We start from the raw sequence: 72089 nt of genomic DNA, 5'->3' as shown, positions 1-72089 counted from the left end.
ATGTTTATTTCTGGCGTCTGAACTATATTGAAGATTGGCTTAATTTTTAATTGCTTTTTATTTATCAATATATTTTATGTTTAATTTATTTTAAAATGTTATAAGTATATTTTTAACAAATCCTTATTTTTTTACATACAGATGTGCCTTGTTGCAACTCATAAAATAAATGAACCTAGTTCCTATTATATAATAATTTCCTCTCTTCCTTTTAAAAATGTTATGCATGGAAAAGATCATGTGTAACAACATTCAGGTAACATTAGCGAAAATAGCTAATTATAAAGGTCAATATTTTCATTTGAAAATTAACTCAATTACTTGTACTCTGAGTACTTTTTACTTTTTTTACACCAGTAATTTTAATTTCTACTTGAGTAAAATTTCATAAAAATAACAATACTTCTACTTGAGTAGGCTATTTCAGTACTCTTTCTATGCCTGCCTAATGAGCAGATCTTTTTTGGCTGAGCGTTTGTGTTATCCTGCTCTAGCCAATAGGATTGCTAGTTGGTACTCGGTAAAGGTCTGCTTATCTTTAGACTCAGGACTGTACATGTTAGTGTGGGCATCTAGACTTACTCAACCCTGGTCCCAGGCCCACCAAGGCTACATCAGATCTTCCCAAGTCGTTAGGATCTGAGGTCATAGTTCACATCAACACAGAAGCCTGTCCTAACTAATAGATTTAAGTATTGTAATTTACAAACAAATTGAGTTTAATTGATGGATCTTGAGTGACTTGAATAAAAAAGTGGAAAACAAATCAAGGATAATAATTGTGTAGGAGAGTGCTATGCATTCGTTTATATAGATTCCTAGAAAGTAATCCATAGTGGCAGATTCCTTGCTGGCATGCTCTAAAAATCCTCATTCATGTTTTGTAGCAATGGACTACCATCACAAGATACTGTATACAATGACTATACAAAACATTAGGAACACCTGCTCTTTCCATGACAGACTGACCAGGTGAATCCAGATAACCGGGTGGTAGTGGGCAAGTGATGACTATTTAACAGTCTGATGGCCTTGAGATAGAAGCTATTTTTCAGTCTCTCTGCCCCAGCTTTGATGCACCTGTACTGACCTCGCCTTCTGGATGACAGGGGGGTGAACAGGCCGTGGTTCCGGTGGTTGATGTCCTTGATTATCTTTTTGACCTTCCTGTGACATCGGGTGCTGTTGGTGTCCTGGGGGGTAGGCAGTGTGTGCCCCCGGTGATGCATTGGGCAGACCACACCACACTCTAGGGAGCCCTGGGGTTGCGGGCGGTGCAGTTGCCGTACCAGGTGGTGATACAGCCTGACAAGATGCTCTCAATTGTACATCTGTAAAAGTTGGTGAGGGTCTTAGGGGCCAAGGCAAATTTTGGGTGGACCATTTCAGATTGTCAGTGATGTGTATGCAGAGGAACTTTAAGCTTCCACCTTCTCAACTGCGGTCCCATTGAAGTGAATAAAGGCTTGCTCTCTCTGTTGATTCCTCAAGTCCCTGATTAGCTCCATTTTGTTGACGTTGAAGGAGATGTTATTTTCCTGGCACCACTCCACCAAGTCCCTCACCTCCTCCCTGTAGGCTGTCTCGTCATTGTTGGTAATTTGGCCTACTACTGTTGTGTCATCTGCAAACTTGATGATTGAGTAGAGGTGTGCGTGGCCACGCAGTCATGGGTGAACAAGTAGTACAGGAGGAGGCTGAGCACGCACCCTTGTGGGGCCCCTGTGTTGAGGATCAGCATAGTGGAGTTGTTTTCTACCTTTCCCATCCAGGGTCAGCCCGTCAGGAAGTCCACAGGATCCAGTTGCACAGGGCGGGTTTCAGTCCCAGGGCCATGTGTGTGCCATTCAGAGGGTAAATGGCCAAGATAAAAGATTTAAGTGCCTTTGAACAGAGTATGGTAGTAGGTGCCAGTCACATCGGATTGTGTCAAGAACTGCAATGCTGCTGGGTTCAACAGTTTCCCATGTGTATCAAGAATGGTCCGCCACCCAAAGGACATCCAGTCAACTTGACACAACTGTGGGAAGCATTGGAGTCAGCATTGGCCAGCATCCACTTTCAACACCTTGTGGAGTCCATGCCCCAACGAATATTAGGAAGGTGTGCCTAATGTTTTGTATACTCCGTATACATGTAACTATTGATAATCTATACTGAACAAAAATATAAATGCAACATGCAACAATTAACTATTTTACTGAGTTACAGTTCATATAAGGAAATCAATCAATTTAAATAAATCATTAGGCCCTGGTCTATGGATTTTACATGATTGGGCAGGGGCACAGCCATGGGTACCCCACAAAACAGCTTTATTACAGACAAAAACCCTCCTGTTTCATCAGCTGTACTGGTCGCTGGTTTCAGACAATCCCGCAGGTGAAGAAGCCAGATGTGGAGATCCTGGGCTGGAGTGGTTACACGTGGTCTCTGGTCATGAGGCCGTTTGAACACACTGCCAAATTCTCTAAAACGACGTGTAGGCAGCTTATGGTAGAGAAATGAACATTCAATTCAGCTCTGGTGGACATTGCTGCAGTCAGCATGTCATTTGCACGTTGGCATCGTGTTATGTGACAAAACTACCCATTTGAGAGTGGCCTTTATTGTTCTTATTCAATCAGCATCTTGATATGCCACACCTGACAGGTGGATGTATTATCTTGGCAAAGGAGAAATGCTCACTGACAGGGATATAAACAAATTTGTGCAAAAAATGATTTTTTTTTCTGTATATGTTAATGTTCAGTATAGAATTATTTTCTCCTCACAGTGTTTGATCATATTTTGATTTCCTTTCTAAACCCAGATCAAATACAAATTATAAACAATGGTGGTGACCTTTTGAATCCATAGATGTTTCTCTCTATATCCATATACAGTGGGGCAAAAAAGTATTTAGTCAGCCACCAATTGTGCATGTTCTCCCACTTAAAAAGATGAGAGAGGCCTGTAATTTTCATCATAGGTACACTTCAACTATGACAGACAAAATAAGAAAAAAAAAATCCAGAAAATCACATTGTAGGATTTTTTATGAATTTATTTGCAAATTATGGTGGAAAATAAGTATTTGGTCACCTACAAACAAGCAAGATTTCTGGCTCTCACAGACTTGTAACTTCTTCAAGAGTATCTTCTGTCCTCCACTCTTTACCCGTATTAATGGCACCTGTTTGAACTTATCAGTATAAAAGACACCTGTCCACAACCTCAAACAGTCACACTCCAAACTCCACTATGGCCAAGACCAAAGAGCTGTCAAAGGACACCAGAAACAAAATTGTAGACCTGCACCAGGCTGGGAAGACTGAATCTGCAATAGGTAAGCAGCTTGGTTTGAAGAAATCAACTGTGGGAGCAATTATTATGAAATGGAAGACATACAAGACCACTGATAATCTCCCTCGATCTGGGGCTCAACGCAAGATCTCACCCCGTTGGGTCAAAATGATCACAAGAACGGTGAGCAAAAATCCCAGAACCACACGGGGGGACCTAGTGAATGACCTGCAGAGAGCTGGGACCAAAGTAACAAAGCCTACCATCAGTAACACACTACGCCGCCAGGGACTCAAATCCTGCAGTGCCAGACGTGTCCCCCTGCTTAAGCCAGTACATGTCCAGGCCTGTCTGAAGTTTGCATGAGAGCATTTGGGTGATCCAGAAGAAGATTGGGAGAATGTCATATGGTCAGATGAAACCAAAATATAACTTTTTGGTAAAAACTCAACTCGTCGTGTTTAGAGGACAAAGAATGCTGAGTTGCATCCAAAGAACACCATACCTACTGTGAAGCATGGGGGTGGAAACATCATGCTTTGGGGATATTTTTATGCAAAGGGACCAGGACGGCTGATCCGTGTAAAGGAAAGAATGGATGGGACCATGTATCGTGAGATTGAGTGAAAACCTCCTTCCATCAGCAAGGGCATTGAAGATGAAACGTGGCTGGGTCTTTCAGCATGACAATGATCCCAAACACACCACCCGGGCAACGAAGGAGTGGCTTCGTAAGAAGCATTTCATGGTCCTGGAGTAGAAAGTCTGTGTTGCCCAGCAACAGCCCCAAAACATCACTGCTCTAGAGGAGATCTGCATGGAGGAATGGGCCAAAATACCAGCAACAGTATGTGAAAATCTTGCGAAGACATCAGAAAATGTTTGACCTCTGTCATTGCCAACAAAGGATTGAGATAAACGTTTGTTATTGAAAAAAACACCTTTTTCCACCATAATTTGCAAATAAATTCATTAAAAATGCTACAATGTGATTTTCTGGATTTTTTTCCCTCATTTTGTCTGTCATAGTTGAAGTGTACCTATGATGACAATTACAGGCCTCTCAACTTTTTAAGTGGGAGAACTTGCACAATTGGTGGCTGACTAAATACTTTTTTGCCTGCCCCACTGTAATTAGGTAACCAGGAAATGTATTTTTATTGAAAGAAGAAAGAAAGACAAGCCTGGTTCTCTAGCCTAGAATAGAAAACACATAGGGCCTACCTGTCAAGGATATGTTAAGGATTTTAACAACTCATGTACTATACAAGATGTGAAAACGACAGGTTATTCCTTATACCAACAATGAATAGAGAATAAAAATAAAGTCATGGACATCATGCATTACTTGTAAAATACATTTAATCCCTTAATACTTGGGCAACAAGACCAAAATCTAAAACAGGAGAAAGGGCACAGATTTGAGTGGCAGTGGGCTATGGAGTCTCAGTCACTACATTGTGTAGTGTTTTTACAGTAGGGCAGTGACATAGATACTAAAGAGAGACACTCTTTTGCTGGCATTGTTCTTCACCTTTGTGTTGTACAGCATGTACAGCCATGTTGCTAATCTTCCCAACTTTTAGTAACTCAACTGATTTCTCAGTCCAGCACACTGCCACTGAAGCCGACACCCATTTATCTTTTGACAACGTACCAGACAAAATATCACAATGAAAGGCATAGCTACATTGTCTTTACATGGTCATTAGTACAATAATATATAGCTGTACATGATACAAGACACTTAACCATATATCAGCATAGGCATTATGTGTTAACAAGACAAGGTTTTGGTTGGCTTAGAAAGCCGTACAGTCTATTATGTAGGACTACACAAATGATGGGAGTGAGTATGTGTGAGTGTTTAAGTGCTTATGTGTGTATATAGGTGAATGTTAAGGGCCTGGTTCCATTTCAGTCCCTAGCCCATACCCCTTCCGTGTTAACAGATCTGAAAGGACTGGATGGGTGTAGATAATAGGGTGATAGCTCCACCTCGCCCTCTAATGGATCAGATTCAAATCTGTGAACTCTGAAGATCGAAATGGGGAAGCTGAAGATCGAAATGGAACCAGTAAGAAGTGCTTTGCAGTTGAGCAGGCAACCAAAGTCAAAGTGGAGCAAGAATGTATGACAAGAGCTCCCCCTGGCTTTGGAACCATAGCAATGGAATACCATGAAGCATCACAACAGGTCTGCCCCCTAGTGGTGGGTTGGTCGTGGACTTGACTTTTTGACATGGCCAGTATTTGACTTCCTGACACACAAACACAACCTCTCACAACTGCATGGTCAGTGGTATTATACAGTATCATCATACAGCACAGATACAACATTGTCCGGCATGTCCCAGCATAATAAGATGTTTGACTGTCAGTATAACCAGCAGGCATAAAAATGATTCTTTGAAAATAAACTAGATTTGTATGAATGGCTGAAGGTGACTTTGTTTTGTTTTTCTTTAATATGTTTTTGCGTTTATGGCACCTGGTATTCCCAGGCGGTTTCTGACCAAGTACTAACCAGGTCCAGCATATTTTTTTTTACCCCGTATTAGGTCCCTTGGCTCATCTCTGCAACGGGCTCGGGAGATGTGAAGGTTGAGTCATGCGCCCTCCGAAACATGACCAGCCTACTTCTTATTACACTGCTCTCTTAACCCAGATGTCAGCTGCACCAATATGTCAGAGGAAATACTGTTCAACTGATGATTGGAGTCATCTTACAGGCGTCCAGACCTGTCACAAGGAGTCGCTATAGCAAGATGAGCCAAGGAAAGCCCCACCATCCAAATCTTCCCCTACCCCAGACGGCATTGGGCCAATTGCGCGCCATCCTATTGGGCTCCCGGTCACGGCCGGTTGTGTCTGGGATCGAACCCCATGCTGTAGTGGCACCTCAGCACTGCGTTTGTCCGCTGCGCCAGCCTAGGAGGTGAGGCTTCTTTAGGTATGCATAGTACACAGCAATAGGTTAAGGACAGGACATTCAATGTAGTTTTACAGGAACAAGGTGTTGTTGGGGAGGATGGGACATTCCACTCATAAGGCTCGGAGGCATGGGGTCTCTTTATGGCTTGGTAGGTGTTAGAAAAGCACAGGGGAAACTATCACCTCTATTATCTTTGTTTTAGATGGAACAGACAAATCAATAGTATCCATTCACTGTTTCTTAGTGGTTGTTGTCTATGGAGAAACCTCAGGCAGACAAGCAGTGAGTGCAGAAACTTGTGGGGAGAAGGGATTCAATACATTACCCATGCTTGCCAGTCATAAAGCACTGCAAATATATACAGTTTATACATATACATTTGAAAAAAGATTGTTGGTTTATCAGAGTACAATGTTTTGGACTCCTCCAGCAAAGTAGCAATACTTTACAATTAAAACAAGATAATTCCAGGATCTGTACGTGTGTGTGTGTGTGTGTGTTTAAATGCCATGCCAATGTAAACCTCAACATTTTGTACAGACTAACATTAGTCAAAATACTGAACAGCGATCGGTGACAGACAAGAATAGTTGGTACTGCATTATCAAAAACTGTGTGAGAAGATGCATTTTTGATCTTCTACAACTGGCAAAATTGGCAAGCAACTATTTGAGGAAGTGACAGGCTATAAAAACAAAAAAAGGAAGATAAATATTTTCCTTCAGTCATTGGCTAGTATCTCCAGAGGTCACTAGCCCTTGCTTCTTCCCCCTGGACTTTAGTACACCGGGCTGTTGCGGATCCCACAGCACAGGACCATACTAAAGGTCATCTCAAAGATCTGACAGGAGAGAACAAAGAAATGAGAGGGGCATTATGGGTCTCTTCATAGAGATGCCAAGGATCCCTTATCTTGTATGAGCTACACTTCCACACAAGCTACATCCTCTCTTTCATAATACTCACCATAATAATAGCAACTATCAGGGCAGCGATGCCAATCAGGTAAACCTTCTCGTTAAAGAGCTCCCTGATTTTTCCATGACAGTCCTGTCAAACAAAATAACACATTTGAGTCTAAATTGTATTTTGTGGCGTATGCACTAAAAACCAACATTCTGTCCTCATAGTTGGCCATAAGAGTACTTACTGTAGTGGAAGCGGAGACTGACTTGGGGCAGATGTCCGTTAAACCTTGGGTGATTAACGTAGCGAACGGGTTGATGATGCCCCTACCACAGCATTCCAACTAAAATAAAAAGGCACGTGTTAGTGGAGCTTTATTAGTGAGATGTGTGTCTGTGTTTGGATGTTGCTATGAGATTCACTTTGTGTGTTTAAAAATCAGCTTACAAGAGAGTTTTGGACAGTTATGCTTTTAGTTTAAGTATGAGCTTGACTTACCGTCTCATGGAAGGCCTTCAGCACAGCAGCTGCAGCCTGTTTCTTGTCCTGGTCTGTTAAAGTGGTTGCTACAGAGTTGTCGTACACATTGTCATAGAAGGTAATCAGCTCTTTGGAAATCTACAACCAAAAAGGACAGGATGTGTCTGGTCAGGTTATGACAGATATGGGATGCTGAAGGAATAACTGAATGTAGTTATTCCGCCCTCAGTTACTTTGTCATGATCACATTAGAGCCACACTATGACATCATCAATGGCTTTTAACTCTATCCTGTAGTACTGTATGCTACGCTGTGTTTCAATATACATTTTGTTTTTGTGTGTGTGCAATGTGTTTCTGTGTGTAAGATCAGAATTAGTATGTGTCCTCACCGAATCTTTGTGCATGAATCCAAAGATTCCAGCTGCCACCTCACAAGCGAACAGGATCACCAAGCAGGCAAAGAACTGGAGGAAAACAAAGCCATTCATTCAGTGGACAATTTAGGCGATAGCCAGGAATGGGCTGGCTAGACCACATACAAGTGACTCTTTGCTGCATGGTGTTCTGTCTGTATGACTCACTGTTCCAAGAAGACACTGAGACTCCTGAATGGCACCATAGCAGCCGAGGAAGCCGACAACCATCATCACTGCGCCAACAGCGATCAGGATGTGAACACCTAAAATAGATAGGGAGAGAGAATAAACAAAGACAACTTGGTCAATAGTCAATATTGTACAGAACATTGCTAGTGTGTTTACTCCTTTTTGACAAGTGCAGTCATCTTAACCATCACCAGGTGGCATGAGTTGGTGTTATTTATTTAGCATGTTTTAATTCGGCCTAAATATGGAAACTTTGCAGTTATTTACACAAGGTGCTTGGCTCTCAATCCAATGCAATAAGCATTCATGTCATGTCAAGACGCATCCAAACATTGTAGATAAATGTTATTCTTATGAAGAACATATGGCATAAGAATTTAAGAGAATGCAGGAGTGGGGAAGTATATTTTGTTTTCAGTTGAAAGGTTTATAATATATCAAAGTCGTCTCTCGCCAGGCTGTGCGTGTTTTGTTTTTACAGCTCCTTGGTGTGGTCAGATTTCATTAGCCCATCCCATCATGCCTTGTGTTCATCCATCAGATGCTCAGACAGGGCTAGCATGGTAACCATGGAAACCCGGGGTAGCTCTACTGACCTTGGTGTGCTGGACTGATTTTACCCATAAATTCAATCATAAAACCTACGCTTAGAAATAGTCCCACTATGCATTTAATGCCTAGGGCCTCACACTGAAAGTCAATCAGGGGGTTTAGGTGATATTATACACTTCCTGTGACCTCATCATTAAACTTTAGTATGTGGTCCAGAGCAACAGTTGCCTGAGCCACCACTTCCCGAGGCACGTACCATTATTGTTCAGTTCTTTTTTCGTGACGACAGCCCTGAAGTTTTGCGGGGATAGTAGGCCCGAGAAGATATGGCTGGTGTGAGGTGAGCTGTGTGGCACCCATATATCGTCTGAACAGTGAATGCAGACAGGGTTGAAATGACTGACTAACCACAGACAATATGTTCATTTTTAGCTCAAGAAAGTCATTTCGTTGTGCTTTAGTTTACAGGCCTCTTCTCTTTCTTGTCCCCTTTCTTTCTCAGATAAATTCAGTTCATGGGGGCTTTATGCAAAGTATTACAGTACCAATTTTGATAAACCAACTTGGGGAAAAACACATCCTTGCTTGAGACTCTATACTGGGCTTTTAATAGGGGTACTGTATGCAACTGTCTCATATGATCTCTCCCTCTCCCCATCCATCATCCTTAAGACCTCTCCCCACGCCCCACAGAATACACTGCTATCCCATCCCTCTACTCTGTTCTTGATAGATACAGGGAGGGGCCCGGTCACGATTTGGGTTCATGTTTTTTTTTGTCCTGTATAATGTAATCGCAAAGCTTATTGGATTCTCGTCCTCTCCCATCCCCTCATCCCCTCATATTCCAGTGAAGGGACACAGACGGCCAGGACAGCGCCTCTCTCCTGCCTGCTCGCCTGGCTCATTTAAAAATCGATGGCATGGAGGCTGACCAAGTGCTCCTTCAATTTCCTTGATTGTGGCTGTGCGGCGGGGGGAATTGAATCACGGATGGGGAGCTTTTTACGAGTGCTGCTCAGCCATCCCTTACCATGACATCATCAGAATAAAACAGGGGCGTGACCGGCATGTTTAGCAGTGGGTTGATGCAGTATCACACCCTTCTCTCTCTTTCCCTTTTCTTTACCACTTGTTTGAGCTATATCCATCCGTTCATGCATTTGACCAATCTATGCATTATCAACAATGTATTTCCTTTCATCTATATACAAGTTCTAAAAATGTTGCTCTGAGTGTAAACTGGTTGGCTAAAACCAGCCAACTAGTCTGGAGGCCTCAGAGGAAACTCAACATTTTTGTCTTTGTGACCAAGGTGCTTCCTGTGTTGAGCCGCAAAAACATGTTTTTTTTTCTTGTGGGAAGCGGTGGCACTGATGACACATGGTACCTCTTCAGATTTCATATGACCAGAGTTTGAGTCATCCGTCCTACCCACTTGTCTACAAGTGAGAACATGGTTGCTACCATAAAACATAATTGGATACCACTAAATTAGAGGGAAGAGTGAACAGAGCCTACACAGTCTTTCCATTGAGAAGAAAAGGGCATTTCAACCAAACTAGATGTTTTTATTATTACCAAAAAATGTAAAATGTTAAAACACAAATAATGTGTAATTACACAAATATGGTGAAATAGTGTAGGCTTTGGTCTGAGGTAAATAGTCTTTCTTCTGGTTGATTAATCAAGAGGTTCCAAACAGCAGAGCCCCTGATGTTACCTACTCTGACCTCACTAACAGTGGATGAATGGTGACCAACACTCTCAGACAAAAAGGTGCTAAACCCAAAAGGGTTTTACCTGGAGCCAAATCAGGTTCTCCTGTAGGGATGGCCGAAGAACCCTTTTTTCTAAGAGTGTAGTGCCCTGAAGAGACCAGGGGCCCATTCTAAGGATACTATTCACCATTTGCCTTTTGTTCATATCAGTTGACTAGTTCGATTATTATAGGTACGGAAGAATATTCTGAAAACTGCACTACATCAAGTACTGTATGTGTTAAATCCTTCAGGTAGAGATAAATAATACACAATGCTTCAAATGGATCTTATGTTTATTTGAAACATATATTGTTCTTGGGTGCATGACCAAGGATATACAGTACAATGGATTTCCACTGAGTTTTCACTGGTCATTGCTTGTATGGAAATTATATGACAAACACAGGGAGAAGTGCTGACCACACCCAGGTCATCAAGAAAAAGGTTGACTCCTGACCTCATTGTGTTTCAGTTCTTGTTTTATTCAAACTATTAAATCGGTCTCTCCGGAGGATACACTTTCTTTGCGTGTAATAAACACTAAACTTGGAGTTAGATTCCAATGTACACTATATAGGCTAGTTACCGATAATTGTGTTAAGTTTAAATACAATATGCCACAGACTACATTCTAAACTTATAAAGGTACAGGTGTGACGTGAGCTCCGCTACCTCGTACAAAACGAAAAGCCACTACTTATGTCACTATTTGAATACGTCTTTGGCTGCGGAATAACATGTAGAGGCTGTACCAGCCTGTGCACATGAAAACTGATACAGCACCGTGGTACTGGATAGTATAGTACTCTCCAGAAATGTTGTGTGTCCATGTGCATGCGTGTGTGCACGCCTGTGAAAGCTAATGCAGCTGTTAGTCTCATTAAATCTCTGGGCAAGCAGCTGGCTCCAAGCCAGGGGAAAGACCCTTGAGTGAGCGGAAACAAGAGGTCCAACACCAGCTCTGGAACCAGTGCAGTCTATGACATCAGGTTCTCCACACCACAGTGCTAGAGTGCCCAGATGTGCTGCGTGGGGCCTATCACAGGAAGAGAAGGTATAGGCATGAGCGAAAAGAGAAAGATGGACTAGAGGTCGACCGATTATGATTTTTCAATGCCGATACCGATTATTGGAGGACCAAAAAGCCGATACCGATTAATCAGCCGATTTTTTTTATATTTTATTTGTAATAATGACAATTACAACAATACTGAATGAACACTTATTTTAACTTAATATAATACATCAATAAAATCAATTTAGCCTCAAATAAATAATGAAACTTTCAATTTGGTTGAAATAATGCAAAAACAAAGTGTTGGAGAAGAAAGTAAAAGTGCAATATGTGCCTCCAGTATTTATGCTGCAGTATTTATGCTGCAGTAGTGTGAGTGAGTGAGTGAGTGCCTCTCACCCCTCTCTCTCAGCCCTAGGACTACCTGACATGATGACTCCTTGCTGTCCACCTGGCCGTGCTGCTGCTGCTCCAGTTTCAACTGTTCTGCCTTATTATTATTCGACCGTGCTGGTCATTTATGAACATCTTGGCCATGTTCTGTTATAATCTCCACCCGGCACAGCCAGAAGAGGACTGGCCACCCCACATAGCCTGGTTCCTCTCTAGGTTTCTTCCTAGGTTTTGGCCTTTCTAGGGAGTTTTTCCTTGCCACCATGCTTCTACACCTGCATTGCTTGCTGTTTGGGGTTTTAGGCTGGGTTTCTGTACAGCACTTTGAGATATCAGCTGATGTACGAAGGGCTATATAAATAAATTTGATTTGATGTAAGAAAGCTAATGTTTCAGTTCCTTGCTCAGAATATATGAGAACATATGAAAGCTGGTGGTTCCTTTTAACATGAGTCTTCAATATTCCCAGGTAAGAAGTTTTAGGTTGTAGTTATTATAGGAATTATAGGACTACTTCCCTCTATACCATTTGTATTTCATTAACCTTTGACTATTGCATGTTCTTATAGGCACTTTAGTATTGCCAGTGTAACAGTATAGCTTCCGTCCCTCTCCTCGCTCCTCCCTGGGCTCGAACCAGAAACACAACGACAATTAGCGCGCGCTAACTAGCTAGCCATTTCACTTCGGTTACACGAGCCTTATCTCGGGAGTTGATAGGCTTGAAGTCAAACAGCAGAGCTGTGGGGAAAATGCACGGAAGTACTGTTTGAATGAATGTTTACGCGCCTGCTTCTGCCTACCGCCGCTCAGTCAAATACCTAGATACTTGTATGCTCAGTCAGATTATATGCAACGCAGGACACGCTAGATAATATCTAGTAATATCATCAACCATGTGTAGTTAACTAGTGATTATGATTGATTGTTTTTTTATAAGAAGTTTAATGCTAGCCATCAACTTACCTTGGCTTACTGCATTCGCCTAACAGGCAGTCTCCTTGTGGAGTGCAACAAGAGAAGCATGTCGTTATTGCGTTGGACATGTTAACTGTAAGGTTGCAAGATTGGATCCCCCGAGCTGACAAGGTGAAAATCTGTCGTTCTGCCCCTGAACAAGGTAGTTAACCCACCGTTCCTAGGCCGTCATTGAAAATAAGAATGTGTTCTTAACTGACTTGCCTAGTTAAAAGAGAATTTGGCAAATTGGCGCCCAAACGTATCGATTTACGATTGTTATTTTCTTATTTTACCAGGTAGGCAAGTTGAGAACAAGTTCTCATTTACAATTGCGACCTGGCCAAGATAAAGCAAAGCAGTTCAACACATACAACAACACAGAGTTACACATGGAGTAAAACAAACATACAGTCAATAATACAGTATAAACAAGTCTATATACGATGTGAGCAAATGAGGTGAGATAAGGGAGGTAAAGGCAAAAAAGGCCATGGTGGCAAAGTAAATACAATATAGCAAGTAAAACACTGGAATGGTAGATTTGCAATGGAAGAATGTGCAAAGTAGAAATAAAAATAATGGGGTGCAAAGGAGCAAAATAAATTAATTAAATACAGTAGGGAAGGAGTTAGTTGTTTGGGCTAAATTATAGATGGGCTATGTACAGGTGCAGTAATCTGCTCTGACAGTTGGTGCTTAAAGCTAGTGAGGGAGATAAGTGTTTCCAATTTCAGAGATTTTTGCAGTTCGTTCCAGTCATTGGCAGCAGAGAACTGGAAGGAGAGGCGGCCAAAGAAAGAATTGGTTTTGGGGGTGACTAGAGAGATATACCTGCTGGAGCGTGTGCTACAGGTGGGAGATGCTATGGTGACCAGCGAGCTGAGATAAGGGGGGACTTTACCTAGCAGGGTCTTGTAGATGACATGGAGCCAGTGGGTTTGGCGACGAGTATGAAGCGAGGGCCAGCCAACGAGAGCTTACAGGTCGCAATGGTGGGTAGTATATGGGGCTTTGGTGACAAAACCGATTGCACTGTGATAGACTGCATCCAATTTGTTGAGTAGGGTATTGGAGGCTATTTTGTAAATGACATCGCCAAAGTCGAGGATTGGTAGGATGGTCAGTTTTACAAGGGTATGCTTGGCAGCATGAGTAAAGGATTCTTTGTTGCAAAATAGGAAGCCAATTCTAGATTTAACTGTGGATTGGATGTGTTTGATATGGGTCTGGAAGGAGAGTTTACAGTCTAACCAGACACCTAAGTATTTGTAGTTGTCCACGTATTCTAAGTCAGAGCCGTCCAGAGTAGTGATGTTGGACAGGCGGGCAGGTGCAGGTAGCGATCGGTTGAAGAGCATGTATTTAGTTTTAATTGTATTTAAGAGCAATTGGAGGCCACGGAAGGAGAGTTGTATGGCATTGAAGCTTGCCTGGAGGGTTGTTAACACAGTGTCCAAAGAAGGGCCAGAAGTATACAGAATGGTGTCGTCTGCGTAAAGGTGGATCAGAGACTCACCAGCAGCAAGAGCGACCTCATTGATGTATACAGAGAAGAGAGTCGATCCAAGAATTGAACCCTGTGGCACCCCCATAGAGACTGCCAGAGGTCCGGACAGCAGACCCTCAGATTTGACACACTGAACTTTATGAAATCTTGAAATAGGCCCTAATTAAATCGGTCATTCCGATTAAATCGGTCAACCTCTAAGATGGACAGAGCAAGATAAAAACAAGAGGATTGAGATGATACAGAGTGGTAGGGAGGTGGAGAGACAAAACAAAGAAAAGAAAAGGAGGACAGAGGGAGGTAGACAGAGCTGAAGAGGAGGAAGGAGAGAGTGCAACACAGATGTTAAACACAAACAGATGGGGACAAAGCTGAACTTCAGTGGAAAGTAATGGGCTAGAGGGGAAACTTTCTCAAGAAGAGGGTGGGGCAGAATGAGGGAGGAGACTGGTGAGGAATTTTTTCCATTCATTTAAAAAGAAAAGCAACAAGGACCATGCTCTGAAAGGAGAAAAATACTTTATGTAATGGGCAGGCTGTGATTATTACTCCTTTTTGTGCTGTGTGTACGTTAATGTCCCTCTCCTGTTCATTTGTTTTTGCATGTTTCAAACAAGCGAGTAAATTGTTGAAGGACATACAAACCCAGTTGCTGAAAAACAACCACAGTCTCTTGGTTTCTCTTAATCATCTTTGAAGTGGCTGTAGAGAATACATGTAAAAATAATGCCCTGAAAACATCCACAACATCATTGGAAATCCCCTGAGGATGGATTGTGCTCCAGTTGGCTACTGTTTATTAGATCTGCATGGACATTGTGCATTGTGAATCAAGTCTAAATGGCTGTAGTTTCTTCTATTGCAAGTTCACTTCCCCCTCCATTTGACCTCCTTCCTTATTGCGATATGTTTACCCTTCTGAGCTGAATTCACAAATGATACAAATGAATGACATATCATCTTCCTTGTTTCATGAAGCCAATTCTGAATGCAGATTTTGAACGTTGCAGCTAGTGAAAGTTGAGGTCAGAGAGAGGACGTTTATGAAGGAAGTTCACCGCACAAGGAAGGAATTTCATGTGGAGTATACAAAAGGGCGGACAAGTTTGACCCCCTGAGTAGCAGGACAAATCCCTTGCTGATGTTAGTAACCTCAATGTAGTCATACAACCACAGCCAACTACACAGTATCTGATGGTGAAGTGTGAGTGATGCCACACTAGAGCTGAACATGACAGAGGAGTGCATCTGGGGGGGACTCTGGAAGCAGTTCAGTGTTACATAAACCATCCAGGCTCCATTACTGTTAAATAATATCTCTACTTAAAGGACATTATCTAGAGGAAGTGGTAGCGAGAGGTATGAGCAAGAGTGCAAATTTAGACTCCTGGGGCAGGGGTGGCGTTAATATGCATCTTCTCCCCTCACGGGTGGGCTTTTACTGAATCTATCAACAGAACAGTAGACATAGTACCGTGGGTTCTCTCCCACTGACTGTTTAATGGACCAGTAGAATTACCCTCTTACCGCTCTCCTCTGTCCAACCTCACAATGCTTGAGAGGAACCTGAGTACCACCCAAGTCCTGACAAAGTTACATTACATTTCACTGTGTATTTGTTGTTGTTGTAGTTAATGTAACATTTAATCACACTTATTTTAATTTGAGATCTGCTCTCGTTCTCTTTCCCTCAATATGGGTTGATTGCGTAATGTAAGGTAATGTGGGTTGTGTTGAAAATGTGGTTATAGGTCAAAGGCCTATATGTTTGTCTTTTCCTGTGAGGCTGGGTGTCTAACTTCCTGTGCACACCACAAAGGTTCTTGCTCTCTGCAATACAGTACTGTGTTGTGGTGAGGCGCCCAGTTCCATCTGAACATAACCAGACTTCGTCTCAAAACATTTACACTTTGGACCAGAATTGTTCAAACATCAAACACTGGATCTGTACTCACTGACAGACCACTGGAGCAATAGGCAAGTACACTTACCCTTAACTTTCACAATCTCTAGCTGGGAAAGTTGCTTTTAGAAAACAGAGCTACTATTTCAAAAGTTCCAATGAATCAACATCGATACAATATCACCAATTATCAAGCTATGACAAGAATGATGAAATTGTGTCCTTACTTGCTTATCTTCCAAAGTATAACATTTCTACAGTATATATCCAATACCAAGATTTGATTTACTTCACCTTTATTTAAATAGGCCATGGTGACAAAGTAATTACAATATAGCAATTAAACACTGGATTGGTAGAATGTGCAGAAGATGAATGTGCAAGTAGAGATACTGGGGTGCATAGGAGCAAGATAAATAAATACAGTATGGGGATGAGGTAGATTGGATGGGCTATTTACAGATGGGCTATGTACAGGTGTCGTGATCTGTGAGCTGCTCTGACAGCTGGTGCTTAAAGCTAGTGAGGGAGATATGAGTCTCCAGCGTCAGTGATTTTTGCAGTTCGTTCCAGTCATTGGCAGCAGAGAACTGGAAGGAGAGATGGCCGAAGGAAGAATTGGCTTTGGGGGTGACCGGTGAGATATACCTGCTGGAGCGTGTGCTACGGGTGGTTGCTGCTATGGTGACCAGTGAGCTGAGATGCAGTTGTACAGTAGCAAGGCTGCAGTACTTCCTACTGCTACTCTCACAGAGCAGATCAATAGCCTTATGATATCCCCTTGCACAGAGGTGGACAAACTACAGCCCATTCAAATCAGGCCAATGTTGGATGTCTAAAACTAGATAGAAAGTATGTGTAGAAATTATAATAGGCCTATACATTTTAAAATAACTGTTGGCTTTCTGGCCCCCAAATTAATTTTGACAAACAACTTGGGGGGGGGGGGGAAATCGATTATGTACAGCCCTCTTGAATTTCAAAGTCCCGATGTGGCCCTCAAGACTAAAAGTTTGCCCACCCTTGCCATAGCAGGTATCGCTATCCTGGCTGTGCAGCCCCTTCAGTTGTCCCCAGTCATCGATGGCAAGCCACTGAGCTGGGACAAAGGGGGCTGTGTCCATGGAGCCCCATGAGGTCATGGGTCAAGGCCTGCCCAGGCCATTACAGTGGAATTTCCCATCACCATCCCTTCTATTCCAACTTCACAGACTATGTCCCAAATGGCATCCTATTCCTTTCATATTGCATTACTTATGGGCCCTGACCAAAAGTAGTGCACTATGTAGGGAGTATGGTGCCATTTGGGACACATCCAGTCTCCGACCTAACGAAACACACAAAATGGAAGCTGATAATACATATGAGCGACCTACTAGTGTCCCTTCCACTAGAAATTTTGTACTACAAGAAGAATACAATAAACACTTTCAAATTCATGCACAAAGTGAGTGGGGTAATGCGTTCCTCTAATAGACTATTTCAGGATATCTTAATGAGTCTTCACTTTGCCGGAATTGCTTAATTGTTGAGACAGTCGCATTCAAAGATTTGAAGTTTGTCTTACATTTGAAGCTATGCCTTGTAATGACTGGGAATTTACAATATTGTAGGTGATTATAATTTCATGCATTATACAGTTAGATATCACTGGAGTAAGATGGATGTTAGTAGGCTGATATCTATGTTAATAACGTCTGGTTAATCATGACAGGCGAATGACCACAGTAATAAAATGGAGAGCTTTTGTCTCTTATAAAACAACAATTAACCTTGTGTAAAATGCACAAACTCGACACAAGGCTGTGTTTATCATTGTCTTACTCACAAAAATGACTTAGAAAAGCACTTTGAATGATTTTAATGTTGTAACCTTAAGAAAGAGAAGATGTGATGACAACAATCAATTACTCCCTTTCCTGTTGCTATTTAACAAATGCCTCTTACAGAACTTGGTTTCTAAGAGCCACGAGATTTCCATTAGGTCTGAAATATAATTATGGTCAGCATTATGCCAAGATCCCTTTAAGAACAGGGAGGGAAGAGGACCCAGAGAGAGAGGCCTAGTGAGAGACGAGGAGTAGTGGGGGGTGAGACTGGAGAATATCAAAGTGGACATAATAGTGAAACTGAAAACCTCATCCACTTGGTGTGTGGAATCATTGTCATGGTCAGAAAAACAGACAGTTGATCCTCTCTGGAGAATTTTCCAAGCCTCTAAAACATGTCAAGACCTTACTGTAGGCTAGGAAAATGACAACATAAAAATTATGTTTATAGTTTTCAGAATAAGAAATGTGTGTGTGCACACAGCAACAGTTTCTCAACAGAGATAATGCATAAACACTGCTTTGGCTTCTTCTATTTGAATTCCATCCATACTGTTACATGGTTAATGACTTAACGCAGGATGTGGTGATGACAGAGAATGTTTTATATAGCTGGTCTGTTGTGACACTTTCGCAACACATTCGGGGTTAGAGTGCTGCGACCCTTGCTTAGGGTGCTGTTGGTCTTCTTTCAGACAGAAATAAAGACCTCAGCTATAGAACATAGCCCATAACACCCAGCTGCTAACTAAGAATAATATGATTACCAGACGGGATCTCCCTTTTTAGTGCAATGGGAAAATCCCTGGCAACCTCAGTCCAGAATACACACATAGTGGACTGCCACAAGAACGATATTATTCAGTGAATCGTGAGGTATAAACCCAATACTACTGTCGCAGTACTTGTACTAAACAAAACTCCCAAAATACCTTAGGGTACTACACCTGTAAATGTTTGGTAGATACACAAGTCTTATTCTGTATGTGTGGCTAGTAGTTGGGTAGTACTCTCAGTATGTGTGGGTAGTAGTTGTCTAAACAAAAATATTGGATAAACATTACACTGCTCTCTGGAAAAACATGTTTCTTGCTCAACATCTAAGCAACATAGGCTACATACTTCCTGATAACACTGGAGACCTATCATTCTGTAAACCCCTTCATAAAAATGTTAACAATTCCTCACTGATGACATTCATTTTTCCAAATGAATCCACAACCCGGATTGACAGAAATCAAATGAATCCCCATTTTGAATCATTTAAATAAATGACTTAAGTAACCCTAAAGGAACTCCCATTACGTTTGATCATTTTGGCCATACTGGTAGAGAAGTGGAACCTGCCATTTAGAAAACACTGAGGGGTCAGTGGAGCATTGGGATACTGTTTGTTCTGCTTGACCTTGTCCCTGAGCACTCCAGGGGAGTACAACGACACAATGGACCAGGTGTCAAATAGAGAGAACCCAGCTCACAACACCATGTTTCTAACACACATATTCACCATGTTAAATGCATGGTACAGTATAGTCTGACGACAAGGAGAGAGAGTTAAAGTACTTACTGTTTAAGAAGGTGGTTGGTGCTTGTTGGCCGTCAAACTTCAACTCTAGCAGGCTGCTGGTGTGGCCGTCATGTCGAAGCCACAGAGCCACGCCCAGGACCACACCTCCTGCGAGCTGGACAGAAGAGGGGGAATGAGAAAATTGGAAGACACACATGCACTCACATAGAAGAACCAACATTAATTGACCTTGCATAATTCACTTTGAAGGCTTATTTTGTTAAGTGTAGCAAAATTAACTTCAGTGTTGTTCATGTTCTTTGCAGACTGAACATCGTCACTTTCACCACCCTCTTCTCCAAAGCAACAGTGTCTCTGCCTAATCTCCCTGCCAATGTAGGAGTCAATGGTGATATTGATGCGGTAGCACAAAAAGGGGCTCTGAGGACGACACCTTCACTGGACCAGCACACACCATCACCACCGGTTCCGCATCTTGAGTGGGGGCCGGAGAGCTGGCCCGAGGAGAGGCCTTGCATTCGAGGATGCATCTATCATTAGTAATGTTTCACAGTAGCATGTCAAACTGACCCTTTACAGAAATAGCTCGCCACAAGGCTAGAATATGACTCAGCGCTAAAGCCGAGCTGGTCCTGAAAAGAGTATAATAAGGAGAGTGCCTTCTTTAAAAGGGCATGATAGTGCTACTTGACTTATCACCGACGGACAGCTCGTGATATTTCAACCATCATCAACCTAAAAGGTAATATCTGACTTTCATACTCTAGAACAATTGTATCTCTTGACTTCTGATTTCTGAACGAGTCATAGAGACAACTACCCTCCACACTCCTCGTGCTGAATAAATCCACCTCCGAACCGAGGTGGGTGATTAGCAACAGTGGTGTTATAAGGGGTTTTGTCTCGAACCGTTCTCTTCCCTATCAGTAAATCATAGTACAAACTTCTAGTAGGAGAAACAGATACTAAGTGATTGGATAAGCCTCAAGAAATTGTGAGTGGAAGAACATACTCTTAGGGGACCAACCAGGTCAACGTGCGCTAAGGTTGACGGTTAGGAGGTGGATTTATTCAGTACGAGGACTGCTTGTTGTAATAGATATAGAAGGCATTAATAGTAGTAAGTGTTTATGATTGTTGATGTTATGGATTAAGGACAAAGACGAAACTGTAATAACGTGTACAACTGTGTGACTTGCAAACAGTGATTAAAAAGTAGAAACTAGACCCAAAACCATAGGGGAGAGAACGCCTGACACTCCCGTTCTAGGGGAACAAGTCTAGTTTCTACACTAAAGACAATATATGATGGTTTGGACAGAATAATCATCTTATTGCAACAGGTATCCTCTGTATTAATATTCAAGCAGTATTAACCGACGGGTGTAGGCATTAAATCGTAAATCGTTTGTCTAGATACTAGAGTGATTGGGAACCCTATAAGAGCAACGGCGGGTGAAGAGTCTACTCTTTGGGAACCCTATAAGAGCAACGGCGGGTGAAGAGTCTACTCTTTGGGAACCCTATAAGAGCTCTTTGGGAACCCTATAAGAGCAACGGCGGGTGAAGAGTCTACTCTTTGGGAACCCTATAAGAGCAACGGCGGGTGAAGAGTCTACTCTTTGGGAACCCTATAAGAGCAACGGCGGGTGAAGAGTCTACTCTTTGGGAACCCTATAAGAGCAACGGCGGGTGAAGAGTCTACTCTTTGGGAACCCTATAAGAGCAACGGCGGGTGAAGAGTCTACTCTTTGGGAACCCTATAAGAGCAACGGCGGGTGAAGAGTCTACTCTTTGGGAACCCTATAAGAGCAACGGCGGGTGAAGAGTCTACTCTTTGGGAACCCTATAAGAGCAACGGCGGGTGAAGAGTCTACTCTTTGGGAACCCTATAAGAGCAACGGCGGGTGAAGAGTCTACTCTTTGGGAACCCTATAAGAGCAACGGCGCGTGAAGAGTCTACTCTTTGGGAACCCTATAAGAGCAACGGCGCGTGAAGAGTCTACTCTTTGGGAACCCTATAAGAGCAACGGCGCGTGAAGAGTCTACTCTTTGGGAACCCTACAAGAGCAACGGCGGGTGAAGAGTCTACTCTTTGGGAACCCTACAAGAGCAACGGCGGGTGAAGAGTCTACTCTTTGGGAACCCTATAAGAGCAACGGCGGGTGAAGAGTCTACTCTTTGGGAACCCTATAAGAGCAACGGCGGGTGAAGAGTCTACTCTTTGGGAACCCTATAAGAGCAACGGCGGGTGAAGAGTCTACTCTTTGGGAACCCTATAAGAGCAACGGCGGGTGAAGAGTCTACTCTTTGGGAACCCTATAAGAGCAATGGTGGGTGAAGAATCTACTCTATAAAAAGGTAAATAGGCATTAAATTGTAAATCGTTTGGCCACCGATTTTATGGTTTATGTCTAGATACCACTCTTTGGAAATCCTACAGAGCAATGGCAAGTTGAAGAGTCTACTCTTTGGGAACTAAAGATGCCTGGTAAAGGTACTCTAAGTCTGATTGATATTATCTAAGATCCTGATACACGCCTAACGGCACCACAAAGGCTAATCTCAGAATAAAAGGGCAGGCTACATAACCAGGCCAGTCCGGCGGGCCTGTGAGTCACCTGTTAGCCGGGTGACATAAGAACTTGAGTGAGACGAATTGGTGTACCTCAATGGTCTTCTAGCAAAATCCCCCACCGCGACAATATCCCTGTTACTCCATGCTTTACCTAAACTGACAACTTTTATACAGCCCAGGTTTCTATTTCAGCAGTGTCTGGTTTTTCCCTGAATTTGGATGAACAGTGAAAAGTATTTTCTACTATAGCCTCCATTTTGGCTCTGAGAATGGGGGACTACTTGGCCCCCTGTGTAGTGCCTCTCCAGAAACTGCAAAGAGCTGAAAATAGGAGGACAGAAGAAGTGGGGAAAATGAGGTGTTATTCAAAGATTCATTTCTGCATAAATGTTTTATTCTATTCAGCCATATAGCAGCTGGGGACACCAAGAGTGGATTGGTGTTGACAGGTCTTTACGGTTGCCATTAGGATGGGGAGCATTGGTGCTTAGGTAATTAATCTACACAGCACCGATTCTGCCGCAGCCCCAACAAACACAGGCAGCACAACTCTGACTAAGGAATGTCCAGACAAGTGGACGACAAAGGAGGCCCTGCTCACCCACCCACTCCCCCAGAGTCCTGTTAGCCCCCTGCCCTACCTTATGATAAGAACGCACAGCCACATCTGTTAACAGCTGCATAACAACACAGAACACTGGAAGAGATCACCACCCCACCTTCTCTGAAAGTGGGGTGGTGGCTGAAATGCTTCAGATGAAGAGAGCTTTCACTAAGGCTTCCTTGTACCTGGAGTCAGGGTCTCTACAAACTACTACTGTACCTCTGCCCTGCAGTTGGTAAAATCCATCTGACTGGACTTAACTCCAAAAGGTTTATTAAGTTAGTGAAATGTAATATATCTAACCCATATCTTCCCGGCAGGAATGTGTTAAGACTTAACCTAAGTTAGCTGTATATTAATCATGGTCCCTCTGGTTGAATTCATTCCTGAAAATAGCCTCCCCTACCCAGCCTCTCTTCTCTTCTCTCCTCCACATCTCCCTCAGAAAGCTTCATTCCACCGCTGAGGCTCGCTGCTGCCTGGCAACCAGATCAACACTGCAGCCTGCCAAAGGGTGAGGCCCCTGAGCGGTTGCATTCTGGAGCAGCCAAGAGAGACGTCTGCACAGTCATTTCTTTGGGGATTTCTGTAATTTGGACATGAATATACTGTATCTAGTACTTGAGACAGACACAGACCCCGAGACACAGTAAAGTGAACATAAATTACATTAATATGATACTGTATCATACAATGTTTAATATAAACTTGTTATTAACTTTGTTTTCTCACAAATGGAAAGAGTCCATACTTATTTCCAAATTCTATATTGAGGCCTAATGGTCCCATAATATATAAAGTAAAAACATTCCTTAGGTGTTGCTATGGAAAAACTATGAATAAGAGCAGTGGATGAAGTCCAGTGTCTGGGAAGGCATGCCAGTTCTCTGCAGCTCTATTGTCACCCTCCTCTTTTGGGAGTCTTCCCTCGCTGTTGCTGTTCCCAGTAAGGGCAAGGGTCGCTCTGATATCCACTGTAGACACACTATGAGCCCCCCCCCCCGCAATAAGTCAGGTCTCATCTCTTTTCCCTCGCCCTTCAAACAGACTGGCCTGCGAGCAACCTGCAGAGACAGGTGGCTGCAAAGGGAAAATAACAGAGGAAGCATGTGTCAGTGCACAGTCAGTTTGCTTCCACGCCAGGGGGTCTCAATGAAGAAGGGAACTTTGGACTCCCTTTCCTATCAGGACACCAAAGCCTTATGAGGGCAACAGAGATATTCCACTGTGTTTTATTCTCTGTGTGGTTTCTGTGGCAAGATTCCACTGTAGGATGTTAAACAGTTTGGAAAGTATTTCATGGTTCTATCCCAAGTACAGTGCTTCTTTCCATTGCCTCCTCCCATCCATGTACTGATCAAGCCCCAATCTACTTAGAGTTGGTTTTATAGGCTACAAAAAAGATGTCACCACAGACAAGTCACTATTCCACTAACATAATTATTAGGTAACAAAATGTTTATACAATATTGTTACTATAGAAATTACAAAGATACGACACAGTTGTGAGCATTCAAATCCAATCCATTATTATTAATATTATCAATGTGGTCCGAGGCCAACCAAGTGACTTGCAAGTGAGTCTTCGGAAAATCTCAGGGAGACCATACAACCATTTCATAATATTAACCCTATAAGATTAACTTAATCATGTCATTTCCATGTTAGCTAAAAAGTTAAATTCACAGAAAAACAATACACCAAAACAGCGACTATCTTCAAGTACACATCATGAACTGCTTATCTGACTTCCCTCAACTCTTTCCTGAGAAAGAGCATTTTCAGCATGTTCACAGAGTTCGAGAGATAAATGTGTCACTTATCTGTGTGAGGAAGTCCAGTACATGTTCTTCCTGTACTATGACCAGCAAACACAACATAGTATACCTCAGTGCCAGAACCCCACTGTGTTTCCCCTTTGCTGTATTAGAACTGTATCCTGATTAGAGGTCGACCGATTATGATTTTTCAACGCCGATTCCAATACCGATTATTGGAGGACCAAAAAAGACAATACTTAGCCAAATAATAAAAAAGCCAATTTTTTAAAATGTATTTGTAATAATGACAATTACAACATTACGGAATGAACACTTATTTTAACTTAATATAATACATCAATAAAATCAATTTAGACTCAAGTAAATAATGAAACATGTTCAATTTGGTTTAAATAATGCAGAAACAATGTGTTGGAGAAGTAAAAGTGCAATATGTGCCATGTAAGAAAGCTAATGTTTAAGTTCCTTGCTCAGAACTTGAAACCTGGTGGTTCCTTTTAACATGAGTCTTCAATATTCCCAGGTAAGAAGTTTTAGGTTGTAGTTATTATAGGAATTATGGGACTATTTCCCGCTATACCATTTGTATTTCATTAACCTTTGGCAATTGGATGTTCTTATAGGTACTTTAGTATTGCCAGTGTAACAGTATAGCTTCCGTCCCTCTCCTCGCTCCTCCCTGTGCTCGAACCAGCAACACAACGACAACAGCCACCATCGAAGCAGCGTTACCCATGCAGAGCAAGGGAACAACTACTAGAAGGCTCAGAGCGAGTGACATTTGAAACGCTATTAGCGCGCGCTAAGTAGCTAGCCATTTCACTTCGGTTATACCAGCTTCATCTCGGGAGTTGATAGGCTTGAAGTCATAAACAGCGCAATGCTTGACGCACAACGAAGAGCTGCTGGCAAAAATGCAGGAAAGTGCTTTTTGAATTAATGTTTACGCGCCTGCTTCTGCCTACCATCGCTCAGTCAGGTACTTAGATACTTGTATGCTCAGTCAGATTATATGCAACGCAGGACACGCTAGATAATATCTAGTAATATCGTCAACCATGTGTAGTTAACTAGTGATTATGATTGATTGTTTTTTTATAAGAAGTTTAATGCTCGCCATCAACTTACCTTGGCTTACTGCATTCGCGTAACAGGCAGTCTCCTTGTGGAGTGCAACGAGAGAGAGGCAGGTCGTTATTGCGTTGGACTATTTAACTCTAAGGTTGAAAGATTGAATCCCCCGAGCTGACAAGGTGAAAATCTGTCGTTCTGCCCCTGAACGAGGCAGTTAACCCACCGTTCCTAGGCCGTCATTGAAAATAAGAATGTGTTCTTAACTGACTTGCCTAGTTAAATAAAGGTATATATTTAAAAAACAACAAAAAAACAAGCAATTTTTTGTTGTTGTCAAATCGGCACCCAAAAATACAGATTTCTGATTGTTATGAAAACTTGAAAATCAGCCCTAATTAGTTGGCCATTCCGATGAATCGGTCAACCTCTAATCCTGATACTACAGAACTAAATGCCTTGCTGCTGCCATCTGTCTGGGACCAGATAACATACCACCTTACTGCCCTAGCACCTCAGCTCTTTTTACTGCAGTTTAGTGAGGGCTATTTCTGCCACATGCCTTGTGTGCCGGTCGGTTGTAAAACGCTTGGCATGCTGCTGCTGGTGGTGGGAATGGCTCAAATGCAGATCCTGTAAACCACGGGTCAGCCACCAGCCCCTTTCCAATCTACTCGGATTTATATTCTGAGAGACCCATAAGTCTTGTCCTTGGAATGCGGGTGTACAAGAGGACATTCCCTGGCATTGTTGAAATCGGAATTGTATTTGATATATCTCAATGACTTGTTGTCCTGGCTCAAAAGGCAATCCACAGGAATGAACAAAGTGATTCAAAGGTTTTCATGTGAACGGATGTGTGCAAACTAAAGGTAATTAGATTAAATAGAGTTGTATTTTTTTGCCAGCTTGTTCTTGAAGCCACCTGTTCAACATATGCAAAATGGCAAGGGTAGCAACCCCTAATCAACATTTTTTGGGGAAATGCCTTACATTTAATTTACAATGACAATGCCTTTGGATTAATTACCCTTGAGAGATCAGAGAGTTGATGATATACATGTCCAGTCTAATGGATTTGGTCATTGAGCAAGCAAAAGACCTGACACATCAATCAATGCAACCACTTAAGCAATCATGAATCTTAAAATGAGTATCTCTCAGTCTCCACAGATGACTGCTATGCCACACCCCAGCCCCTACTATAATTCATCCTTTCCAACCTTCTTCATGACTGAGCCAAGACTCACAATGAATTTCACTCCCACATTACAACCCACATGCACAAGTGCGGGTCTTGGCTAGAGGTCAACCGATTATGATTTTTCAACGCCGATACCGATTATTGGAGGACCCAAAAAAGCCGATACCGATTAATCTGCCGATTTTATTTATTTATTTGTAATAATGACAATTACAACAATACTAAATGAACACTTATTTTAACTTAATATAATACATCAATAAAATCATTTTAGCCTAAAATAAATAATGAAACATGTTAAATTTGGTTTAAATAATGCAAAAACAATGTTGGAGAAGAAAGTAAAAGTGCAATATGTGCCATGTAAGAAAGCTAACGTTTAAGTTCCTTGCTCAGAACATGAGAACATATGTAAGCTGGTGGTTCCTTTTAACATGAGTCTTCAATATTCCCAGGTAAGAAGTTTTAGGTTGTAGTTATGATAGGAATTTTAGGACTATTTCTCTCTATACCATTTGTATTTCATTAACCTTTGACTATTGGATGTTTTTATAGGTACTTTAGTATTGCCAGTGTAACAGTATAGCTTCCGTCCCTCTCCTCGCTCCTCCCTGGGCTCGAACCAAGAACACAACGACAACAGCCACCCTCGAAGCAGCATTACCCATGCAGAGCAAAGGGACCAACCACTCCAAGTCTCAGAGCGAGTGACGTTTGAAACGCTATTAACACGCACTCCGCTAACTAGCTAGCCATTTCACATCGGTTACACGAGCCTAATCTCTGGAGTTGATAGGCTTGAAGTAATAAACAGCGCAATGCTTGACGCACAACGAAGAGCTGCTGGCAAAACGCACGAAAGTGCTGTTTGAATGAATGCTTGCGAGCCTACTGCTGCCTACCACTACTCAGTCAGACTGCTCTATCAAATCATAGACTTAGTTATAACATAATAACACACAGAAATACGAGCCTTAGGTCATTAATATGGTAGAATCCGGAAACTATCATCTCGAAAACAAGACATTTATTCTTTCAGTGAAATAAGGAACCGGTCTGTATTTTATCTAAGGGGTGGCATCCATTCCATTCCTCTAAATATTCCTGTTACATTGCACAACCTTCAATGTTATGTCATAATTACATAACATTCTGGCAAATTAGGCATCCCAAACTGTTGCATATACATTGACTCTGCAATGAACGCAAGAGAAGTGACACAATTTCACCTGGTTAATATTGCCTGCTAACCAGGATTTCTTTTAGCTAAATATGCAGGGTTAAAAATATATTACAGTGCCTTGCGAAAGTATTCGGCCCCCTTGAACTTTGCGACCTTTTGCCACATTTCAGGCTTCAAACATAAAGATATAAAACTGTATTTTTTTGTGAAGAATCAACAACAAGTGGGACACAATCATGAAGTGGAACAACATTTATTGGATATTTCAAACTTTTTTTAACAAATCAAAAACTGAAAAATTGGGCGTGCAAAATTATTCAGACCCCTTAAGTTAATACTTTGTAGCGCCACCTTTTGCTGCGATTACAGCTGTAAGTCGCTTGGGGTATGTCTCTATCAGTTTTGCACAACGAGAGACTGAAATTTTTTCCCATTCCTCCTTGCAAAACAGCTCGAGCTCAGTGAGGTTGCATGGTTAGCATTTTTGAACAGCGGTTTTCAGTTCTTTCCACAGATTCTCGATTGGATTCAGGTCTGGACTTTGACTTGGCCATTCTAACACCTGGATATGTTTATTTTTGAACCATTCCATTGTAGATTTTGCTTTATGTTTTGGATCATTGTCTTGTTGGAAGACAAATCTCTCAGGTCTTTTGCAGACTCCATCAGGTTTTCTTCCAGAATGGTCCTGTATTTGGCTCCATCCATCTTCCCATCAATTTTAACCATCTTCCCTGTCCCTGCTGAAGAAAAGCAGGCCCAAACCATGATGCTGCCACCACCATGTTTGACAGTGGGGATGGTGTGTTCAGGGTTATGAGCTGTGTTGCTTTTACGCCAAACATAACGTTTTGCATTGTTGCCAGAAAGTTCAATTTTGGTTTCATCTGACCAGAGCACCTTCTTCCACATGTTTGGTGTGTCTCCCAGGTGGCTTGTGGCAAACTTTAAAACGACACTTTTTATGGATATCTTTAAGAAATGGCTTTCTTCTTGCCACGTCCATAAAGGCCAGATTTGTGCAATATACGACTGATTGTTGTCCTATGGACAGAGTCTCCCACCTCAGCTGTAGATCTCTGCAGTTCATCCAGAGTGATCATGGGCCTCTTGGCTGCATCTCTGATCAGTCTTCTCCTTGTATGAGCTGAAAGTTTAGAGGGACGGCCAGGTCTTGGTAGATTTGCAGTGGTCTGATACTCCTTCCATTTTCAATATTATCGCTTGCACAGTGCTCCTTGGGATGTTCAAAGCTTGGGAAATCTTTTAGTATCCAAATCCGGCTTTAAACTTCTTCACAACAGTATCTCGGACCTGCCTGGTGTGTTCCTTGTTCTTCATGATGCTCTCTGCGCTTTTAACAGACCTCTGAGACTATCACAGTGCAGGTGCATTTATACAGAGACTTGATTACACACAGGTGGATTGTATTTATCATCATTAGTCATTTAGGTCAACATTGGATCATTCAGAGATCCTCACTGAACTTCTGGAGAGAGTTTGCTGCACTGAAAGTAAAGGGGCTGAATAATTTTGCACGCCCAATTTTTCAGTTTTTGATTTGTTAAAAAAAGTTTGAAATAACCAATAAATGTCGTTCCACTTCATGATTGTGTCCCACTTGTTGTTGATTCTTCATAAAAAAATACAGTTTTATATCTTTATGTTTGAAGCCTGAAATGTGGCAAAAGGTTGCAAAGTTCAAGGGGGCCGAATACTTTCGCAAGGCACTGTATATATATAAAAACGTCGGCCAACTGTGTCCAAAAATATCAATTTCCGATTGTTATGAAAACTTGAAATCGGCCCTAATTAATCAGCCATTCCGATTAATCGGTCGACCTCTAGTCTTGGCACAGTCAATGATTTCTCACATGCAGTGTCCTCACCTAATCTGGGGTCACCCAAAGTAGCCTTGGGGATATGTTTCCAACAATAGTCCGGAGGTCTACCAATACATGTCTTTCTGATTGTTGTGGTTCTATACACGCTCTTAAGAATTCTTCTGCCTAATCATCAATCAATAACATATACCTATAATAAAATATACATCTCAAGACAGAAGAATATGGAACGAGCTGCAACAAACACTCAAACTGGACAGTTTTAACTGGATCCCTTCATTCAAAGACTCAATCATGGACACTCTTACTGACAGTTGTGGTTGCTTTGTGTGATGTATTGTTGTCTCTACCTTCTTGCCCTTTTTTGCTGTTGTCTGTGCCCAATAATGTTTGTACCCTGTTTTGTGCTGCTGCCATGTTGTGTTGCTACCATGTTGTGTTGCTGCCATGCTGTGTTGTTGTCTTAGGTCTCTATTTATATAGTGTTGTCTCTCTGGTTGTGATGTGCGTTTCGTCATATATTTTTAATCCCTGCCCCCGTCCCCGTCCCCGCAGGAGGCCTTTTGCCAGGACGTCATTGTAACTGGCTTGCCTAGTTAAAAAATGTCTTCTGACTAAAATGTTATACCAGACCAATTTACACAAGTGAATGGTTCACACAGGGACATAAAACGACTAAGGAACATTTCACTTCCACTAATGAAAGGATGGAATGAAAATCTGTTGGGTTTGCATAAACGTTTGTGGTCTATTTGTCAAAGTTTCCCTCCATCCAAATGAGTCATCCACAATTAAAGTTCCCCAATGAATCACAGCTGCAAAGGCATTTCAGGGGACTTACACAACGATTAACGGGCCTCTTATAGTCAAACAAAAAATTGCAGAAATTAATCAAATTCTTTGGAGGCAAAAACACTACTGAAAATTAGGGGTGTAAGTATGACATTACGGAGGGACAACATCGAGGTATTCCAATCTAAACAACGCCTGAAATGTGATCTGTAACCGAAAACGGACCACAACCTATGTTCTTAGTTCCTGCACAGTCATATTCCGGGCAATCATACCCTGCACTCGGTTATTATTTCTATCGTTATTTTAGTTAGCAACATAATTTCGAATCTTCACATATCGTGACTGTCTGTTCGCGATGCGGTCCCTAAAATATGGCTGCTCTTCTACCCATATTCGCGATAAATAAGAACGCACCTCATATCGCCATATTATGGCAGCATAGGCTACGAGTCTAGGTCTATTCAAAAACAAAACCGCTATTTTTATTTTAGTTGAATAAAAATATAAAAAATAAATAAGACTACAACATCGGCAGGCCTATTTGGGTGAGGTTTTCCCCAGATCGTATACCTATTTGGCAACAACATTAACAAGAAAGACAAAATAAATCACGAACTATTTTTAGCAGGAAGAGGGGGAGGTTACTGCCCATATAGACAAACAACCAAATGCTTGGCCAGTTAAAAGTCTATATTACAAGAAAAAAGTCTCACCCAGAAGATGAAGTTGAAGAAGAAAAGCATGTATTTGATACATTTAGTGCAGCCTTCGACTCCCATAGTTGAAGTATTCAGATCCCTTTCGGTGGTGAGGCGACGGGCAAGAGACACAAGCCTAGGCTGTTTTTGAATTAAAATAATCCGATTTTTTTTGCCACTGGACTCTTTGTCGAGGTCGACGGCAACACCCAAGTACTACCCGCCCCTTAAAAACTAGGTGGAAAAGACTCAGACTGTTCGCCAACAAGATACGTAGGATACGCAATCCTTTCACGTGACCCACCGCAGTTTTTTTTAATAAGCCTCTCTCCTTGCACAAAATGAACAATATTGTTGTACAACGGTGCCGCCTACAGATAAAAAGGGGCATGGCAGTTTAGGGGGCTATGTCTATTGGGCCAGTGGGTGAGTTTAGGGCCACTATTATACAATTATTGTTAGGCCTACTACAAGACCCTGAGTGTGCATATAGTCGACTTTTTTCTTCCATAGGTTTATCTGTGACTGGGGCTCCAGGTAGCATGGCATCAAACTGTTGGGGTCTGTGTTGTACTCAGTTTTGCATGTTAGTAGGCTAACTAGTTTAGGGTGGAGCCATTCACTTTGGCCTATAGAGAAGCTACATACAGGCTGCTGTATCATATGGAGTGATATTGTTATTGACATCCTGACAGGACAGGTTAGCTCAATTACTGAGAATTTGTAGTGCATGCATTTTACATGTCTCATTCAAAGACCCAAATCGAGTCTTTACATTTGAAAAGCCAAGTTGGAATACTTCCAGAATATGGCAATTCATTAAGTGTGATTCTTTGGGAAGCTATACCTCACAGTCACACCACATCTCTAGAAATCACCACCACATTTATATAGGATGTAAAGCGCAGATCTGCTAACCATGTGTATGTGACAAATACATTTGATTTGATTTGATTTGATCTTGCATAGCAGTATTCCAGCATACAATAGGCCTAGGCTACTTTAAAATACTGTATGTTACAAAGACACAATGACAACAAAGATCATAAGTAATGTAGTAATACAAGCTTAGATTTGGGGATAGAGTTAGGCAGTAACACTAGCTCATGGTCATTTATAAATGACTATTTGGTTATATTGAAATAACAGTTGAACAGCAGTGAATCTTCCAGATGGTGCTTTATGCTGTCCGTGTATTGCTGTTTTGTGTCCACTGGGTGTCAGCGCGGTATTATATCTTCATTTTAATGGATGAATATTTTCTGAATTTTTTTACTGTACTTTTCATGAATCATGTATGAAGAGGATAGCTGGGCATGCTATATGCAACACTCTTCAAGCTGTGTGTTTGTGGGTCATAGTTGCGTCCTTAATGGTCCTGGGGATATGATAATGACTGCTCCATCAATCAGTAGTCATTTCAAAGGCTGACCAGGGATCATCAACTAGATTAAACTGCATGACGATTTTTTTGTTGTTGAGTGGTTGAGTGGTTGGTTGGGGGGCCTGAACATAATTTGCAGACTGCACATTTCCCACAAGAAGCTCAAACAGATATAATATTTGACTAAAACATAATCATTTCAAACCTCGGTTACATTTGTCTGTATATAATCACTCAAACTGGACAGTTTTGACTGGATCCCTTCATTCAAAGACTCAATCATGGACACTCTTACTGACAGTTGTGGCTGCATTGTGTGATGTATTGTTGTCTCTTCCTTCTTGCCCTTTGTGCTGTTGTCTGTGCCCAATAATGTTTGTACCCTGTTTTGTGCTAGTGCCATGTTGTGTTGCTACCATGTTGTGTTGCTACCCCACTGTGTTGTCATGTGTTGCTGCCATGCTGTGTTTTTGTCTTAGGTCTCTATTTATATAGTGTTGTGTTGTCTCTCTTGTTGTGATGTGTGTTTTGTCATCTATTTTTATTGAATGTATTTTTAATCCCAACCCGCGTCCCCGCAGGAGGCCTTTTGCCAGGCCGTCATTGTAACTGACTTGACTAGTTAAATAAAAAAATTATATCTGTCCTCTGACTAAATGTTATACCAGACCAATTTACACAAGTGAATGTTTCACACAGGGACATAAAAAAGACTACGGAACATTTCACTTCCACTAATGAAAGGATGGAGTGAAAATCTGTTGGGTTTTGAAAGATTAGCATAAACGTCTGTGGTCTATTTGTCAAAGATTCCCTCAATCCAAATGAGTCATCCACAATTAAACTTCCCCAATGAATCACAGAGGCAAAGGCATTTCAGGGGATTTACACAACTTCACAATGATTAACGGGCCTCTTTTAGTAAAACAAAAAATGGCAGAATTTAATCAAGTTCTTTGGAGCCAAAAAAACGACTGAAAAATAGGGGTGTATGTATGAGATTATGGAGGAACGACATCAAGGTATTCCAATCTAAACAACGCCTGAAATGTGATCTGTAGCCAAAAACGAAGAGGATAGCTGGGCATACTATATGCAACACTCTTCAAGTTGTGTGTTTGTTGGTCATAGTTGCGTCCTTAATGGTCCTGGGGATATGATAATGACTGCTCCATCAATCAGTAGTCATTTCAAAGGCTGACCAGGGATCATCAACTAGATTAAACTGCATGACGATTTTTGTTGTTGTTGAGTGGTTGGTTGGGGGGCCTGAATATAATTTGCAGACTACAAATTTCCCGCAAGGAGCTCAAACATATATAATATTTGACTAAAACGTAATATTTTCAAAATATTTTCGGCTACATTTGTTTGTATACAATCAAGTGTCTCTCTGTTATGCGTGGGAATACTTGGGAACAGAATTCCACAAATTGAAATCACTTGGAGATGATTTTCTGGAGTTTTTACAGTCTTTTATGTCCAAAAATAAAATTGTTGTTGTTGTAGCTCAGACAATTTGGTGGGCCAAATAAAACCATCAGTGGGCCAAATTCGGCTTGCGGGCATTCAGTTGGGGAACACTTTCCTAGACAATAGATGAGACCAGTCTAAGATCTGATCACTGATCTGGAGTATCCTAATGTGGGTAAGGTTATGGATGCTGTCTGTAAGTTAATAAACTCATATGGTCTTGAAAGCTGTTTTAACACGTGATTGAATGCGCACAATTAAAATGACCCGTAATAGCTTTTATTTCAACTCACAAGAGGCCACAAGAGGGCAGTGTCTGTACTGCACAATAAACATACTTCTCTCCACATAAGTACTTTTTCCACATAAGTATACTATGTATACGTACCAACAGTACAGGCTGGTGGTTGTGTGGTGTAATGGTGTGGGGAATATTTTCCTGCACACGTTAGGTCCCTTGATACCAATTGAGCAATGTTTCCAGGCCCCAAATAATTCAGGCTGTTCTGAAGGCAAACGGGGGTCCGACCTGGTACTAGATGGGTGTACCTAAAAAAACTGGCCACTCATAGTATATGAGTATACTATTTATATGTATACTATGTATAAGTAGCTTATATATAAAGTACCAGTCAAAGGTTTGGACACACCTACTCATTCAAGGGTTTTTCTTTATTTTTACTATTTTCTTCATTGTAGAATAATAGTGCAGACATCAAGGCATGAGGGATGTGTAATGCTTTTCCAACAGTCTTGAAGGAGTTCCCACATATGCTGAGCACTTGTTGGCTGCTTTTCTTTCACTCTGTGGTCCAACTCAACCCAAACCATCTCAATTGGGTCGAGGTCAGGTGTGGGGGCCAGGTCATCTGATGCAGCACTCCAAAACTCTCCTTGGTCAAATAGCCCTTACACAGCCTGGAATTGTGTTGGGAAATTCCTGTTGTCCTGTTGAAAAACAAATGATAGTCCCACTAAACACAAACCAGATGGGATGGTGAATCGCTGCAGAATGCTGTGGTAGCCATGCTAGTCAAGTGTGCCTTGAATTATAAATAAATCACTGACAGTGTCACCAGAAAAGCACCCCCACAACATCACACCTCCCCTCCATGCTTCATGGTGGGAACCACACATGCAAAGATCATCTGTTCACTTACTCTGCATCTCACACAGCGATTGAAAAGAAATAAAGATTTCCACCGGTCTAATGTCCATTGCTCGTGTTTCTTGGCCCAAGCAAGTCTCTTCTTATTATTGGTGTCATTTACTATTGGTTTCTTTGCAGCAATTCAACCATGAAGGCCTGATTCATGCAGTCTCCTTTGAACAGCTGATGTTGAGATGTGTCTGTTACTTGAACTCTGTGAAGCAATTACATTTGAAGTCGGAAGTTTATTTACACCTTAGTCAAATACATTTCAACTCAGTTTTTCACAATTCCTGACATTTAATCCTTGTAACAATTACCTGTATTAGGTCAGTTAGGATCACCACTTTATTTTACAAATGTGAAATGTCAGAATAATAAGTAGAGAGAATTTCTTTCATCACATTCCCAGTGGGTCAGAAGTTTACATATACTCAATTAGTATTTGCCTTTAAAATGTTTAACTTGGTTCAAACATTTCGGGTAGCCTTCCACAAGCTTCCCACAATAAGTGGGCCCATTCCTCCTGACAGAGCTGGTGTAACTGAGTCAGGTTTGTAGGCCTCTTTGCTCGCACACACTTTTTCAGTTCAGCCCACAAATGTTCAATGGGATTGAGGTCAGTGCTTTGTGATGGCCACTCCAATACCTTGACTTTGTTGTCCTTAAGCCATTTTGCCACAACTTTGGAAATATGCTTGGGGTCATTGTCCATTTGGAAGACCCACTTGTGACCAAGCTTTAACTTCCTGACTGATGTCTTGAGATATTGCTTCAATATATCCACAGAATTTTTCTGCCTCATGATGCCATCTATTTTGTGAAGTGCACCTGTCCCTCCTGCAGCAAAGCACCCCCACAACATGATGCTTCCACCCCTGTGCTTCATGGTTGGGATGGTGTTCTTCAGCTTGCAAGCCTCCCCCTTTTTCCTCCAAACATAATGATGGTCATTATGGCCAAAAAGTTATATTTTTGTTTCATCAGACCAGAGGACATTTCTCCAAAAAGTACGATCTTTGTCCCCATGTGCAGTTGCAAACCGTAGCCTGGCTTTTTTATGGAGCAGTGGCTTCTTCCTGGCTGAGCAACCTTTCAGGTTATGTTGACATAGGACGCGTTTTACTGTGGATATAGATACTGTTGTACTTGTTTCCTACAGCATCTTCACAAGGTCCCTTGTTGTTGTTCTGGGATTGATTTGCACTTTTCACACCAAAGTACGTTCATCTCTAGGAGACAGAACACGTCTCCTTCCTGAGCGGTATGACGGCTGCGTGGTTCCATGGTGTTTATACTTGCATACTATTGTTTGTACAGATGAAAGTGGTACCTTCAGGCGTTAGGAAACTTCTCCCAAGGATGAACCAGACTTCTGGAGGTCTACAATATTTGTGGAGCTCAAATGTGACCTGTCCATGGTGCTGACAGAGCCAAAACAGCTTTCCCAGACACACCCCTCATCAATTTAGGTGCATGCACCTGTGCATCCTTTCCAACCAATTAATGTTATTTAATATACTTTACAAAACCATGACAAGGAGTCTGTGCAACCCTGCCTCATGGTATACAGCATATACTGCAGGCTCTCTCCTCATTCTCCTGTGAACATAATTTTAAACAGAACACTCATTCAAGGATCTGTGTTTTAGGCATATAGGAATTCAGGAGCATTATCGAACACAGAACATAAAGTAATTGTCAAGGATCAATGTTGATATCCCTGTAGCAGTCCTGCTCAAGGAGGAAAATATAAAGAAAGACAAGTGATTAGGGGGTGCAAGAGTCTCGTCTTAAAAACAGTGGGAGGGGGATGATGAAAGAGAGAGAGGAGAGGAGGATGGATGGAGTGTGAGGAGTGTGCGCTCAGAGAGACTGGTGCTGTCCGTTCAGCACCACAGCTCTCATCTTTCGTTGCATGCCACAAGGGCTGTACGCTTCCCTAATTAAAAGACGGCGTGGATTTGGAACTAGGTTTTCAATATATGGAGTCATAGCCTACACACATATTTCATCAACGCTTTTCGGAGGGGTGTTCATCTTTGGTTTTGCGATGTAGCCTAACCATGAACATTTTGATTTTTTTCCATCCAAATTTCTGGGGCAGCCACAGGCTGCTTCTTGCTTTAGCCTACCTTGCAACTATATCAAACATCCGTTGAGGTATTGCTTTCTTTGGTATTATTAAAAGTTGGGATTTATCTGAAAGCTTGAGTGGAGCCTGTGCTTTTTCACAAGCTGAATAAAAGAAGTCGGTAAGAAACCTGCCTTCTCTTTTCCTCTTTCAACCCGAGTTCATGTGTCGGCCAGATCCCACTGCGTTGCCTCGCACATGTTTTGCAATATAATGACTGGAACCTGCTCGAGACATGCCTAAGCGACGCAATGGGACAAGGCGACGAGAACGATCGTATTGTGATTAACGTGGGAGGTATCAGACACCAGACCTACCGTAGCACCCTTCGCACATTACCGGGCACCCGGTTAGCTTGGCTCGCCGAGCCAGATGCCCACAGTCACTTTGACTACGATCCCAAGATTGAAGAATTCTTCTTTGACCGGCACCCGGGTGTGTTTGCCCACATCCTCAATTACTATAGGACCGGGAAGTTGCACTGCCCTGCAGACGTTTGCGGCCCTTTGTACGAGGAGGAGTTGGCGTTCTGGGGTATAGATGAGACCGACGTGGAACCATGTTGTTGGATGACTTATCGGCAACATCGAGAGGCCGAGGAGGCATTGGATAGTTTTGGGGGTGGCCCCCCCGAGAATTCAGAGGAGGATGGGGATGAGGAAACGCTGGGAATGATCAATAGGTTGGCTCTTGACGGACCAGATGCCAAATCAGGGGGGCATTGGCGACGTTGGCAGCGGTTGCTTTGGGCACTTTTCGAGGATCCCTATTCTTCTAAATATGCAAGGGTAAGTAAGGGTTGGAATCAGTCATCTTGAGTCAATAAAAGTTTAGATAGGCCTACTACTAGCCTGAAAAAACAATGCTTTACAACTTCTCTCTCTCTGTGCTCGTGCGCTCGTGCGTGTGTGTGTGTGTGTGTGTGAAGGAGAGACATTTGCTTTAACATAGATCCTTTCACGCTCATCCAACGTTCACGCAAAAAGTTGGGTTCATAGTCACGTACTAATAAGGCTTGTGAATATTAATTGGATTTGAAGCTTGAAGTTGAAATCTGAAGTTGGTACATACATTTTTTTTACTTTTAAATGAATGACATATACCCGTTGATTATTGAATAATATAACTTACCTGATTAGCTTAGTTCAACCTTCGTAGCCCATCATAACCCAAAATATAAGCTTGTTTCACTTCATTGTTAAACAGGTCAATTGTAAACAAACACTGTATTGCCTCTATAATGTTGATATCATGAATGGTCAGACCTTGCATCCATAGCCCTGTCTATGAATTTGAAAGGGGTTACATTACTCCAGCCACATCTCTCAGCTGTTTACCAGAACAGTGATGGGGTGGCGGCTTTGTTATTGTTTGAACTACAGATTTCCATTTTTTATGTGTCCATCACCAGCACACAAACTATCGCTAAGTGATGATGCACTACGCTCACTCTCGACATGTGCATTCTGGGAGTCTTGTCGCATTGCCTATGCAACATGCAGACCATGTGAGGTCTTATGAATTACCTCATGAGGACTAGATGAAAGAAAACTTATAATGAGAGTTTAATTGTTTAAATGCCCCTCACCGTTTTTAATGAGAACCAGGTTAGGTGTACACTGGGGGAGTTAATAAGACATGCAATTGTCTCTTTCTTAAGCTGGAACAGAATGGTGATCAATGAGAGGAATATTTGTGACGTCAACAGTCCTACATATATTTGTCTTTCCACTAGATTTAGCTTATTCATTACATTGCCTGGTTGGAGCTCTCCTTGGTTCTGTAGGCTTTTAGCTGCATTTATAACCTAATTATTAGCTTTGTCTAACCTTTCGGTCTCTTCTCCTTGCAATTCGACTTAGCTTTGAACAACAACACCTATCACACCTGGTATTCCCATTCCCAATGCCTTTTAGCTTCACTTGAAAACATTTCAAAAGTAGTCTCTTACTGACCCAATAGGATCCTGACCCACTGACCTGAGACAGCTGTGAGGAGATACAGGGATCAGAAATCCATCCTCCCCTAGCTCAGCACAGGATACAACATGTTAGAGTATATCATCTTCAGAATGTATCTATAATCAATCAACTGGTCAATCAATCAATATGCATTATGCAGCATATGTGTTATGTTTTGGTTAGTTATTGGTCCCCTTGCTGTTCCTCAGAGACTGAGCAGTTTGCAAATTACGTAAGTGCAAGCAATAGCCTCTGCTTTCGCTCTGTCAATTTCCATAAATGCTTAGTTCAATGTATATAAGTGCATCTGCTTACTCGTTTACACTGGAGCATACTGGCTTGACTCCAGCTTTTGCACCTCTCAATTCTCCTGAGGGGCAGTGATTACAATAGTGCAGGGTTGAGTGACAGTATAGTCTACCCTCTCTCTTCCACTAGCCAAGTGTGTATTGTCTACACACTGGTTCTCTCATATAGCCTCCTTCCCATTTTCTCACTCTCTTTACCTGTTTCTCATTCTCAGTCTCTCATTGTGACAGTAAATCGTTGAGTTACTATGAATGGCCATGTCCCGGTGCCTTAGCAACTGGAGATCAAATGGACCATAGAGACCATGCAGTGTACACAGACACACCATAGGGCCTTCACAGAGCATTGTGAGTGCAAAACATGAAGCTACAGGTGTAGGATCTTAATTTGATCGTTTATGCTGCTGTGAATTTTCCTGCAGTTGAGCTTTGTGATTAACATAAATTCACTGAAAACCCACACTAACACATGGTTGTATTAACAGTATTGCACTTTTCATGTAGCCAAAATTTGGTCATCTATTAGCCTCACAGCCGATCAAGCAACATTATGGAGTAAACGTTTAAATCCTGTTGCAGCAAGATTGTTTTGTTGTGACAATCCTGCTGTACTGACCAATTATGTGAGATGAGCTAGCCAGAGAGTCGATTAGTTGTTATTAAATCCTCATTAGGCCCAGTTTTGGTCAGCAGGGGCAAACGTAACACTGATCTCAGAGGAAAAACATGTTGACCGTCTGTCCTTATCTTTTGCTCCAGTAACTTTGGTTTCCTTCTATGTAAATAATATATATAGAAGGAAGAAAGGAAAGAGAGAGAATCAGATTTTTATATCCCCTTTGGAGTCTCTTTTGTTGGTGCTGGGTGACAGAAGAGGTGGCAAGAAGGACCTCATTATCACCTTTCTTAATAAACACCCAACCTCACCTCTGCCACCTCATACACCCTCCTGCCCTGCTGGCGGACATGCAACGCTTCCACTCTATATCCCACTTGACAAGCAGAATTATTACCTAGGTATTACAGTGGGGCAAAAAAGTATTTAGTCAGCCACCAATTGTGCAAGTTCTCCTACTTAAAAAGATGAGAGAGGCCTGTAATTTTCATCATAGGTACATTTCAACCATGACAGACAAAATGAGAAAAAAAAATCCAGAAAATCACATTGTAGGATATTTAATGAATTTATTTGCAAATTATGGTGGAAAATAAGTATTTGGTCAATAACAAAAGTTTATCTCAATACTTTGTTATATACCCTTTGTTGGCAATGACAGAGGTCAAATGTTTTCTGTAAGTCTTCACAAGGTTTTCACACACAGTTGCTGGTATTTTGGCCCATTCCTCCATGCAGATCTCCTCTAGGGCTGTTGCTGGGCAACACGGACTTTCAACTCCCTCCAAAGATTTTCTATGGGGTTGAGATCTGGAGACTGGCTAGGTCACTCCAGGACCTTGAAATGCTTCTTATGAAGCCACTCCTTCGTTGCCCGGGCAGTGTGTTTGGGATCATTGTCATGCTCAAAGACCCAGACACGTTTCATCTTCAATGCCCTTTCTGGTGGAAGGAGGTTTTCACTCAAAATCTCACGATACATGGCCCCAATCATTCTTTCCTTTACACGGATCAGTCGTCCTGGTTCCTTTGCAGAAAAACAGCCCCAAAGCATGATGTTTCCACCCCCATGCTTCACAGTAGGTATGGTGTTCTTTGGATGCAACTCAGCATTCTTTGTCCTCCAAACACGACGAGTTGAATTTTTACCAAAAAGTTATATTTTGGTTTCATCTGACCATATGACATTCTCCCAATCTTCTTCTGGATCATCCAAATGCTCTCATGCAAACTTCAGATGGGCCTGGACATGTACTGGCTTAAGCAGGGGGACACGTCTGGCACTGCAGGATTTGAGTTCCTGGCAGCGTAGTGTGTTACTGATGGTAGGCTTTGTTACTTTGGTCCCAGCTCTCTGCACGTCATTCACTAGGTCCCCCTGTGTGGTTCTGGGATTTTTGCTCACCGTTCTTGTGATCATTTTGACCCCACAGGGTGAGATCTTGCGTGGAGCCCCAGATCGAGGGAGATCAGTGGTCTTGTATGTCTTCCATTTCCTAATAATTGCTCCCACAGTTGATTTCATCAAACCAAGCTGCTTACCTATTGCAGATTCAGTCTTCCCAGCCTGGTGCAGGTCTACAATAGGTCTACATTTTTGTTTCTGGTGTTCTTTGACAGCTCTTTGGTCTTGGCCATAGTGGAGTTTGGAGTGTGACTGTTTGAGGTTGTGGACAGGTGTCCTTTATACTGATGACAAGTTCAAACAGGTGCCATTAATACAGGTAATGAGTGGAGGACAGAGGAGCCTCTTAAAGAAGAAGTTATAGATCTGTGAGAGCCAGAAATCTTGCTTGTTTGTAGGTGACCAAACACTTATTTTCCACCATAATTTGCAAATAAATTCATAAAAAATCCTACTATGTGATTTTCTGGATTGTTTTCCCTCATTTTGTCTGTCATATTTGAAGTGTACCTATGATGAAAATTACAGGCCTCTCTCATCTTTTTAAGTGGGAGAACTTGCACAATTGGTGGCTGACTAAATACTTTTTTGCCTCACTGTACATGGGGATTAATGCAGTGCCAGTGTAGCGGCGATGTAAGTTAATGCAGTTACATACAGTACCTTTGTATGTGAAGCAGATGTAGTTTATATAACTAGATGTCTATACCACTACCAACCGTTCTTGTGGACAGATATTAGTGCAGTGGTACTGATGTTGCTTTCTGACATGGCTCACATACTCTCACATACTTCCAGTGAGCACTATATTAAATTAACCTGTCTTAAGTTTGTAAGGCAATCCGAGGGAATTTAGACTGACCATAATTCAGACACGTGGCTACAACTACTAGTCTTCCTACTTACGAAAGGGGACATTGTGTGCTCTTGGACTTTTGATGACTTGGCCCTTACTGCCTGGATTTGCGAGAGGGCAAATAATTTAGATTAGTTTATTGATCGATCAAATTGCTGCTCATGTAAGGATGTAAATAAATACTTAAGTAAAACATGTGTTTAAGTGGTAAGGATGATGAGAAATAACTTTGTACAGCTGGGAGAGAAGGAAGTGCATGACTGAATGCAGTTTGGTGGGGTTTTGGGACAGGTAGGGTAGATGTGGGTTTGTTCAGGTTAGAAGTGGAAGTGGGAGCTGCTGGATGGGAATGGGTAGGAGGTTTCTTTTCACTCAGCCATGGCTGTGGGTTGTAATGTATCACTCCACGTCACATAAGAAACACAGCAGTGAGTTTATGTGGAAGGAGAGCTTTGAAATCAATATCATGCTAGGCTTTTAAAGTGGACGTGTCAGCTTTAACATGAGGAGCCTACTGACCATACAGACACCCAGCCAGCTAACACAACCTTCGGCTATCTGGGATGAAACTGCTCTTGAGTTTAGAAGGAGATCCATTCTACTTAAAAGTGCACCTACATGGAAAGTAGCTATACGTCTATGTAATCACCTTAGAGAGACAGTGTGGCTGGGACGGCAGCTTCTAACCACCACAGAGTGAGTAACAGATACAGGCTGAACAGAAAAGAGCAAGGCTGGTTGCTCCTTAGATGGCTGGAGCGATTAACATGAATTAGTTGGGCACAGACCCTGGTAATTAATGGAGAGAGAGATGGAGGCATCCTATTACAAAAAAAGACATGCTGCATGGCTAACCTTGCAACACTTTAACAGGAAGTCATCTAGGTTTTAAGGAGATCCAAACGGAGACTGGCTTGTCTGGAGGGCTGTTGCCGAGATAGGTGGACATATTGCTTTATCAAACAACACCTGATTTTAGTCTACCATGTGGTGTGCTGTAGTACATTGAGGTTCATATGTGTAACTGTATGAACACATTATGCACATGTAGGTGAGCATGTGCATGATACACATCGACACAGTCCAACTCCAGTAGGAAAATGCACAAACCAATCAAAAGCTGGTCACTGGGATATCTAACACAGCTCTTTCTCCCAAAAGAAGTGGAGCAGGACACCCCTTAAAAAGCACTGGGGTTTGTCCCTGCGCTCCTGTATAATTGATTTCCCAGGCAGAGAGGAATGAGGCACCCAGCAAAAAGCACTCAAACTGGGGCAAATATCGAGGCAGAATTACAGGCCTCTCACGCCACCATTACACTGCCAAACAGAGAGGAAAGTTACACTCACTTGTTCTGCCTTCATCTACAAGATAACACTGGCTCCAACAACCTTTCCTCTGAACATACACCCAACAGTCATCTGACAAATCCTAAACACCAAAACTATTTGATCTTCATGACCTTCAAAACCAGGTCGCAGTTGTAAATGAGAACTTGTTCTTAAATGGCCTACCTGGTTGAATAAAGGTGAAATGTAAAAAAATTAAAAACACAAGATTTTCTGTCTTTCCAGTTTCATCCTGAATGGTCAGGCGTGGTGAGGGAGTGTTTATTCAGTTTATTCATCACCTTTGTCCATGAGCTATACATGCTGGCATAGCCATTACCTCAGCCAGACCATCTGAAATGGGGGTGTCACTCAGATTTATCCCACTGAAGATATAACCCATATAAGACTGTTCTGTAATGTTGAGCTCCCCCCTGTTGACACACTTGCCCTACTTAAGGGCAACCCAGTTTTCACAGAAAACACTAATGTGTGGCTCTCACATAGCACTATGATTATTGAATGAACATACATGTCTTCCAATAGCTTAGTCTCATTGAAAAGAAAATAGATTACAACTACAGTGATTTAGCTAAGGTTAGATTGAGATTGTTTTGCATTTGAATGTTAAGTCAAACTGAATGTGTTTCTTGCTCCATGCTAATTGGTGGACCAGAAATGGACAGAGACATTAGGGACAGCAGGCAGGGTGACAGCCTGTAGAAGAGGATGATTACGGACGAGGGAAATGAGGCTTCACTGAGGGAAGCAGGGATATCCTCAGAACTCTGTCAACAATGTGACTAGAGGCTTTTCAACGGATCGTCATGTTTTTATCTGACATAGGCTTATTATGTCAGAATTCCCTCAGATTTGTCTGATGTTTATTCTCCTGTTCATGTTCATAAGATTATTTATATTAAGTGTGTGTGTGACTTAAAAAAATATGATTTAGTATGACAAATATGATTTAACCATGATAGCCACACAGTATACTGTACAGCAGGATACAACTCCCACAACAACATCACAGGGCATGTTTGTGGACAATAACACACACCTACTGTATGTAGTCACTTTCTATTTGTATGTGTGGCCACGATGATTACTGATGGATATAGGCCTGTCTGCTCCAAGACCTCTCCAACATGGTTTATAACTCCATGGTGCCCCCTCCCAGAGTGCAAATAACCTTGATGTGACCCTGGACAACACTGTCGTTCGTTGCAAACATCAAAGCAGTGACTCGCTTCTGCAGGTTCATGCTTTACAACAGCACAAGTCCTAATCCAGGCACTTGACATCTCCCGTCTGGACTACTGCAACTCAATGTTGGCTGGGCTCCCCGATGTGCCATCAAACCCCTGCAATGTAACCAGAACGCTGCAGCCCGCCTGGAGTTCAACCTTTCCACGTTATCCCATGTCACCCCGCTCTGCCGCACACTCCACTGGCTTCAAGTCAAAGCTTGTATACACTAGAAGACCATGGTACTTGCCCACAGAGCAGCAAGAGGAACTGCCCTTCCCTACCTTCAGGCTATGTTGAAACCCTACACCCCAACCCGAGCACTCTGTTCTGCCACATCAGGTCTCTTGGCCCTCCTACCCCTACGGGAGGGCAGCTCCCGCTCAGCCCAGTCCAAACTTCTCTGTCCTGGAACCAGCTTTCCCCTGAAGCTAGGGACAGCAGAGTCCCTGCCCATCTTCCAAAAACATCTAAAACCCTACCTCTTCAAAGAGTATCTTAAATAATCCCACAGCACCCGCCTGCTTGCACCCCTCCTCACCTCGACCCATTTAAGAAAAATAAAAAGCATTTTGTGTGTGATCTAACTCTTGCACTTGATTTCCCCCTCTTACTAGCTCTGACTTTGCTGTTAGCTACTTTATTGAGGTAAAATGTACTTACTATGACTATCTTAAGATGAATGCACTAACTGTAAGTCGCTCTGGATAAGAGCTTCTGCGAAATGACTAAAATGTAAATGTTTTGTGTGAGTGGTGTGGGCAGCAGTGATGATGAGGAATGGCACACTGGCACTGAGCACGGGGACCACTGACACACATGGTCTAGGCAAATGTTTGTTGTGTCTGTTGCCGGGGGAGTCCATAAGCAGAGAGAGATGACGTTAAACCCAAGCCATTGAATAGGATGATGAAGCACTGACCACGGCTTCCTTTTAATGCTCACTTATTGCTATCCCTTCTGTATCTCATCATTTACTATGGTGTTTAGTCTGCCTACATATACTGTCATTCATGTTACAGTATGTTATGCCTCTGTGCTTGAGTCTCAGTAATCATAAGGGCTATTGAGCTAAGTTAGTATACATAATTCAAGAATCATTCTCTATCATTTCTGTCCTCTCGTCAAAATAGGGGCTTTCATAGTCGATGTGAGTAATTTACCCAAGGCAAGGCATTAGAACAGTTGGAACAGAGCCACATTTTGTGTTGGCACTATCAAGTCACGTTATTTAAAGTGTTTTAGATAACTTAGAGCCAAACTAATTGATAGACGGTTTTAGTAAAGGCTTTGCCTTTGGTGTTTGTACATGGCTGGCTTGAAGAATATATAGTCAAGATGCGCAAGTTCTCCTTATTCTTCTTCCTATAGTTTCAGATGACTCAATCTGTTGTGGTTTGTGTATGAATGGATTTGTATAGTTCATTATAGTGCTGTAAATGCTACATATATATTATCTCTTTCCGATGTGCACGGTAATACAGAAAATCAGTTAAGTGGGATTGCCTGTTTCATGTTTTATCTCCCATCAGAGACTGCAGCAGGTGAGTGGAACAGGGAGGGAGGTGGTGGCTCTGAGCTAACTCAGCATTCTGAGGCATCATACAGCTTCGGCAGCACATGTTCAATCTCGACTGTCTCTACTGTCTCTACTGTCTCTACTGGCACTCTCAGATCATACTCTGACAGGGTAATCTAATTACAACCTAAAACTAAAAACAGCCAGCAAGCATTTCAACCTTGGATGCATACCATGGTTACCAATGGCTGTTACTGGGCTAACAAACGTCTTCCAAACAGATGTTCAATCAATCAGTTCAACATGAATTCCTTTTTACAGTATAAATGATCTGGTGTAGGCTGTTTGTTGATTTGTTGGAGAGAAAACCAATGTAGTCATTTTCCCATTTGGATGACCTTGTCACTAAATGTGTATGTTATATGAATTTTGTTTCTGGACTTGACTGTCTGTATAGCATTAGTTTCGTTCATTGGCGATATAATATACTTTTTAATGAATGAAAGCCACTTATGATATCAGCCGCTGATTAAAATGTTTCCTTTATGGGCCTCCTGGGTGGCGCAGTGGTCTAAGGCCCTGCATCACAGTGCTATAGCTGTGCCACCAGAGACTCTGAGTTTGAGCCCAGGCTCTGTCACAGCCGGCCTGACCGGGAGGTCGATGATGCGACGCACAATCGGCCTAGCGTTTTCCGGGTTAGGGAGGGTTTGGCCGGTGGGGATATCCTTGTCTCATCGTGCACTAGCAACTCCTGTGGCGGGCCGGGCACAATGCACGCTGACCAGGTTGCTAGGTGTACGTGTATCCTCTGACACATTGGTGCGGCTGGCTTCCGGTTGGATGTGCACTGTGTTAAGAAGCAGTGCGGCTTGGTTGGGTTGTGTTTCGGAGGACGCATGGCTCTCGACATTCGTCTCTCCTGAGCCCGTACAGGAGTTGTAGCAATGAGACAAGACAGTAACTACTATTGGATACCACGAAATTGGGGAGAAAAAGGGGGTAACATTTAAAAAAACAAAACAAAAAAAACAATGTTTCCTTGATTAATTTATATATTTTTTTAAACCTTTATTGTAGTTAACAGGGAGTCATGCTAAGACCAAAGTCTCTTTCACAGATGAGCCCTGTATACACATCAATATTCACATCAATATAGCAAAAGCAAAACACATACAGGATGATGATACAGGAGGGGCTGAGCCAACTGTGAATGAGGCCTTAGCTGTTTATGTTGTCGGTAGTTACATTGGGATGTGTCTAGTTATTGACACTGCTTTTAAACTGTCAGTCAAGGCCCTTCTAGATCTGCAAGGGCACTCAGACGAAGGCTAAGCATCTCATGTACTACAACTTAGATGGACAATTATTAGGCAAGGCCTGTAACTTGATCCCTACATGGTAAAAAAAACATGATGTTTTTTTTAAGGTAATTTACTGGCAGCCAATTACCTCTAAGTTACTGAAGAAAACGGTACAGTATGTTACCGTAAATATAACAGGATTTTTTAAAACCCCACAGAGACAGTCCTTGATTCACAGAAAACAACCTTGTCCACCCTCATCATCAGCATGTGAAAAGGTCCCCAGTGTTCTACTTTACAGAAGCTCTTATCCAGAACGACTGGATAAGTGGGTACAGAACGACTGGATAAGTAGTGAGTGGATACAGTTTCATATTGGTTCATACTGGTGTCGTGGAAATTCAGTACTGAGAGAGACTTGGTCTTGGTCATTTCTTCAAACAATCATCTTTATTTTATATGGATTAGTTAGTGCAATAATGTCACGCCCTGACCATAGAGAGCCCTTGGTTCTCTATGGTGTAGTAAGTCAGGGCATGACTAGGGGGTGTTCTAGTATGTCTATTTCTATGCTGGTTCTAATATGGTTCCCAATTAGAGGCAGCTGTTTATCGTTGCCTCTGATTAGGGATCATATTTAGGTCGCCATTTCCCCACCTGTGTTTTGTGGGATATTGTTTGTGTTTAGTTGCCTGTGTGCACATCATGACGTCACGTTTCTTTATTGTTTTGTTTGTTTGTTTGTTTGTTTGTTTGTTTGTTTGTTTCACGGAGATTAAAATTATGTGGAACTATACTCACGCTGAGCCTTGGTCCGCTCATTATGACGATTTTGAGAAATAATGAGACTGTCAGTCCACCAGTCTTGACTGACAGGCTAAGAGTTTAGCTTTCACAGATGATGCACAGTTCTTATATAGCTGAAACCAAGATTGCTTAGTCAGTCACTTCTAACCTTCCCATAAGCCACCTTGGTTATCTACACAGGATGGTCTTTTACTTAGTTTCCCAGATGCCAGGAAGATGAGACAATGAGGCATTGTTCTGAACTCCTCCAGGCTCTCTCCATCTCGAGTCACACACACTACATCTTGTCTATAGAATGCTAGCTTTTAGGTTTTTATCACCAGCACAAGTCAATTGTCAGCTTCAAGCTATCTCTAGTAGAACCCATGTCCTCAACTCCCAGACTAGCTGCAGGGTGCTAGAGTGGAGACCATAAAACACAGCATTAGCAGGACAGAAATATCTTACTGTTCGTTAAGTAAATAATTATTACATACCCAACAAATAAGGTGAATACATCATTTTTGCCTCACACTGGTCCCCTGTGGGAATCAAACCCACAACCTTAGCATTGCAAGTGCCATAATCTACCAACTGAGCCACAAAGCACCTAACTTGTTTTCTGTCCTCTCTCTCATGTAGATTCATGCCTAATAACATTTAGGAACACAAACTCAAACAAACACCGATTACATTAAAAAAACACTATATATATAAAAAAAACATAAGTATTTATCTAAAATTACACATACTGCATGTCATGCTCACTCATAAACAGGCAATGCAAATACATTGTCACAAACGCATACAATAAACACAGAGAAAGGCAGATGGATGGAGGGAAAGGTCGTTACATAAGAGAACGTGACATGCTTTCATCTCTAGGAGGCATGAGTCTAAAAGGGAGAGTGTGGGAGGGGTTGTAGGAGAGAAGGGTCTGGTTGCAGTTTTATTTTGTTTAGCATTGACTCAATGCTGTCTCCTACACTTACAATGGCACTGTGACAGAAGCATCTACAGATATAGGATCTTAATTTGAGCCAGTTTTCTACAGCAGGAAAATAATCTTGCAGCAACAGGAAATTTGTGTTATTATGTGTATTATAACAAAAAATTTTGCAGGGGTTGATGCATTTTTTGTGAGGGCAAATCATGTCTGAAATGCCAAACTTTCGAAGCCTTATTAATACGAAAAAACACTACAAGTTTGCATTTCAGCAACAAAAGAGTGATCAAATTAAGATCCTACATCTGTAACTTACTTCCAACATTTCCTGATTAAGCATTTGATATACTTGACATGTGCATGCTTTCTGTGGCACAGTCTACGTTGCAGCCTTTTAACTTAATTACATTGTGTATTTACTATCTCAATGCATCCTCTCAAACAAACGACATGCTTGCGATGTTGTGTATTGTTAGATATTACTGCACTGTTGGAACTAGGAACACAAGCATTCTGCTCCATCCGGAAGAACATCTGATAAATATGTGCATGAGACCAATACAATTTGCAGAGTAGAACCCACAGCAAATCAAAATATTTTGTGCACAATACCATTGATTTAATTCCATATTGAATGTTAATATCCATGCAGTATTCTGCTTAGGGGTTGTGTCCTTAAACTAGCAGGTACAGCACACTGCCAAGTGTCACACTCAGACTTACATACATTATTTATTATGGTCACATTTCTATCTTTATTAATCTCTGTCCATTAAGCTTCTTATTTAGTGGTGTTGTTGTTAATTCAGTTCCATGTAGCAGAGTCTTGGTAGTGAAGCTGCTGGGTGTTTATTTCCCAGCGGTATGGCTCCTATAACCATCTCTGATGAGAGTGTGATGTGTTCTGACAGAAAGGCCTGCTGATTGGTTTCCTTGGAGGAAGGTTATATTCTCAGTTATAAACTCAGCATTGTCTTTGACTCCCTCCCACTGAAGAGTGAGGCCTTGCCAGCCTAGACACAAAGGGAAAAGAACCACCCTCTCAAAGCTGAGAGGTGCAGTGCAAATGCTTGCTTGCTCTGGTCAGTCTGCAGTGTAGACATTATGTTTGGGTCGGCGTCAGTTCTGTGCATGGGATTGTACTGTTTGAGTGGGATTGTAGGTAGGTAGTCCTGTGTGAAGGCGGTTCCTTCTCCTGTAATGCAAAAAGGACAATGGCTCATGTTCAGCACTTCTAATACTTATTTGCTCCAAACCGGAATGATACAGATAAAGGATCTTAATTTGATCCCCCTGTTGCACGAGAGCTTTCCCTCAATGCAGGACATTTAAAATGTGTAGTGTAATTGAGGTTTAAAGAAGGTTTCTGAAGGTTGTCATTTCCACTTTAAAATTTCAGACTTGATTTTTCCTACTGAAAAATGTATCAATCCTTACAAAAATGTACATGAATTATAATCCACCTAATAATTCTAATTTCCTGTTTCTGAAGGATTATCTTCCTGCTGTAGAAAATTAGCTCAAATTAAGATTTTACATCTGTATGTCATGTATGTTTTGTTATTTTTACTTGCCTATTACAGTGGTGGAAATTTGACTCCCTAATGGTTCATTCAAATGACTTCCTGGCTTTCTGTAACACTGATTTATCACAACTCAACAAGCTAATCACACATCTATTACGGAAACACCCCCACATCCAAACCATGACAACATACAGTAATTCACATGAGTGTGTTATATTGCACTTTGCCTCTCATTTATAGTAAGACACTCGCTCATTAGTTTTCTGTAAATGTTGCTGATACATGTTCTGTTGAGAACACCAGAGAAAATATAATTCTGCTAGCATTTTCCACCAAATACATCACAATCTGCCTTGGATGATGTTTACACACTCAGCCATGCATGCTAACAAGCACATGCTCTCACACACACGCTCAGATACATTCATGCATGCACACACATTGTTTGTGCTGCAGGTCAGAGGTAAGAACGAGGAAGGGTGGCTCTCATGTTGGCTTAATGTATTGTAATATGAGATTAGAAGTTTGTCTCAAAATAAAGCTTTTAGAGAATGCATTTAGGATACAAATTACGCACATGCCATGATACCACTCTGTCTAGAAGTTCCTCAATGATGTGTTGATGCTTTCCTCTATCTATATTACACTGCTGTTTCTATGTTCAGTGCCAGCAGTCTGTAGCCAGTCATGAAATAAACATAAAGGAAAGGTTAGTCAACGTTTTTCAAAGATAACTGTTTTATTTCCTTTCTCTGGAGAGTTCAATTTGACTCATGGAATTTGTGTTAACGGCTCAAGTTCCTTCATTAGTGAACAATATGATACTTTTCCAATGTTCCATGCTTTACTCTAACAGCTGCATATCACACTTTATTAACGGCTCAAGTTCCTTCATTAGTGAACAATATGATACTTTTCCAATGTTCCAGGGTTTCCTCTTACAGCTGCATATCGTACTTTATTAATAACAATGTTGCTGTATTGATACGGATAGCTGATCATGTTGGAGAAAATGTCTGGATGTTCTGAGAACAATGTCACATGGACTTAGATGTTGGATATTCTGCACAGGAAGTTGACAGCAGTTTGTATTAATTCTCAGTCCAATGACAGGCCTCAGTAATTAAATCCATCCAGGGATGCTGCTGATCTATTTTCACACCAATGAAATAATGGAAGCAAGTCTGTCACCTTTGCTGAACTTGTGAGAGAAAATGTTGTGGTGACAAGGACAGTAACACTCTCTTCTCTTCCTTCTGGCCTTACCACAACCTGTCTTCATTTCAGAAACCCAACCAGAAGGCTATTTTTATGTGGAGGACAGGACAGATGGAAACAGTCAGAGTGTGAAAACAAAGTCATTGAATTTCATTTACACTTGTGGATTGAAGTGTTATTGTGGTTGTTGCTGCTGCAGTGGTTTTCGTGGTTGTTGTTATTGTTGTTGCTGCTGTGGTTGTTGTTGTTGTCAATGTCTAGTGTGTGTTGCATGTGTGTCAGAATGAGAGTGAGAGTGTGAATGAATGTGTGTGTTTCTAAGAAAGAAATCGCAGTGGGCTTTTCGTCTTTCAGACGTCAACCTCCCTGTCATGGGTGCCGTCATCTCCAGGCCTCTGCTGCATCAGGCAGGTGGAGGTGGCATATCTAATGTACACTTTTATCAATTTCATTAGCACACATTGCAGAAGGGCCTGCAGCTTGCAAAGCCTTCAACAACAATAGGCCTGAGCAGAGTGAATCGCTCTAGCACAGTTTCTTTAAAAGTAATGACGTTCTCTCAATTTAATGAGTCAGTCAGACTGTCTGTATTGTCTTTTCTGTCTCTGATTCTGTATCTGATTGTATCAGTGGAACACAAGGTACATTTACTACAGTGAATGAAACCTACTGGAAAAGGGCACTGCATAGGTTTAAGTGTAAAGGGTTAACTAGAATATGTTTTTGTGCCTTTTTCCATTATACAAGCCTCTCAACGGTCACTGGAGGTTAACTAGACCACTTCATTTCTCAACACCCTGGTGTGCTTCTTTTGTCAATGAATCCTTTCTCCCGAGAGATTGTTGTTGTTATTGTGAGAATCAGGGTTGTAAGGTGTGCCTGTCTTATACTGTTTGGAGTTGAAAAGATCAATTTGATTTACCCTTTATATTGACATTGCTTTGGCTCAGTTTATTAAAAGTCAAGGATGTTGGAAGTTGTGAACCATGCACAAAAAGAACTGTCTTGGAAAAATAACCTAATTGTCATTTGTTCTTCTTTAATGGAATCACTAAGCCCTTCCTGTCCAGGTAGGACCCTGGCTCTATCACTACTGTACTGTGGCTGTTGTGTATGTGCCTGGCAGCGCCTGCCTCCTCTCAGACCTGGACCTGTTTAAAGATACAGTCCGGGATCTTAAGCAAAACAAAATCTTAACATAGTGAACAAATTGGATTTGTAACATAGCACACAAATTGGATTTGTAACATAGCCCACGAATTGGATTTGTAACATAGCATACAAATTGGATGATGGAGCATCACTTTAATATTCCAGTGGTGTTACGTGGAGTTATGCAACCCAATCAGTCTCTTCTGGCAGCAGCACTGCTGTCAGCCCTAATCTATGGGCAGCAGTGTATAGCGGCCTATACATTAAGGACTATGCATTAAAACACCATTCAAAATTTATGAGGTGGCACTGTCACATGTTATCGTTTGGGCCAGATGCCATGGTGAAGACAGTGCCCTCCCGGAAATAATACCTTAAGTGCTGGCGCAAAAGCTGACCCAGAAACAAGCTTTCCCCTGTACAGTACATAACATCCCCCTCAGTCCCTCCCCTCCTCCCTGCAGGCCTCGCCAATACTAGCAACTCCCTTACCGGTGGAGCACCACAGTTTAGGTGCACGCCCTTTCATGTGACACTCAGTTAAGAGGAATGACCTAGATGTGTGTTGTAGAACTGAAGAGAGCTGTGGGGGTGTTCTAGTGCTCTGTTCCTTCACGTTTGTATTCTAAGCTCTAAGCTACTTATAATCTCTCCCTCTCTCTTTCCCTCTCCCTCCTTCTCTCCCTCCCGCTCATCTCTCCCCTGCAGTGGATAGCCTTCGCCTCCCTGTTCTTCATCCTGGTTTCCATCACCACCTTCTGCCTGGAGACACACGAGGCCTTCAACCCCATCATCAACCGGACAGAAATTGACCCGCTGGACAACAGCACGCGGGTCTACCAGGAGACTGAGACTGTGGTTTTCCTCACCTATATTGAGGGGGTCTGTGTGCTGTGGTTTACATTTGAGTTTATAATGCGAGTGACTTTCTGTCCGAGCAAGTTGGAGTTTTTCCGTAACACCCTCAACATCATCGACTTTATTGCCATCATGCCCTTCTACCTGGAGGTGGGGCTGAGTGGGCTCTCTTCCAAGGCGGCTAAGGATGTACTGGGTTTCCTACGCGTGGTACGCTTTGTCCGGATCCTCCGGATCTTTAAGCTGACTAGGCACTTTGTGGGACTGCGTGTCCTGGGTCATACACTCCGAGCCAGCACCAATGAGTTCCTGCTCCTCATCATCTTCCTTGCCCTGGGTGTGCTCATCTTCGCCACTATGATTTACTATGCTGAAAGGATTGGTGCCAAGCCCAATGACCCCCGAGCCAGCGAGCACACGCATTTCAAGAACATTCCTATTGGATTCTGGTGGGCGGTGGTGACAATGACAACCCTGGGCTATGGAGACATGTACCCTCAGACATGGTCTGGCATGCTGGTGGGAGCGCTGTGTGCTCTGGCTGGTGTGCTGACTATCGCCATGCCAGTGCCTGTTATTGTCAATAACTTTGGGATGTATTACTCCCTGGCGATGGCCAAGCAGAAGTTACCAAAGAAAAAGAACAAGCATATCCCCCGCGCCCCACTTCTGGGCTCCCCCAATTACTGTAAGTCGGAGGTAACCTCACCTCACCATAGCACGCAGGACGACACATGGCCCCTGGCACCACAAGAACCACCAGAAGAGATCTTAGAAATAAACAGAGAAGGTAGGAAAACTTTCTGCCAAATGTCCATCTGAATCTCAATGAAAAGAAAAGAAATGCTCAAAGAACTGACTGAACTCCCCTGCCTTCACACCACCTCCTCCTTCTCCTACTCATCCTCCTCTCTCCACCTCCTCCTTCTCCTACTCATCCTCCTCTCTCCACCTCCTCCTCCTCCTCCTCATCCTCCTCTCTCCACATCCTTCTTCTCCTTCTCCTACTCATCCTCCCCTCTCCTCCACCTCCTTCTCCTACTCATCCTCTTCTCTCCACCTCCTCCTTCTCCTACTCATCCTCCTCTCTCCACCTCCTCCTTCTCCTACTCATCCTCCTCTCTCCACCTCCTCCTTCTCCTACTCATCCTCCTCTCTCCACCACCTCCTCCTTCTCCTACTCATCCTCCTCTCTCCACCTCCTCCTCCTCTCTACACCTCCTCCTCCTCTCTCCTCCTCTCTCCACCTCCTTCTCCTCTCTCCTCCTCCTCCTCTCTCTACCTCCTCCTCCTCTCTCCACCTCCTCCTCCTATCTCCTCCTCCTCCTCCTCCTGCTAACTCACCAGTCAGAAAAACAGCCATTCTCCACACCAGGAGCCATTGAATGTGGAGAGCCCCTACATGGCAGTATGTTGACCAGTGACCACTCCACACATACAAATACGTTATCAACTCCACTGCCCACTCACCAGACATTATCAACTCATATCACACTAGACCAAACCTCATACCACACCAGACCAAACCTCATGCCAGACCAGACCAAACCTCATACCACACCAGACCAAACCTCATACCACACCAGACCAAACCTCATGCCAGATCAGACCAAACCTTATACCACACCAGACCAAACCTCATACCACACCAGACCAAACCTCATGCCAGATCAGACCAAACCTCATACCACACCAGACCAAACCTCATGCCACACCAGACCAAACCTCATACCACACCAGACCAAACCTTATACCACACCAGACCAAACCTCATACCACACCAGACCAAACCTCATGCCAGATCAGACCAAACCTCATACCACACCAGACCAAACCTCATGCCACACCAGACCAAACCTCATGCCACACCAGACCAAACCTCATACCACACCAGACCAAACCTCATACCACACCAGACCAAACCTCATACCACACCAGACCAATCTCCCCCTCAACTACCTTTTCATCTCTACCCTGACCAGTTTAATGCAGTGATAAAAACACTAAAGGTAACACAGTGGCACATACTGTAGCCAGCCATCCCGACCACATATGTTAAATAGCCTATTTCCTCCACTCAGATGGAAAATACATCACAATGTATGAATCGCACATAAGACTATCACACCCATGCATTTATAATAATTCCTAGTTAACTTATCTGCTTGTGTGCTGTCTCAGGAAAAATACTGCAGTGCTGTGAAACAAGTTTAAAGCCTGCAGACATATTGTTCATTTGGCTGATTGCCAAATGTATTTGTATGATGCACAGGCCAGGTAGCAGAATAGGAAGCTTTTCAGAAACATATACTGTATATATATATATATATATATATATATATATATATATATATATAGTGGGGAGAGCAAGTATTTGATACACTGCCAATTTTGCAGGTTTTCTTACTTACAAAGCATGTAGAGGTCTGTAATTTCTTATCATAGGTACACTTCAACTGTGAGAGACGGACTCTAAAACAAAAATCCATAAAATCACATTGTATGATTTTCAAGTAATTAATTTGCATTTTATTGCATGACATAAGTATTTGATAAACTACCAGCCAGTAAGAATTCCGGCTCTCACAGACCTGTTCGTTTTTCTTTAAGAAGCTCTCCTGTTCTACACTCATTACCTGTATTAACTGCACCTGTTTGAACTCGTTACCTGTATAAAAGACACCTGTCCACACACTCAATCAAACAGACTCCAACCTCTCCACAATGGCCAAGACCAGAGAGCTGTGTAAGGACAACAGAGATAAAATTGTAGACCTGCACAAGGCTGGGATGGGCTACAGGACAACAGGCAAGCAGCTTGGTGAGAAGGCAGCAACTGTTGGCGCAATTATTAGAAAATGGAAGAAGTTCAAGATGACGGTCAATCACCCTCGGTCTGGGGCTCCATGCAAGATCTGACCTTGTGGGGCATCAATGATCATGAGGAAGGTGAGGGATCAGCCCAGAACTACACGGCAGGACCTGGTCAATGACCTGAAGAGAGCTGTGACCAGAGTCTCAAAGAAAACCATTAGTAACACACTATGCCGTCATGGATTAAAATCCTGCAGCACACGCAAGGTCCCCCTGCTCAAGCCAGCGCATGTCCAGGCCCGTCTGAAGAAGAAGGATGAGTACAACCCCAAGAACACCATCCCAACTGTGAAGCATGGAGGTGGAAACATAATTCGTTGGGGATGCTTTTCTGCAAAGGGAACAGGACGACTGCACCGTATTGAGGGGAGGATGGATGGGGCCATGTATTGTGAGATCTTGGCCAACAACCTCCTTCCCTCAGTAAGAGCATTGAAGATGGGCCGTGGCTGGGTCTTCCAGCATGACAACGACCCGAAACACACAGCCAGGGAAACTAAGGAGTGGCTCCGTAAGAAGCATCTCAAGGTCTTGGAGTGGCTTAGCCAGTCTCCAGACCTGAACCCAATAGAAAATCTTTGGAGGGAGCTGAAAGTCCGTATTGCCCAGCAACCGCCCCGAAACCTGAAGGATCTGGAGGAGGTCTGTATGGAGGAGTAGGCCAAAATCCCTGCTGCAGTGTGTGCAAACCTGGTCAAGAACTACAGGTAACGTATGATCTCTGAAATTGCAAACAAAGGTTTCTGTACCAAATATTAAGTTTTGCTATTCTGATGTATCAAATACTTATGTCATGCAATAAAATGCAAAGTAATTACTTACAAATTATACAATGTGATTTTCTGGATTGTTGTTTTAGATTCCGTCTCTCACAGTTGAAGTGTACCTATGATAAAAATTACAGACCTCTACATGCTTTGTAAGTAGGAAAACCTGCAAAATCGGCAATGTATCAAATACTTGTTCTCCCCACTGTATACACAGTTGAAGTCGGAAGATTACATACACCTTAGCCAAATACATTTAACCTCAGTTTTTCACAATTCCTGACATTTAATCCAGTTAGGATCACCACTTTCTTTTAAGAATGTGAAATGTCATGAAATTAGTAGAGAGAATTATTTATTTCCTGGGTCAGAAGTTTACGAACACTCAATTAGTATTTGGTAGCATTGCCTTTAAATTGAGTAACTTGGGTCAAACTTTACGGGTAGCCTTCCACAAGCTTCCCATAATAAGTTGGGTGAATTTTGACCTATTCCTCCTGACTGAGCTGGAGTAACTGAGTCAGGTTTGTATGCCTCCTTGCTCACACACGCTTTTTCAGTTCGGTCCACAAATGTTCAATAGGATTGAGGTCAGAGCTTTGTGATGGCCACTGCAAAACCTTGACATTGTTGTCCTTAAGCCATTTTGCCAAACCTTTGGAAATATGCTTGGGGTCATTGTCCATTTGGAAGACCACATTTGCGACCAAACTTTAACTTCCTGACTGATGTCTTGAGATGTTGCTTCAATATATCCACATAATTTTCTTCTCTCATGATACCATCTAGTTTGTGAAGTGCACCAGTCCCTGCTGCAGCAAAGCACCCCCACAACATGTTGCTACCACCCCCGTGCTTCAGGGTTGGGATGGTGTTCTTCGGCTTGCAAGCCTTCCCCTTTTTCCTCCAAACATAACAATGGTCATTATGGACAAACAGTTCTATTTTTGTTATATCAGACCAGAGGACATTTCTCCAAAAGGTACGATCTTTGTCCCCATGTGCAGTTGCAAACCGTAGTCTGGCTTTTTATGGCGGTTTTGGAGCAGTGGCTTCTTCCTTGCTGAGCGGCCTTTCAGGTCATATCAATATAGGACTCTGTGGATATAGATACTTTTGTACCTGTTTCCTCCAGCATCTTCACAAGGTCCTTTGCTGTTGTTCTGGGATTGATTTGCACTTTTCACACCAAAGTACGTCTACAATACATCCACAGGTACACCTCCAATTGACTCAAATTATGTCAATTAGCCTATCAGAATCTTCTAAAACCATGACATCATTTTCTGGAATTTTCCATGCTGTTTAAAGGTACAGTCAACTTAGTGTATGTAAACTTCTGACCCACTGGAATTGTAATACAGTGAATTATGAGTGAAATAATCTGTCTGTAAACAATTGTTGGAAAAATTACTTGTCATGCACAAAGTAGATGTCCTAAAAAACTTGCAAAACTATAGTTTGTTAACAAGAAATTTGTGGAGTGGTTGAAAAACGAGTTTTAAAGACTACAACTAAAGTGTATGTAAACTTCTGACTTCAACTGTATATATTCACTACCAGTCATAATCTTTAGCACACCTACTTATTCAAGTGTTTGTCTTTATCTTTTCTATTAAATAACACATATTGGACACATATAACACACCTATAGTAACCAAAAAAAGTTTTAACAAATCTAAATGTATTTTATATTTGAGATTCTTCAAATAGCCACCCTTTGCCTTGATGACAGCTTTGCATGCACTTGGCATTCTCTCAACCAGCTTCATGAGGTAGTCACCTGGAATGCGTGGGTAGCCTAGTGGTTAGAGCGTTGGAAGGTTGCAAGTTCGAATCTCCGAGCTGACAAGGTACAAATCTGTCGTTCTGCCCCTGAACAGGCAGTTAACCCACTGTTCCTAGGCCGTCATTGAAAATAAGAATTTGTTCTTAACTGACTTGCCTAGTAAAATAAAGGTAAAAAAAATGCATTTCAATTAACAGGTGTGCCTTCTTAAAAGTTCATTTGTGGAATGTCTTTCCTTCTTAATGCATTTGAGCCTATCAGTTGTGTTGTGACAAGGTAGGATGCTATACAGAAGATAACGCTATTTGGTAAAAGACTGCCCATATTATGGCATGAACAGCTCAAATAAGCAAAGAGAAACGACAGTCCATCAATATTTTAAGACATGAAGGTCAGTCAATATGGAACATTTCAAGAACTTTGGAAGTTTCTTCAAGTGCAGTCGCAAAAACCATCAAGCGCTATGATGAAACTGTCTCTCATGAGGACCGCCACCAGAATGAAAGACCCAGAGTTACCTCTGCTACAGAGGTTGTTCATTGGAGTTACCAGCCCAAAGAAATGCTTCACAGAGTTCAAGTAATAGACACATCTCAACATCAACTGTTCAGAGGAGACTGTGTGAATCAGGCCATCATGGTCAAATTGCTGCAATGAAACCACTACTAAAGGACACCAATAAGAAGACTTGTTTGGGCCAAGAAACACAAGCAATGGACATTAGACTGTTGGAAATTTGGTCCTTTGGACTGGAGTCCAAATTTGATATTTTTGGTTCCAACCTCTGTGTCTTTTTGAAATGCGGTGTGGGTGAACGGATGATCTCTGCATGTGTATTTCCCACTGTAAAGCATGGAGGAGGAGGTGTTATGGTGTGGTGGTGCTTTGCTGGTTACACTGTCTGTGATTGATTTAGAATTCATGGCACACTTAACCAGCATGGCTACCACAGCATTCTGCAATGACACGCCATCCCATCTGGTTTGGGCTTAGTGGGACTATCATTTGTTTTTCAACAGGACAATGACCCAACACATCTCCAGGCTTTGTAAGAGCTATTTTACCAAGAAGAAGAGTGATGGAGTGCTGCATCAGATGACCTGGCCTCCACAATCCCCTGACCTCAATCAAATTGAGATGGTTTGGGATGAGTCGGACCGCAGAGTGAAGGATAAGCAGCCAACAAGTGCTCAGCATATGTTGGAACTCCTTCAAGACTGTTTGAAAGCATTCCAGGTGAAGCTGGTTGAGATAATGTAAAGAGTGTGCAAAGCTGTCTTCAAGGCAATGTGTGGCAATTTAAAGAATCTCAAATATAAAATATATTTTGATTTGTTTAACACTTTTCTGGTTACTACATGATTCCATATATGTTGTTTCATAGTTTCGATGTCTTCACTATTATTCTACGATGTAGAAAATAGTAAAAATAAAGTAAAACCCTTGAATGAGTAGGTGCTCTAAAACCTTTGACCGGTGTTGTAGATGTATATTTTTTTAACAGCGAATGCTTTTATTTCACAGTTAACTTGTTGAACTAACATTGCACCAGTGATATCGCACTCTAGAAATTACTGCAATAAAAGAGACAGCCTGGTTTTCTGGAGACCTGTGTGTCTAACCCGTGTGACTCATAGGGGAAGTTGGACAAAGACAGCAGAGAGTGGGGGTTTCCCTCAGAGAACCTATCAATTTGCAGAAGGTCCCTTGGATGGATGATGACTGTGTTGCTCTTTCATGTTTTTCTGCTTGGTGACCAGGCCAGTTGTGGTGAGCACAAGCAGCTTTGGGGGATTCTCAGTTACTCACTGGCTGATATACTGTACATCGCCTACTCATGATAGGGATAGGGCCCAACTGATTCCATTGGGTTCCCTCTTCTATGAAATAGTGTGAGTAGTGTGTATTTATGCTCTGCCACGAGGGCCTGAAGTGGCCATGAGTACATCTTGTGATGGCTCCTTATTTACTGCCACATGTTACGGCCAAGCATCATTCCACTCTACGTCTATGACTAACAGCCCTCTGAGCACTCTCACAAACACACAAAAAACACTGCACCCCTTGCTCGCTGGCTGTACTCCTGTTTATAATAGAATCCTTTATAACTTTATAATGAATGTTTTCCCTGGTGTCTCTACTGATTAGATTCCAACGATACTATTCAGTGATAGTTATTTGTTTGTAACAAACCAATTTAGATTACTTTGACCTCAATCTGCACCTTTACTTTGTAGCCTGTCAGATGGCGTCTACACGCTGAGCCATCAGGGCCTGTCACCTGACCTGACTCCCTGCAAAGAGAACATCCAGAGGTGACATAATGACCTGTCTGCTGGAGGAGAGAGGAAAAACATTAGCAAGGGTCACACTTCCTGACTTTCTGACTCTGTCTAGTCATATGATACAGGATGTGCCTAAGTCTCATTACTTCTATTATCTTGACCAATGAGAGTTAGAGATTCACCAGGCACTGCCATAATGTACATTATCTGGAGGTGGTAAAAACAAAGATTTTTTTCACCTTCCCACCATCCTCTCTCTTACTTAATGTCTTATTTATTTAATTCTCCCCATTCTTTTTCCATGGCAATGCCTGTTGCCATGACAACCGTGTCCAAGCAACGCACATTGCACAATAGGATTGAGGTTCCGCCAGGAACTGCAGCTATTCACTTGCTTCTCCTATTATTCACACTGGGCTGCAAAGCAGAATGATGGAATAAGCAGCCAATCTGAAACTCATTTAGCACCCAATCAGAAAACAGTTTGACATCCATCTACTGTACATGATGTCACTGAATGGTAATTGAACAGACAGACATTAGAGCTTTACATTACATGAACATTGTTCCAAAGTTACTATACGGGATATATGTATGTAATCAACTCCTTCCATGTATGTAATAACACATGAATACACACATTCAGGAACATGCTGAACATGGGCCCTCAAGATGGGTTGGATTCAGCTCAGGGAGAAATGAATAATGCCTGTAGAATGTTGTGACTCAGGCACATAAGTTGGCATTCTCTATATATGGCCTCCAATGGAGTGAGAACTCTGTCTGTGTTACCCTCGTCGTTGGTAAAGCTCTATGCAGCGCAGAAAGCAACTACACACAAAGACAAGATCCCACAACTGAAGGTGGGAAAAAGGGCTGCCTAAGTATGATCCCCAATCAGAGACAACGATAGACAGCTGCCTCTGATTGGGAACCATACTCGGCCAACAAAGAAATATAAACATAGATTTCCCACCCTAGTCACACCCTGACCTACCAAATAGAGAATATAAAGGATCTCTAAGGTCAGGGCGTGACAGTACCCCCCCCAAATGTGCGGACTCCCGGCCGCAAACCTGAACCTATAGGGTAGGGTCCGGGTGGGCATCTACCCTCGGTGGTGGCTCCAGTTCCGGACGTAGCCCCTGCTCCCTACGCTGATCCCTCCGCTTCTGTGGAACCGGACCATGAATCGTTGCCGGAGGAACCAGACCATGGATCATCGCCGGAGGCTCTGGACTGGGAACCACCGCTGGAGTCTCTGGACTGCAGCTCGTCGCTGGAGGCTCTGGACTGCAGACCATCGCTGGAGGCTCTGGACTGCAGACCGTCGCTGGAGACTCTGGATTGCGGATCGTCGCTGGAGACTGGACTGCAGACCGTCGCTGGAGACTCTGGACTGCGGACCGTCGCTGGAGACTCTGGACTGCGGACCGTCGCTGGAGACTCCGGACTGGGGACCGTCTCTGAGGGCTCTGGACTGGGGACCGGCTCTGAAGGCTCTGGACTGGGGATCATCGCTGGAGGCTCCGGTCTGAGGACCGTCGCTGAAGGCTCCGGACTGGGGACCATCGCTGGAGGCTCCAGACTGGGGACCGTCGCTGGAGACTCCTTGCCATGAATCATCAATACAGACTCCGGGCCATGGATCATCACTGGAGGCTTCGTGGCATGGATTACCACTGAAGGCTAAGGGCCATGGATCATCACTGGAGGCTTCGTGCCATGGATCATCACTGGAGCCTCTGGGCCATGGATCATCACTGGAGGCTTCGTGCCATGGATCATCACTACAGGCTCCGGGCCATGGATCATCACTGGAGGCTTCGTGCCATGGATCATCACTGGAGGCTTCGTGCCATGGATCATCACTGGAGCCTCTGGGCAATGGATCATCATGCCATGGATCATCACTACAGGCTCCGGGCCATGGATCATCACTGGAGGCTTCGTGCCATGGATCATCACTTCAGGCTCCGGGCCATGGATCATCACTGGATGCTTTGTGCCATGGATCATCACTACAGGCTCCGGGCCATGGATCATCACTGGAGGCTTCGTGCCATGGATCATCACTGGAGCCTCTGGGCTATGGATCATCACTGGAGGCTTCGTGCCATGGATCATCACTACAGGCTCCGGGCCATTGATCATCACTGGAGGCTTCGTGCCATGGATCATCACTATAGGCTCCGGGCCATGGATCATCACTGGAGGCTTCGTACAGGGAACTGGAACAGGTCTAACCGGACTGAGAAGACGTACTGGAAGCCTGGTGCGGGGAGCTGCCACAACGCGTCCTGGCTGGATACCCATTTTAGCTCGGTGAGTGTGGAGAGCTGGCACGGGATGCACTGGGCTATGAAGGCGCACTGGAGGCATAGTGCGTAGAGCCGGCGCAGGATATGCTGGGCCGTGGAGGCGCACTGGAGGTCTGGAGCGTAGAGCTGGCACAACGCGCCCTGGCAGAATCCCCCCTGTAGCACGGTAAGTGCGGGAAGCTGGCACAGGCCGCACTGGATTGACGAAGGATATCCTGGGCCAAAGAGACACACCGGAGGTGAGGAGCGCTGAGCCAGCACAATCCGTCCTGACTGAATGCCCACTCTAGCTGGGCAACTGCGGGGAGCTTGCACAGAGCACACCGGGCTGTGGATGCGCACTGAAGGAATGGTGCGCAGAACCGTATAACACAGTGCTTGACCGGTCACTCGCTCCCCACGGTAAAAACGGGGAGTTGGCTCAGTTCTGAAGCCTGACTCCGCCAATCTCCCTGTGTGCCCCCCCCCCCTCCCAAAAAAATTGGGGGCTGCCTCTCGTGCTTGATTCATTGAGCTAATCTAAACATAGATTTCCCACCATAGTCACACACAGACCTACCAAATAGAGCATATAAAGGATCTCTAAGGTCAGGGCGTGACAGTCTGAGTCCTCCAGTCTTTGAACAAGAGGCATGGGCTGTTTGATTAGGATGAGGGATAGGCTAGGATTGCCAAATATACAATGCATCAATTAACTTTTTACAGCAGTCTACACAATATAACTCACTTTCTAGGAGTAAGAGAGCTGGGAAAGATTACATAACTTTTAAAGTACTGTTCTGTACTCCTCGTAAAGATGGTCCCTTGAGCAGCTGATGTGATCGAGCGTTCTGGCTCGACACACACATGCACACACATGCACGCACACACGCACACACACACACACACACACACACACACACACACATAGCTATCAAATAAGCTACTTGCTTATTTATGACATCCATGACTTAGTTGCATACTTGAATATGGTGTGTGCTAATTGTTCGAGGTTTGAACAGATGGACACATCTATTTTTACTAAATAATGCCAAAACACACAGACACACATTAAGGGACCAGTGAGGACCCGGTGAAATGCCATTGAGAGTGTGAGAGTGCAATTCCAAACAGCAAGCCAGTGCAGTAAAAAAAAACACCCTCTGAAATTGCTGTCATCATTTATTCAGTGAACTCTTTTTAACCACATGTGCAACACAGACACTTCTGGACCAGGTCCGCTAACTGACATACAGTATCTCGCTGTATATCTCGTCTGTGGTTGTGCAGTGTGGCAACACATTTCAACGAGAAGCGATGAGTATGGTTCTGCGAGAAATGTAAGGTGGCTGTAGTGATGGCTGTAGTGATGGCTGACCAAAATTACCAGAATGCATCATGCTTTTATTGGAAGTGTTGTCCTCCACAATGCCAGTGATGGACAGACCTCAGTGATATGGTCATTACTGCTGTGTAATCTTTACTCTCCCTCTCTTTCCCGTAAATAGGCACCATCTGGACAAATCCTCTGCCACCAAATCCTCTGCCACTGGCCAACAGCCAATCAATAGAGCCCATGACTTGGATACAGATATCCAAAAGATGAATGAGGGGATGGGGGGAAGTAAGAGGGGGATGAAAAAAAGACAAAAGTCAACAGGGATAGGGACAAGGGGATGAACACAGAGGCTGTAATTAAAGTGTAGGAGGAGAGAGGGAGGTAGGGAATGGTGTCTTTATTCATTGAACTATTCTGAAGAAAGTGACTCATCTCCCACTCTCTCTCCCCTCCTTCCTCTCCTTCCATCCCAGGGGGTCTGCGTCACACATACAATGGCTGTGTGTGGCTGGCTAGGGTCTGTGTGCTGCCTGCTGCCTGCTGCTCTGACAAGAGCAGATGAATTACTGTAATGTGTAATGGGGTGAAGCATCAATTCAGCAGAGACACCATTGCTAATATCTGCAAGTGTTACCCACAAATAATGTTTTACTAAAGCGGTGACAGTGGTGGTCTGGGATGTGTGGTTCAGTCTGGAGATGTAATGATTATAAGGCCCACGAGGTATGACATGTGAGGCCTGGATGATCAAATGGTAGTGTTTCCTGTTCTCTCAGATTGTTGTGAGTTGGTCACCTTTACTTACCATACTGAAGATGAAGAATCGTGTGGCACTATGGTTATTTTATTGACCTGTAAATAGTCACTGCTATGTCTGTAACGGCAGGTGGTACATTTCCAGGACAGGAGCTTGTTAGTTTTGAGAGTGAGGGATTTGGGAAACCAAAGAAAGCATATATTCCGTGCCAAATTGAGCAGCAAGTCTGAAGTTTTTGTTAGTTGAAGTTCCTGTGGTTGGGATTTGGGCAGTTGGGAAAGGTCCATGTTGATTTTACATTTTTAAAAGTTTGATGATTGTGCTTCAAAACTGTGTTACCTGGTTGATTAAAAACAGCCAAGCTTGCACACAAATGCCAGTGCTGACACATCCTCTTCCACACCATTGAGGAATCACCACTAAGTTCTTCTCCCTCTGTTTCAGCACCACAAGCTGTTTTTCAAGATCCAAAAGTGAACGGGGAAACATCCAAGGATCCAGCCAAGAGAGCAGCCAAGGAGTCAGCCAAGGAGTCAGCCAAGGAGTCAGCCAAGGAGTCAGCCAAGGAGGCAGAAAAAGCAGCGCTGGCCAATGAAGACTGTCCCCACATAGACCAGATCATGTCACCTGACGACGGCCTGATCTTAAGCCCTATTGACCGGTCCGAGCAGCAGCCCTGCTTCCTGCTGGCCATGGGCGGGAGGCCAGGCCACACGGCGGCCAGAGTCAGGAAGGGTACGTAATATGACACACCTAGACACAGGCCCTACATCAGGGCACACATCCCAGGGCTTAAATCTCAGGGCACACCTTCCCCAGGGAACACATCTCAGGGAACACACCTCAGGGAACACACCCCAGGGAACACACCCCGGGGAACACACTTAAACTCAAGCACAAACACACTTTCATGTGTACTCAGTGAGGAGAAACTGCAAACACAAAAAGTTGTACTGCAAGTCTGAAACATGACACAAAAAGACACTTTAGAGAGCACACACATTATTTTTGTTGTTGCTATCTCCTATATCACAGTAGGTCTTGTCCTTACTATCTTTGTCTATACAGCTTCCAACACAAACAACTTTAGGTCCCCCACCCAGGTACTACTGCTGAGCGACACAACATCACCCCCAACATTCTTATTTGGCATTTGGATGCCTTTTTCTCTGGTCCAACATCATCTGAATTACTCTTACTTTTATGGATTTACTTCCGCAAAAAAACAAGTTACTGAACAAATATATAAACAAATCACTAATCAGTGGTCTTGTTTTTCTGTTTTGGGATTTTCTTTAAATGTTTCTTTACGTTACCATGCCAACCCTCCTCTACATTTCTGGGTGTTCTATTCTTCTCCATTTGGTTTGTTCACTATCACTGAGACTATCACACTGCCCCCTGGGCCAACCTTAACTTTCCCTTTTTCTGTTTTTCTTTGTCGTATGTTTGTTTTTCCTTGTTTATCCTCCACTCATTGTCTGATCTGTTTGTTCCTCCCTCCATCACTCCCCCTTCATCATCCCTTCATCCTTGATTTGTGTCTAATTGGCCGGTAGCTGGCCCTTCCCAGGGGAGGTCACTGGCGGAACCGGCGCCCCCATGCCCACAGCTCAGCTCCCAGGGCCCCCAGGGCTACCCTCTGCTGCAGCTAGCTGGGTGGGTATGTGGTCAAGAGGACGGCCATGCCACACTCACAACCTGACGCCCCAGCCTCTAACACTAAAGAATAGCACAATGAAAGAAATGCCTTGTTCACCACACCGAGAGATCCTTACTATCCTTATGCTCTACAATAACATCAGGCCTTCATCATGTCCTCTAGTCTACAGTTACACCAGGCAAAGGCAGGACAAGTGCAAGCAAAAGGCTTCTATGATTAATCTAATCTGAAAAAGAAGAAGAAGAAGCTGATTCCACAATTGTTGCAGTATCAAACTATAATGCCGGTGTCATCCGCAGCTTCTTAAATTAGCTGCTTGTGAGCGTAGGGAGATGAATCACAAGCATATAATACTGTATATTGTTGTCATGGGCTAATAGCATTGCTAAATCTCACCTGCCATCATCCCCAGCCAAGTTCCCAGACACTAGCTAAGACAGAACCTGCTACAGCCTCCACACAGTATACAATTTACACATACTTTTTATCCTGTCTCCTCTAGAGCACAGTAGAGCGTTTTTTGGTCGAAAGGTCACACATTCCCACTGTCTCCCATAGTGAACTGCTCTTTGTGAGCATGATTTCTTTAGGATGGACAAGTTCAGTGACTCTCAAGAGTCATAACACGAACACAACAGTAATCCACTGTGTCCACGTCATGAGACTGATCCATTACATGAATCAAGTAGGATGATCACTAACAGTAGCTAAGAGTACACATGCCCTCACTGTTGTATATTCTATGTAATATGTTTATGAATGTGCTTCTGAGTGTGTGTACGGTATGTCTGTGACTGTGTCTGTGTGTGATTGTCTATGCACATGTTGCCAATGTAAAGTGAACCTGTTTCTCTGTTGCTCCATGTTGGCATGTGTTGCACTTGTCTCTTAACTCAACACTGCATGTCCTGTCCAGCTGATGGTTGGCATTGGAGAGGAAATGTAGCTGGTGGTAAGGGGTGAAGTATGGTGAGGAATAAGAGAGGCCACATGGTATTACAGTATATGACAAGCATGGTGAGAAGCAAGACGGAAATGTTCAACAGCTCTAACAACGAATAATAATTCAACAAGATCTAACTTCTGCTAAGAACAATTTTTATACCATTGCTTTACAAATAGATGACAGGCTATTGTTATTAAATAACAGCATATCATAAGATTATGTAACAAGATCACTATATAATTGGACTGCAGTAGATAGTATATGTTGAAGTCAAGCTGAATATGGCTCTGTGCCAGCACTCTTATAGACAGTATTACAAAGCAGACAGGATACTGTCAGTCTCTCTTCTCCATTTCATATTGTTAACCACAAATGTATCTTGATGTTGAACTAGCTGAATAAGCGTCAGATAAGTGTTAGTGCCTGGAGCCAGAATGGCTGCTGGGCTCTCAACCCTGCTAGAAAATACATTGATGTGCCTTCTCTTCCTGAGCCATACCTCAGCCCCCCCCCCCCAACTGCAACTGCTCTCTGCATGCTTCTGGGACCTTAATCAAACAGAGAACACATGAATGGTAATACGTGCGTACAATTTGGCCTGGATCAATAACATTATACATTTTGAAAAAAAGAGTGAAAGGAAATTCTTTGAAAGATAGAGGTCCCATACCAATACACTACACTCCAGAAACTCTGTCTCTCCCCAAACAAAGGTTACCAAATGCTTTATAGCCTTAGCACCATTGCAAGCATGGGGGGGGGGGGGGGTACCGGAGTGGTGTAAGTGTCTGCAGGGCCCAGCAGCACCACATAGTGTCCTGTAGCATTCTGTAGACATGGATCAGTGGCACAGGGCGGTCTCCTAGTGTCCCCTCTAAACCTCTGCCCCTCTCCTTGTTACCCACCCACAGGAACCCAATCTGCAGCTAGCTCCTGTTCCACCGTGTTGTATCGGTCTGTCCCATTTTTGTCATCTGGACCTTGCTCTGCGTCTTCAGCTTCTGTCTCTTATTTTTTCTGTGGTTATCTATCTGTGTTGCTTGTTCTCTGTCTCTGTAAACTGTCCCTTCTCAAAACCAAATAATGGGAAGAGAGTCTTTAATACCAGAAATATGGAAGTTTGACATCCATAGGAAAGAGTAGGTCAGCTCAGGTAGATTCCAAAGGATCTGGAAGAACTCATATATAACTATACACCTATGAATGGGAGATAACAATCTCTAAATACTCTTGTATTGCCCATCCAAATGGTGAAAAGGACCCAGCTGTAAATGTTCACTGAAGATGAAGAACTCCAATACTTCAATTATTGGAACCTAGTCATGTCTTTATTGAAGGCAAACCATCAATAGATTCAGTAGTGAAGATATATATTTTTGCTTATCTATATTCTATTTCATAATACTTTTTTACAAGGTAAAGAATGTCTCTTCCCACCACAAGCACAACCACAAAGTAGCTACTTCAAAGAGAAGTCCAATTTTCCCATTTTTGGTTGACTTCTTCTCCCGTTCTGCTCTTCTGTCTTTTATTCTGTCGATCTACCTATCCAGCTACAATCCTGTCTTTCTCTGTTGGGGTGGCTCCCACTCAGGGAGGTGGTGTGCATGGACACAGCTCTGATACAACAGATAGTTGGCCCAGTCACACACCCTGACACTCTGTTCCTCTGCTGTCCTCTCAGCTTTCTTTCACTTCTCTATATCTCTGTCCCTTGTTTTCTCTCCTTCTCCTGGATCACCACAGAGCAAGTTTTTCAATTTGTAATTTTAAAACATCTGTAAGAGGTCCACTTCCTCTGGACCCCCCCCCCCCCCATTGTCTTACCTTTCTCAAATGAATCCATCCTCTTGGGAATGACTAATGACTGGCTGATGCTGAGCAACCCAACCCTCCCGTGTATTCTCTACCACAGATCCACGTAAAGAGGAGACTGTCTTAGTTAAGTATATGCAGGCAGAAGTTCTCAGAGTGACCTGAGGGGGGCGCACCACAGTCTGACTGAGTGTGAGAAACCAACGCTTTAGGAGAAATCCCCCTCTCCAACGTTTCTTGATTCCACGGATGGAGGGCTTGACAGGGCCATATTAACAGTGAGGAAGAGAAACAGTAGATACAGAGGTTTCTTACAGTGAGCTCACCCATCTCACTTTGAAGGACATGTTTTCTCTCAAACATCATGATCGAATACATCCTTTGTGCTTTTCTTCGTTGTTGTTTTTGTATGGACTTTTTCTCAGTGAAGAACTGTAGGAGGACAGAAAGACAAATAACAAAGGAACATTGGTCTGACATCTTGGCCTGAATGGCCAGAAAGGGTGGAATGAAATCAATAAGTAGAGGACAATAAGAATAACTGCAATTGGCATTTATGTCACCCAATACCATCAGTTAAACATGACTCTTTTTATTTAGCATGAGTTGCATGTTGGACTAGTAAAAAATAAAAAATAAACTATAGCTATTACGACTATCTGTATGAAGAATATATTTTTCTTTGAATGATTCCTCACTTTTGCATACAATTTGTATAGCCAGACTATTAAGGTGTTCAATGACAGTGTTTTCTTTTCACATTTCTTCCTATTTTTCTTTGTGGTACAGAGTATATGTTACCTGGCAGCTCTGGTCATATTGACCACTATTTCCTAACTAGAGACTTGTAAGAACATGGAGAATATACATATTTCAGCAAGCTCTCTATGTTGTGAAAAGCTAAAATAACATTTGACCTTGTTTATGTTGGCATGCTTGTGATCCTGGATCTTAATGAGAA

General features: G+C 42.7%; 2 protein-coding genes across 2 annotated transcripts; one reads left to right on the top strand and one right to left on the bottom strand.

Moving 5' to 3' along the window:
• Positions 1-4629: 4629 nt before the first annotated feature.
• Positions 4630-31675, bottom strand: LOC135550167 (CD81 antigen-like). The gene is made up of 8 exons (XM_064980720.1): positions 31437-31675; positions 19703-19817; positions 8190-8287; positions 7998-8072; positions 7624-7743; positions 7370-7468; positions 7186-7269; positions 4630-7060 (listed from the first exon to the last, which is right to left on the bottom strand). The coding sequence occupies exons 1-8, from the start codon at positions 31500-31502 to the stop codon at positions 6998-7000; spliced, it is 720 nt and encodes a 239-aa protein (XP_064836792.1). The 5' UTR covers positions 31503-31675; the 3' UTR covers positions 4630-6997.
• Positions 31676-37392: 5717 nt separating this feature from the next.
• Positions 37393-69556, top strand: LOC135550159 (potassium voltage-gated channel subfamily C member 1-like). The gene is made up of 4 exons (XM_064980709.1): positions 37393-38350; positions 54444-55383; positions 67149-67439; positions 68264-69556. Exons 1-4 carry the CDS (start codon positions 37814-37816, stop codon positions 68407-68409), a joined length of 1914 nt encoding a protein of 637 aa, XP_064836781.1. The 5' UTR covers positions 37393-37813; the 3' UTR covers positions 68410-69556.
• The last annotated feature ends 2533 nt before the right edge of the window (positions 69557-72089 follow it).

This window comes from Oncorhynchus masou, chromosome 1, assembly GCF_036934945.1.
Source record: "Oncorhynchus masou masou isolate Uvic2021 chromosome 1, UVic_Omas_1.1, whole genome shotgun sequence".
NCBI classification, from domain to species: domain Eukaryota; kingdom Metazoa; phylum Chordata; class Actinopteri; order Salmoniformes; family Salmonidae; genus Oncorhynchus; species Oncorhynchus masou.
This window is presented reverse-complemented; position numbering and strand designations above follow the sequence as displayed.

What these genes read in the sequence shown, in the direction of transcription:
- LOC135550167 (XM_064980720.1), bottom strand. Translation starts at nt 31,502, where the DNA reads ATGGGAGTCGAAGGCTGCACTAAATGTATCAAATACATGCTTTTCTTC. An exon ending in CAGTCTCCGCTTCCACTACA is followed by an intron (nt 7,270 to 7,369) that starts GTAAGTACTCTT and finishes TTTGTTTGACAG; the next exon opens with GACTGTCATGGAAAAATCAG. An exon ending in TGATAGTTGCTATTATTATG is followed by an intron (nt 7,061 to 7,185) that starts GTGAGTATTATG and finishes CTCTCCTGTCAG; the next exon opens with ATCTTTGAGATGACCTTTAG.
- LOC135550159 (XM_064980709.1), top strand. Translation starts at nt 37,814, where the DNA reads ATGGGACAAGGCGACGAGAACGATCGTATTGTGATTAACGTGGGAGGT. An exon ending in CTTAGAAATAAACAGAGAAG is followed by an intron (nt 55,384 to 67,148) that starts GTAGGAAAACTT and finishes CCTCTGTTTCAG; the next exon opens with CACCACAAGCTGTTTTTCAA. An exon ending in GGCGGCCAGAGTCAGGAAGG is followed by an intron (nt 67,440 to 68,263) that starts GTACGTAATATG and finishes ATTGGCCGGTAG; the next exon opens with CTGGCCCTTCCCAGGGGAGG.